General features: G+C 41.8%; 1 long non-coding RNA gene and 1 pseudogene across 2 annotated transcripts; one reads left to right on the top strand and one right to left on the bottom strand.

Annotated features, from left to right (window-relative positions):
• The first annotated feature begins 16,924 nt into the window (after positions 1-16,924).
• LOC149122716 (uncharacterized) lies at positions 16,925-43,907 on the top strand. 2 transcript variants are annotated; one of them, XR_016219375.1, is made up of 4 exons: positions 16,925-17,497; positions 18,396-18,528; positions 40,391-40,526; positions 43,569-43,907. It is a non-coding gene; the product is annotated as an uncharacterized LOC149122716 (long non-coding RNA). The 2 variants fall into 2 exon arrangements; XR_016219374.1 differs by having other exon boundaries at positions 16,936-17,911.
• Positions 43,272-43,339, bottom strand: LOC138845103 (U6 spliceosomal RNA; annotated as a pseudogene).
• Positions 43,908-72,089: the final 28,182 nt, after the last annotated feature.

Below are 72,089 nucleotides of genomic sequence, written 5' to 3'. Positions count from 1 at the left end.
GAGGCTTATGGGACATTCCAGAACATTCTGGAACATTCTGAAAACATCCCAGAACATTCCAGAAGCTTCCAGCAGAGATTGCAAGTGAGGGGCAGGGAGACGTTGGCTTTTTACCTGTTGGGGATGAGAAAAAAATGTGGAGCATTCTGGAAATGTCGCAGAATGCTCTGGAATGTTCCAGAATATTCCTGTTGCCTGAACATCTAGAACATTCTGGGATATTTCGGAAACACTCTAGAATGTTCCCCTGGGAAGGTGTGAGGACTGGCTGGCACCACACTGCTCACCTGGGCGTCAGCATCATCACTGGGGACAGGTGTCTGTCAGGGAGGAGAAATTGGCTGAGTCAGCACAGGATGGCCTGGTGGCTCCATGGAACGTTCTAGAGTTTTCTAGATTTTTCTGGAACCCCCTGGAATGTTCCACCCAGGCCACACCCACCAGTTCATTCCCCTCCACCCAGACCACACCTGATTCTCATCCATGTCAGCCATGCCCCCAGCTCACAGCCATGCCTCCACCCTGGCCACACCCCTGGCTCACTCATGACAGCCATGCCCATCCTGGCCATGAACCCTCCACACTGGCCACACCCCCAGCTCACCCATGCTGGCCACACACTCCATGTTCTCCCGGGGATCCCGTTCTCCTTCATTAACACCAAGAACTGTGCCAGGTGCTCATCGCTCAGCTCCTGGTCCTGGGCTGTGGGTGGCGCCAGCTGTATACACTTGCCCTGTCTAGTGGGCGCTGACTGTATACCGCCAGCCAGATGCACCTCAGGCAGCATGGGCTCCGTGCTGTGTACACCGAGGGTGCCTCTGTCTAGAGGGTGCCCACTAACTACCACTGGGTCTGCACCAACTGTATACAGTCACAGTCAGGATGGCTCCTTCTAGTGTGTGCTGACTGTATACAGTCAACCAAAATCACCCAGGATAGGATGGGGCTGGGATGGTTCTGTTCAGTAAGCACTGACTGTATACATTCAGCAAAACCTGCCCCAGATATCTAGTAGGTGCTGACTGTATGTGCTTGCCCCATCTAGTGGGTGCTGACTGTATACAGTCAGCCAAGCCCACCCCGGACAGGATGGGATCTACTTAGTATGCACTGACTGTATACAGCTGGCCGAGTCCCCCTCTAGGGTGTGCTGGGGTTGAGGATCTTGTATTTAGTAGGTGCTGCCTGAACACAGCCAGGGTCAGGCTCTCTCTCTAGTGTGTGCCACCAGTATACAGCTGGCCAAGCCCCTCTAGGATGCACCAGGGTCAAAGTTATTCTGCATAGTAGGCACTGACTGTATACGGTCACGGTCAGAATGTATCTCTCTCTAGTGGGTGCTAACTGAATACAGCAGGGTCAGGCTTTCAGGTTGCAATGTGTGTCTCTAGTAGGAGCCGACTGTATACACTCAGGATCCATGTATACAGTCAGGGTCAAGCTCTGGACTGGCTGCATACACTCAGGGTCTGTGTATACAGTCAGGGTCAGACTCTCTTTCTAGCAGGTGCTGGCTGTATCCACATGTGTGTGCAGGGGGCTCACCAGCAGTAAGGGTGACGCAGGTGGCAGTGCCATCGGTGCCCACATTCTGATTGAGAAAGAAGATGTGGCCATTCTCCTGCACCAGGAACTTGAAGTAGTTCTGGCCTTCAACTTCAGGGGGAGAGGTGGGCATTCAGGGTGTGCCAGGGCATGCTGGAACATGGTGGAATGTTTCAGGGCATTGTGGAGCATGCTGGGACATCCTGGGGCATGCTGGGAAGTTCCAGAAGCATTTTCTAGAACATTCTGGAACATTCTAGAACATTATGGAATTTTTCTGGAACACTCTGGATGCTTCCCTAGGGCCTGCTAGAGTCTACTGGGACTGTCTGTAACATTCCGGAATGTTCTGTAATATTCTGGGGGAGAGATTCTAGAACATTCCAGAACATCCTAGAATTGTTAGAAACAAAATTGGATAGATTCTGGAACATTCTAGAACATTGTGAAATTGTCTGGATGTGTTCTAGAACATCCTGGAATATTCTGGAACATTCCAGTTGCTCCCATAGGGCCTGCTAGAGAGTCTATTGCAATCATCTGGAACATTCTGGAACATTCTAGGACATTATGGAACATTGCACAAATGATGCGAGTGATTGATACCTGGGCACAGGCCACGCCCACCACAAGGGCAAGAATGAGAGCCTTCATCATCGTCTTTTCGTCGTCTGGAACCGGCTGCTACCAGGCATCTCTTTATAGCCAGGCCTTGGGAGAAGTGGGCAGGGCTGAGGTTGTGCAAACATCCAGGTTGGCACTGGGATGGGATGAGGTCCCGGGGCATTCCAGAATGTTCCAGGAGCTTCCAGGAGCTTCCATTATGGATTCTCTGGGGCTAGGGATTTTCCAGAATTTTCTAGAATGTTTCAAGGACACTAGGCGAGTGTTTCTCAGGTCTTAGAATATTCTAGAATTTTATGGAGTTTTTTTAGAACTTTCTAGAATGTTCTTAGAACTTTTTCTAGAATACCTGCTGAGTGTCTTCAGGGGTCATAGAATTTACTAAAACGTTCTAGAATACACTCAGAATTTTCAAGAATGCTCTCAGAAATTTTTCCAGAATGTTTCCAGAATGTTCTTGGAATTTTTCCTGAACACCAGGTAGGCATCATTGGGGTTTTAGAAATGTTCTAGAAACAATGGTGAATATTCTCAGAATTTTCTAGAATGTTCCCAGAACATGCAGTGAAAGTCTTTGGGGGTCCTGGAATTTTTTAGAATGTTCTCAGTATTTCTAGATTTTTGTAGAATGTCCTAGAACATTCCAGATTGCCCGGTGACCATCTTGGGGGGCCGAGGACCTCTTCTGATGGGCTGGAAATTACTACGGCCCCCAGAGATCAGCACAGGATGTCCTGGAGTGGCCACACCCCATTGACTCTCCTCCCATGTGTGCAGGTGCTTAGGCTATGTGCGCTGTGTAAATAGCCGGGCTGGGCACAGCACCAGGACACCCGCCGCACCTGGCTGGGGAATTTCCACTCAGACCTGCATCCCGGAATAACCCTAGGATCACTAGGTGGCATTTTGGAACATTCTGGAACATCCTACAAAATCTCTAGGACATTCTGGGAAAATTCTAGAATATTCTAGAATGCTCCAGAAGATTCCAGAATCTGGATTTTTTTTTTCCAACTTTTTCCCTGCCAGGTGTCCAGGCATGGTCTTGTGAGCTCCGGGGAGGTCATTCTGGGTCTCTGTCTCTCAGTGAAAAAACTGGCTTGGAGCAGTTTTGCAGCATGAAATCCTTTAATCCCATTTCCTACTCCAATGACCCCAGGGTTCTGGCTGGCTCCAGCCAAAACAAACTGCCCAGGGGAACCACAGGAGTTTGTGGGGGGCCCCCTGAGAACAGGCAGTGCCGAATCTGGAAGATGCTATGGTGTTCTGGCTTGTACTCTCTTGTACAAAAGTGGTTAAAAGACATCCTCATACTTAAGAATGAGGTATGCCTCCTAAGTAGTGGTTTACCCTGCTGCACCACAATGCTCATCCTTGGCATTTTATCTGATGTTTCCCTGGCATTTGGACTTGATTACCTAAGTTCATTTGTTGGAGCCAGTGTTGTGATGCATTAGGATAATCTGTTGCCACTGATGCTGGCATCCCATATGGCCACTGTTTGTGTCTCAGCTGCTGTACTTCCCATCCAGCTCTCTGCCAATGCATCTGAGAAAGCAGCAGACAACCCAAGTTCTTGAGTCCCTGCCACCCATGAGGGAGACTTGGGTGGAGTTCCAGATCCTGGCTTTGATCTGACCCAGTCCCAGCCATTGTGAGTATTTGGTGGGTTGACCTGCAGATGGAAGATCTCTCTCTCCCCCTCCCTGTCTCTCCTTCTTTATAACTCCGTCTTCCAGATAAATAAATCCTTTTCACATATTTGTTTTTCAACATTTTTTCTCCTTACTTGCTAGTATAGCATTCTCCCTTGGTGCTGCTGCTCTCTGTGGACTTGTCCTCCTCAGCCTCTGACTAGAGCACAGCCACCTCTCCAATGCTGACATCCTCTGACACATGTTTCACTCTTCTGTTCTCTCTAAACTGCAGACTCTTGGGCAACCTAAGTAACTCTCATGCATAAACTTGCATAGACACACACACTTGAGGACTACTTAGTCTTGGATTTCAGGTTGTAATTAACTTTAATTTTCAGAGGACTGGTGAAAAAACAAGTCTGGAAGCCAGGGTGCAGCCTTATGGTTCAGATGTCTGTGTCCCACATTGGAGTTTTTGGGTTTGATTCCCGGTTCCAGCCCCTGACTCCAACTTTCAGATAATGTAGACCCTGGTAGCTAGCAAGTGATGGTTCAGATGATTAGGTTCCCTGCTCCTGGGCCAGCCCTGACTGCTGTGGACATTTCAGCAGTTAACTAGAGGGTGAATACCACTTCTCTGTCTACTTGTTCATTTCTTTGCATCTCAAAGTAAAAAACAAAACAAGTATGTTTGCATGATCCATTAAAATAACTTCCTCAATGGAAAAAGTAGTGTCATTGTTATTTTTGGGGAAAAATAATGCTTCTTGGTTGTAAATGATATTAGAATAATGTATAACTGTACATCGGACTTCCATTGTGGACAAGGAAGAGAAAGATGGAAGCAATAATTTTTACTTCTGGCTTTGGTACTTGTCATGTAACCTTGAAAAATTCATTTAAACTCATGGGGCCTGAGCGTCCTTAAAATTACAGGCTCATCTAGTTGAGGCAGGTGGTGTAAGGGGAGGTGGCAGGAAGCTGAGAGCTTTCCTTGTTTCTGTGCCAACAGAGCTAAGTGACATTAGCAAGTCATTTGACCCCTCTGGATCTTCCTCCCTTGTGAGATAAGATTGTCTTTGTAGTTAAAGGATTTATTCTACACAGTCCTATCTTATGGTAAGGTTCACATGACTGTGAAGTGTTTTATAAACTGGCAGTGTAAAAATCAAGTTGGCACCGAAGATGAAATGCTAAACAGCATAGAAATTCTAAAGCTTGTAGTTCTATGAGGAGCTACACAGAAACATTCAAGTTCAGGGGCATTTTTAAATTTAAAAACAGAATCATTGAATCACTGTTCAGAATCAGTATAGTTGCTAAAATTCTTATTTATAATCACTGAGATTGGTAGTGTAATTACTGATAGCATACTCCTAGTGTTGTATATTTTAGTTTATACAATACTTAGACTATATAAAATATAGGTAGCATGGGAAGTGCGATACACAGCAGTCTTGTAGAATGGCAGATGTCCTAAACAGCACTCTGGCCTCAGAATCAGCCCTTAAGGCACTCAGATCTGGCTGAAGAGCCCATGAGAGTATTTTAGGTATGGAAAGCTGTGGGGAGCAACTCGGACTATACTGTTACTGGAATTAAGACTTATTCTATGCATCTGCTCTCCCACAATGTGGCGCTGGGAGAGAAGCGTACAGCTTCTACACAGCTGCCCCTTACCAACTTGATAAGCTGCAAGAGCCGCTCCTGATTGGAGGAGAGTGGCGCGCTCGGCATGTGAGTAACAGAGCACGGATTGGTGGAGAGGACTATATAGGAGGAGAGAGACGGCATGGTGGTGTGGGTTGGTTGGAGAGTGCATTGCAGAGTTCGCAGGGAAGTTTGTTACTTCATTCTTTCTCATTTCTATCTACTCATTCTTGCTTTGGGAGTTTGCTGTTTACTTATTCTTACTTTACTATAGAAAGGACTTGTAAAAAAAGGGAACAACAAGCGTCCAGTCCGGTGCGGCTCCTCCGTGTGCGGAGGAGCAGCAAATGGTGCTGTGACTCAGATAGGAAACCTAGGAGGGAAAAAACGGGAAGAAGTGGGAAATTACCGGAGAGAGAGACTAGCAAAGAGCCTAGGGGAAGGCCGGACGGAAAGAGTGCCGGTGAAAAGCTAGTTAGAACCCAGGAAAAAAGCCGTGGGGGAAGAAAATTAGAAGCTAGGAAAGAGGTATTAACTGGGAACGTCTGGGAGACTCAGTCTTCCATTACGCCCACCGCTCCAACATGTCACAGACAGTACAGACAATGGAGTTCTTTGGCTACTCTTTGCCCACTGGCTACCTCTTCCTCCTGCTAGGCACCATTCTCTATTTCTCCCTAAAGATCATCCATTGTGGGCTGAATGTGGTTTCTCTCTCTTCCTACTCCCCACCTCCTCGCAGCTTTTCTTCTAAGCGAGGGAAACGAGGGGGCAGGAAAATTCATGCATTCGTAAGAGCAGTCGTGGAGACGTCCCCCTGGTTTCTACAGCAGTGGAGGCAGGTGGGACGGAAATTACGTGAGGCTGGGGAATCGATAGAAGTGCTGAAGCTGTGGCAACTCGTTGATCAGGTGCTTCAGGACCACACGGAAGGGATCGAGTTGTTGCTTAATGAGGGGAGTGAATTGCAGGAAGAATTATGGCAGGGCAGCCAGGCGAGCAGCTATTGTAACAAACAGGTGAGGAGAAAATCAAAGAAGGATTTAGAGAGCCAGGAAGCTTACGTGGGGGAGAAGGAAGCTGAAGAGGGAACCTTGCCCCCGAGAGAGATGCCAAGAATATATCCTGGCCCTACAAGACTGGCAAATTCAACCATAAAGGATGAATCACCACCCCGGTATCGCCCATTAGTACTACCAAAGTTTCCTCCTGTAAAGAAAAGCCCCTTTTTTTCCACATGAGATTGAAGAAGAGTGGGAGGAGGAAAAAGGAGTGATGGAGGGAGTAGGTATGCAGGAGGAGATAGAAAGGCCGAGAACCAAAAGCAAGCAAAGGGGAGCTGTTTATAGAAAACCTGCTTGGGAGCAGTACCAGGAACCAGGCCAGGTGTTTCCTGTAATTCAGGATCAACAGGGAAACAGGGGTTGGACGCCTCTTGACCATAAATTACTTAAAGAGTTGCAACAATCAGTACAATTGTATGGGCCCCATGCAAGTTACACTCAGGCAATCCTTGATAACATTGGGCAGCAAGGCCTAATACCCGAGGATTGGAGAAACTTAGTAAAGGCGGTGTTGGGCGGGGGTGACTTCCTCTTATGGTTAGCTGCTTATAAAGAATTCACGCGAGAATATTCAAAGCAGAACTATCAAGCAGGGAATCAAGCATGGGATGAGGAAATGTTTAATGGAGAAGGGCGATTTGCCAATCCCGATGAGCAGGCCCGATTACCAACAGCTGTCCTCTTACAAGTGAGAGAGATAGCAAGAAGAGCCTGGAAGGTGATACCCAGAAAAGGAGAAATAAGACACAGCCTAACTAAGATAGTACAGGGCCCTACTGAACCTTACGCTGACTTCGTGAACAGATTAATGGAAGCAGCAGGAAACATTTTTGAAACTGTGGAAGAAGCAATGCCCTTAGTCAGAAGATTGGCGTATGAACAGGCCAATAAAACATGTCGTGAAGCTCTTAGACCATGGCAGCATAAAGACATCCCTACCTTTTTGAAAATCTGTAGGGATGTCATGGATGATGTAGCTTCTGGATCACATGCTGCAGTAGCTGTAACCTGACAATTTAGACAGAACATGAGGGGACGAATATGCTTTAGATGTGGTCGAGAAGGGCATCTAATGAGGGAATGTAGGGTGAAATTTCCAGCCTGAGATCGGCAGGGCATAGAGAACTCGAGAAGACCAGGCCTTTGCCCACGCTGTAGAAGAGGGAATCATTGGGTCAGTGAATGTTACTTTAAAATGAATAGCGCAGGCAATCCCCTGAGGATGCCAAATGAGCCGGGCACCATAAGGAGATCAGGTGTATATGGACAACAGCAAAAAAATGGAATGTGGGCCCCTGCACCCTGGGGCCAAAACAATCGGTGGGTGCCACGGTCCCAACAATACAAAAACCAAATATTTACTGCGCAGAGTTACGAGACACCGAATATTCAGTACTAACACCTCAAATGGGGCCACAAGCCATAGAGGTGAGGGCAGAAACAATTTCAGTGGAGCATAAGGGACTTGGAATAATCAGAGGAAAAGAAACAAATGCTTTAAGAGGCCTAATGGTCATTACCGGAGTCATTCAATTACCTTTTGATAAGTTAAAAGTGCTAATACAATCTACAAAGGGTATTATTCAAATCAAGCCAGAAGAACCTGTGGCTCAAATGCTGATCATGATTGGAGCACAGGATGTTCATGGACCCCAAGGGGAGAAATTTGCAGCCTTGTCCCTATCTTTAGCAGATCGACCTCTGTGGACCTTAACCATTAGAGGAAAGTCGATTCAGGGCCTGCTAGATACAGGTGCAGATGTAAGTATAATTTCAGAAAATGATTGGCCGAAGTCATGGCCCCTTCAGCCAGGAGATAATACTTTAGTAGGCCTAGGTGCGGCCATGACACCATCAAGAAGTGCTCAGGGGCTTCATTGGCAGGATCAAGAAGGGAACAAGGGAAATGTGCAACCTTATGTTAGTGCACTCCCCATCACATTATGGGGAAGAGACATTTTAGAACAATTGGGACTGACATTAACAAATGAGGACCAATTGGAGAGTTCTACAGGATGGCGTATTATGTATAAAAAGGGATATCAGGAGAGAGGATTAGGCTCCAGAGAAGGCAGAAGGGACCTAGCCCAGCCCAAAGGCGATTTTAAAAGACAGGACACGGGTTTTTCGTGGGGGCCACTGAGATGCAGCCGCTGCCATTGTCATGGCTGGACAACAAGCCAAAGTGGATACCACAGTGGCCCCTTACCCAGGAAAAGTTGGCTGCGGTAAATGATATAGTGTTACAACAATTAGAGGCAGGCCATTTGCAACCATCAACCTCCCCATGGAATACGCCAATATTCGTGATAAAGAAAAAATCGGGGAAATACCGGTTGTTGCATGATTTACGGGCTGTTAATCAGCAGATGCAACCCATGGGGGCATTACAACCCGGACTCCCGGTTCCTACTATGATCCCAAAACATTGGCCATTAATAGTACTCGATCTGAAGGACTGCTTTTTTAGCATACCTCTACATGAACAAGACATTCAGAGGTTTGCTTTCACCGTACCTTCCATTAATCATCAAGGTCCCGACAAAAGATATGAATGGAAGGTGCTTCCCCAAGGAATGACTAACAGTCCTGCCATATGCCAGCTATATGTTGACCAGGCAGTAGAGCCGGTTCGACAACAGTGCCCAAAAGTACAAATTTTACACTACATGGATGATTTGTTAATAACGGCTGAAAGTGAAAGTCACCTTATGGAAGCATATAAGCTGCTGCTATTATATTTGGAAAAAGTTGGGTTACAAGTAGCGCCAGAGAAGATACAAAAAGGGGAAGTAGTACAGTACTTAGGGCTTTAAGTAACTTCTGAAAAGGTGACCCCATTAGAATTTGAAATTGCAATAGATGGGTTGCAGACCCTTAATGACTTCCAAAAATTATGTGGCAATTTAAATTGGTTGAGGCCCTATTGTAAATTAACCACCGAAGATATGATGCCATTATTCAATATTTTAGAAGGAGATGCCCAGCTTGATTCCCCTCGTAGATTGACAAAAGAAGCCCGCTTGGCGTTACAGAAAATCGAAAAACAAATTAAAGCAATGCAGATGGAAAGATGTGATCCACAACAAGCCCTAGAAACATTAATTTTTATGGAACAGCTGTATCCCTTCGCAGTCATTTGGCAAGGAGGACCCTTGTTGTTTGTATACCCACATTCACATGCACCGCGTGTACTATACACCCAAGGCATAGCGGTGGCTGATTTGATATTAACAGCAATAAAAAAGGTGACAGAAATGGCGGGGAAGACTCCAAAGCAATGTGTAGTTCCCTTTGCTCAAGAGGCAGTAGAAGCCTTTACAAGGGAATGCTGGCAATGGGCATACATAGTTCTCATTCTACAAATAGAGATTGACAATCACTACCCTCGCCATCCATTTGTTAACTTCTGCACACAGGTTTCAATAAAATGGGTGCAGAAGGTGCGAAGGGATCCAATTCAAGGGGCAGTTACCATATTTACGGATGGAGCTAAAGGCGGAACAGGAGCAGCTATATTTAACAATCAACGATATTTTGTCTTAACAGCATCCCCTTCTCCACAACATGCAGAATTAGCTATTATCGCAACAGTATTACGCAGAGAGAGCGCACCCATGAATATTTTGTCTGATAGTGCATATGTGGTGAATGCAGTTCAGATGCTTGCTACACAGTGCCTTATTCTTAAATCCTCCTCAGTCTATTCTTATTTAAGTGAAAATCAGGGGTTATTAAATCAAAGAGAGCATGCTATTTACATAGGCCACATAAGAGCTCATTCTAATTTACCTGGCCCACTTACTCGAGGAAACATGATGGCAGATCATTATTCAAGATTCTTGCTTGCATGCACCGCTTTGGAACAAGCTAAAGAATATCACTCTAAATGGCATGTTAACACCCACACTTAAAGTTTTAAATTTAATATTCCCCGCAAGCAAGCAGAAGATATTATTAGATCCTGTGAAAAGTGCGTTGTTACCATAGTTCCAAAGATTCCTGCGGGAGCCAATCCCCGTGGCCTTAAACCAGGACATATCTGGCAGATGGACGTTACACATATCCCCTCTTTTGGGCGACAAAGCTGTGTTCACGTCACTGTAGATACATATTCAGGTGTAGTTATGGCCACAGCCATGAATAAAGAAGGAGTACAACAAGTAATCCAACACTGCTTGCAGGCTTTTGCAGCCTGGGGAGTTCCTCATGTGATCAAAACGGATAACGGCCCAGCGTATACATCAACTCGTTTTGCTGCATTTTTGAAAGAATTCGGAATCTCTCATATTACCGGTATTCCATACAATCCACAAGGGCAAGCTGTGGTAGAACGCACTCACTTATATTTAAAAAATTTAATAATTAAACAAAAAGGGGGAATAGGGGAAATGGCCACATCCAACAAGGATGCCTTGGCCCTAGCTCTTTATACAATTAATTTTTTGAACAAGAAAAAGAATGGTAAAACACCTGCAGAAATGCATGCTCAATCAGCTGATAAGGAATCAATACAGTGGGTAATGTGGAAGGATTTACAGGACAACCAATGGAAAGGCCCATTCCCCTTACTCAGAAGAATACGAGGCGCCGTTTGTTTTTTTCCACAGGGTGCGGCACAACCAATATGGACCCCTGAGAGAAGAATTCGGTTGGTAAACCTACCAGCAGAAGAGCTAGAAGAAAACAACTCTATTTGAGGAAGAAAAACAATGAATAACCAATCCCTGGGATCTTGAATATGGGACATTTTTCAACGAACTCTGAAGTAGCACGACAAACAAGACAGTCAATAGCATGAAGATCACGCTGAACTTTACACAGGCGCGTATCAACGCCAAAAAAATAAAAAGAAAGGGGGATCTGTGGGGAGCAACTCAGACTATACTGTTACTGGAATTAAGACTTATTCTATGCATCTGCTCTCCCACAATGTGGCGCTGGGAGAGAAGCGTACAGCTTCTACCCAGCTGCCCCTTACCAACTTCATAAGCTGCAAGAGCCGCTCCTGATTGGAGGAGAGCGGCGCGCTCGGCGTGTGGGTAGCAGAGCACGGATTGGTGGAGAGGACTATATAGGAGGAGAGAGACAGCATGGTGGTGTGGGTTGGTTGGAGAGTGCGTTGGAGAGTTCGCGGGGAAGTTCGTTACTTCGTTCTTTCTCACTTCTCTCTACTCATTCTTGCTTTGGGAGTTTGCTGTTTACTTATTCTTACTTTACTATAGAAAGGACTTGTAAAAAAAGGGAACAACAAGCATCCGGTCCGGTGTGGCTCCTCCGCGTGCGGAGGAGCAGCAGAAAGCCACTCTGGCAAAAAAGAAAAAAAAAAAGGACCTAAATAAAAGATCTCTGTGAGTGAGATCCCAGTAGAAAGAACAGGCCATCAAAGAAGGAGGTACCTTTCTCTGAAGGGAGGAGAGAACTTCCCCTTTGACTATGACCTTGTCTAAGTAAGATCGAACTCAGTGAACTCAAGAGGCTTCCATAGCCTTGGCAACTCATGACTAGAGCCCAGGGAGATTTCTGATGCCATAAACAAGAGTGTCAGATTGTTCAGTCAACAACAGGAATAACTGTGTGCTTACTCCTTATGTGGGATCTCTGTCCTTAATGTGTTGTCCAATGTGAAGTAATGCTATAACTAGTACTCAAACAGTATTTTACACTTTATGTTCTGTGTGCTGCAAACTGATGAAATCTTAACTTAATATAAACTAAATCGATCTTCTGTGTATAAAGATGATTGAAAATTAATCTTGATATGAATGGAATGGGAGAGGGAGTGGGAAATGGGAGGGGTGCTGGTGGGAGGGAAGTTATGGGGGGAAGCCTTTGTAATCCATAAACTGTACTTTGGAAAATTATATTTACTAAATAAAAGTTTAAAAAATTAAAAAATAAAAAATAAATAAAAATATAGGTAGCAATATTTAATGCTTCTCTTACTGTTCCTGGATTGGATTATAGTATATGTTAATAAACCCTTTTTAAAGATTTATTTATTAATTTGAAAGACAGAATTATAGAGAGAGACACAGAAATAGACAGAGATGTTCTGTATGCTGTTTTACTCCCCACATGGCTGCAAGCAGCTGGAGCTGGGCTAATCCAAAGCCAGGTGCTTCTTCCAGGTCTCCCACATGGATTCAGGGGCCCAAGTATTTGGGCCATCTCCTGCTGCTTTCCCCGGCACATTAGCAGGGAGCTAGATTAGAAGCAGAGCAGCTGGGATATGAACCAGTGCCCATAGGGGATGCCAGCACTGCAGGTGGTGGCTTTACCTTATATGCCACAGCACCAGCTACAGCCTATTCATTTTAAATTAATAACTAAGATTATCTGCTGTTCAGCCTCCAGGCTTTGGCTTGGCTCAGCCTCTGCTGTTGTGGACATTTGGGGAGTGAACCAGAGGTTGAAAGATCTCTCTTCTTATGTCTCTCCCTCTCTAACCTTGCCTTTCAAATAAATAAATGAGTCTTTGAAATAAAAATACATACACACACACACACAGTACCAACACAGTGGGTAAAGCCATGGCCTGCTGTGCCAGCATCCCATATGGGTGCTGATTCAAGTCCCAGCTGCTCCACTTCCAATCTAGCTCCCTGCTAATGTGCCTGGGAAAGCATCAGAAGGTGGCCCAAGTGCTTGAACTACTGCATTCATGTGGGAGGCCTGGAAGAAGCACCTGGCTTTAGATTGGCTCAGCTGAGGCCAATTTGGGAAGTGAACCAGCAGATGGAAGATCTGTCTCTACCACTTCTCTGTAACTCTGCCTTTCAAATAAATAATAGATTTTTAAAATGGGGGAAAAGGGCAGTTTTGTTGCCGTCCCTTTCCTTAGAGTAACATAATCAAAATCTGTTAGGCAAATGAATAAGGGAAATTCTGAGATCATGTATTGACCACAGAAGAGAATGGATTCCTTGTGCATTTTCTGCAAGCCCATGCTAGTTAGAACCAAGGGAAGCATAACAAAAAAGGGGAGGCCTATATCCCTCTTATTTGTCTTCTTTGTTCATTGGAGCAGTAGTGGAGAGTTGAGTAATGTAATATTGGTGTTTGTCTCCATACAGTTCACTTCTATTTAGCTGGTTCTTTTTATTTTTGCATTTCTTTTTTATTTATATTAAGAGATTTATTTGAAAGGCATAGAGACAGGGGTCTTCCATCTGCTGGTTTGATCCCCCAATGTTTGGGTGAGGTTGAAGGCCGATGAGCCCCCTTCCAGTTCTCCCATGTGGTGTGGGGTCCAAGCATCTGTCCATCACCACTGCACCTGTTGGCTGGAGTGGGACAGGAATTTGGGCAGCAAGGACTTCAATCAGCAACTGTGATGCAGGCCCTGCAGTTCTGGTTGCACCCCCAAACCATGGTGCCAGCCTTGATAAACTTTTCTTTAAAGTGGAATTAGGGGTAAAAACGATCTGAGGTGCATGTGCGGTTCCATTGTGAGAGGGGCTGAGGCCCCACGGGTGACCAGGGGCCAATAGGAACACCTGCAGCCTTGGCCCGCAGGTCCCAGGCATCTCCCCTCTCCTTCTGCCCCACTGACAGCAGCCCGGCCCAGGCCCAGTCGTGCCTTAGGGATTTCCACCCCAATCTGGTCAATTCAGGTCACTTTGTGATCCCTGAACAGATTCAGTAATGCATGCTTCTTCTCTACTACAAAGATCTTATGTTGGTCATATTTCCAGTTACCAAAATCAAATCAACTCACACCTGGACTCTGAGTATTCAATGACATTAGTTATCAAAATAAATGTATTCAAATATTCAAAGACCACTTCAAAGCTTAACTGCCTTCAAGAGTTTTTGACACTGGAACAGCCACTGTGGTTTTCTACACATGAGCACTCACTATTTTATATACCATTTAACAATTCAAACATCACTTCAGCTTCAGTAATACACAGCAATAGAATGGATGATTCTACATAATAAACATGTTACATTAGTTTGGACTTAAAACCTAGAATTAAAACCATGTGGTAATATGGATGGATTTAAGGAAAGATGTAGAGCTAGGTAGCTAAGGCCACAGAATCCCAGACCTATTGATTTTAAGTGAGTCTAGAACAACAGCATTCCATTGCATTATCTTCCATCTCAGAGTCCTGCTTTTCCAGTGAGACCCACCCCCACTCAGACCACGTATTTCCTGCCTATGTCTTCACGGTGGTGGAAGCTGTTCTGATACAGGCATCTCCTGGACAGTCACCAGCTTCCTGATTTACTACCTGAACTGGAATCAACAGTTGTGAGGGATGTTTCCCAAACACCCAGGCTGAACTGAATGTTTGTCTCTGGCAGTCAAAAACTTCTGCCTTAGGAAACAGAACATGTCCTCTACTCTGGGGCTCCTTTTTCTTCTCATGGGGTTCTGTGGTGATCTCTGGTTTTCAACACAAATCCTGGTAGCATTCTGACTCAAAAGAAAGACCAGGGATAAGAGTTCTTTCTGGGGGCTGGTGTTGTGGCATAGCAAGTTACACTGCTGCCTGCAGCACTAACATCCCACATGGATGCCAGTTTGACTCCCAGCTGCTCTACTTCTTCCCTAGCTCCTTGCTGGGTAAAGCAGCAGAGAATGGCCCAAGCACTTGGTCCTCTGCCCCCACATGGGAGACCTGGAGGAAGCTGCTGGCTTCAGCCTGGCCCTGCCCTGGCCATTGTGGCCATTTAGGGAGTGAGTCAGCAGATGGACCTCTGTCTTTCCCTCTCTTTTTCTCTCTGTAACTATGCCTTGCAAATAAATACAACTTCAAAAAGTTATTCTCCATCAAGCAATACACCCTTTTCCAGGCAGTTGTAAAGCTGGGAGTCATAGCTTCTCTTATATTTTGGATAATAAGAGTTTTGGTTTGAAAGCATGTTCATCTGAGACAAAGATCACTCATTATCCTTTGTTAGAGAAGGGGGCTCTGCTCTTTGAAAGTGAAAATTAGAAGCGGTAATGTGTGATGAGCTCCACCTGCCAGGTCTGGGGAGACTTATTTGAAAGACAGGACACCAGGAGAGGAAGCTTTTCAGATTCCCTGGCCCTTGCTTTAGTCTTATGTCTTTACTTCTTTTGCTGCATCTTGATGTCAAGAGTGTACTCTTTATGCTGAAATGAGGAATTGTGTCTTACCTCTTTTGGGCCTTTTTCTAAGAAGAGTGTATATATTTTTCTTGCATATAAGGATGGCTTCTGGGGTGGGTGGATCTTTTTTGGAAGTTTTCACAAGCCAGCCAGTAGCCTATATTTTCTTCACAGAATTCAGTTTTTAGAAAAGCCTCCAATACAGCCAGACCATCTGTATGTAGGGAAGAGAAGGTAGAAAAATAAAAGGAAACATGAGGAATATGAGGAAGCTAATGATCAAATAATCCCTTGTGCTTTTCTAGTACTAGGATTAGCTATTCTCTAGTTTTTACTCAACCCTGTAATCCTGCGGATTTAGCTCTTTAAAGACAAAGATGCCTGTAGGCAAAATACTTCAGTTGGTTCCATAGTACTAAAACAGAAATACTTCAGTTTGTTTTAGTGCCAAAAATGTATTTACAGGAGAGGCATAAATCCTCAGGGAACTAAGTCTCTTGCAAACACTGCACGCAATGAAAAGCATCCTCAGCCTCAACCAAGAGCACTGCCATTGCAGAGCTGAAGGCTGATTTATCTTCCCCACCTGGTGTGAATATGCTGCGAAATAAATGGAGATAAACAGACCTTCTAGGTTAAGTCAAATTCTCCCTGGTGAGCTGCTCATTTGAGGACACAGCCTTTCTGCACTCTTGTGATACTTGCAATGGATTCAATTCAAGCCTAATTCACAGTTGCTGGCCAGCAGCTCCTGGAATGCTTCTGACCACAACAGTGCTTCCTTCGGGGAAGGTCTGCAAGAGCAGTTCTCTAATGAGTTGTGCTCAGAGCAGTTCCCCTCCCAGCTCAGCAGTGAGCTCTTCAGATTGCAAACACAGGAATCTCAACTTACTTGATGAAAGCTTGCTACCTGCTTTTCTTGCCAATTGTGGCCTTCCCAGGAATGGTGGAGTTTTGCCATAGGTAGCTCAACCTGGTCTTCAATACTCTTATTCTTAAAAAAAATACAATTCACTAAGTGGTTATCCTTGAATACACTACTGAGCCTGAATGCATTTTTACCAAATAAAGTTGCCCAATAGCTATAAACCAAAAGCCAACAACAGGCTTGCCCATCTAATATTACACTCAGCCCCGAAGTACTGAGCAGTTTCATCAGTTCCTCAGAATGTAACTACGCTCTGAGGACTAAAGATAGGACTGCCCAAATTTTAATTATCAATACACTGCACAGCTAATAAAGCAGATGCTGTCTCTGGCCCACAAAAGGAGACAATTTCCCTGCAAGGTTAACCGCAATCGGGAGACATTTTGCACCTGATGGAACCCACAGCAGAACTGCCTTGAGCCGGCTCCTCTCCTTTCCTTTCCACCTTCGGTCCTGGATGGGCCAGAGACCATGCACAGGAGGTGCCATTGGTCACCCGTTGCCCCCTGTCTACCTGCAATGCTCCTGGTAGGAAGATGCCGCAGAACAGTGATTTGTCCCATGATTGTCACTGTGTGAGATCATCCCATAATGAGAAAATGACCATGGATTCAAATGAGATATCAACCGCAGAAGCACTTCCCCCAGCATCAGTGCAGGAGGGTGGATGATGGAAGGCACAGCATGGCCAGGACTCTAGGGACCCTGCAGGACTCTGCTGCCCTGGATGCCTATAGCAGGCAGCTGCATGCGGCCCAGTGTGCCAACAGCGCCCTCCTACGAAACCTTTCCCCCTGTCTGCCCATGCAGACCACACAGATGCTGTGTCAGTGAGTAAATCAGCACCGCACACTTGGTTTTCTTGATGAGACTTGGCCTTCATTACTTCCCCAAGTGCAGCACGTGCTGCAAGCCTCAGCCAGCAGGGCCGGCGAGAGAGGTGGGCGGTCGCACTCACCAGGTCTGTCTCTTCTTCTCCTGACCCTCCTGACTCTGGGGCCTCCACCTGCATTCTAGCCCCAAGGTACAAAACAGCCAAGAAGCTAAACGACCCACATCACCGGCCTACACCGCAACTACCAGCTGCCCACCAATGACCACCGCCTTTATAGCCAGCCTACATGGGGCGGGTCTGGCAGCACTGGTCCTGCCCCAGGGCAGGAAGGATTGGCCCGAGGTTCCCCCGCTGGGCGGAGCCTGAGCTGTCCTGCAGCAGATTCTGGAAGCAAGAGAGCTGCTGATGGCTGAGGCCCTGGCTCAGAGCACACTTAGTGAGACCCCATGCCCGGCAAGGGCGCTGGGGCCCTGGACTTTCCCAGGCTGCAGTCCTAGGGTGGAGGCTGACTCGGCCCTCCTTCCCCAGCCCTGCCCACAGGTGGAGCGGGGTTCCCACAGGGCATCTTCCTTCATGGGAGCATGGGTGAACCCCAAATGCCGTGACTCCCAGTTCTGAGTGCTGGCCCGCAGCCTTCCGGGAGGGAGTAGGAGACAGAGACTTTGTGGGGAGGTGACACTTGAGCTGGGCCTGTATTTTGGGTTTGCTCTGGATGCACAACCCAGTGCGCCTGGACCTGCGGGTCTGCTGCAGGCCTCCTGGAGGCTCTGGGAGCTGGGCGTCCTGGTGGCAAGGGCAGGAGGGCGGGAGGTCGAGGCGCTGAGCTCCCGCTGGGTGCACCAGGCACTTTGGAGCTGTTCAGAGTAAGGAGTTGAGGTCACCTCCTGAACCACTGCTGGTCCCAAACTCCTGGTTTGGGATTTGCCAGAACCCTGAAGTAGGGGTGTGGTGGGGGTGGTAGTGGTTGGCTTCAATGCACTGTATTTGTGAATTCTTCAAACACAGCTTCTCCCTACTCCTGCAGGCTTTCAGGTGATTGACGAGGACAGAGTCCCTCCGCTGCAAAGTGACTGAAGTTTGGAAACTACATCCAGAACATCACAGTGTGTATTCAGCTGATCATCCTTCAGGCCTGCAGGTGGACAGCAAGAGCAACAGTAAGATATTAACTACTGTAGATACTCTCCTTTCTTTCCGGTAGACCCACCAAAAGAGAATGGGAGATGAGTACTTGAACATTGGAACCAGTCAGCATGCTAGGGTGAGCTGCCAGTACTTGGAGCTCAGGAGTGGACATGGAGAGCAAAACATGCATTGTTACTAAAGAGGACAGTTAGGCATTTTACTGTGAAAAGGGAAATCATTTAGATGTGAACAAGACACCTTAAGTAAATGTCTGTATATTTATTTTTGTTTATTTGCAAGGCAGAGAGAGCCCTTCCATTTATTGCTCATTCCTCAAATGTCTGCACCAACCAGAGCTGGGTCAGGCTGAAGCCAGGAACTCAGTGTGGGTCCCCCACACAGGTGGCAGGGACTCCAGTACTTGAGCCATCAGCTGCTGCCTCCCAGGGTTCTGTTAGCAGGAAGCCAGAAGCAGAAGCAGGGCTAGGGCTTGAGCCCTGGGCATTCTGACTGGGATGTGGAAGGCTTTACCACTATGACAAACACATGCTCCAGTAAGGTGTTTCAACACATTTGCAAAATGTAAGAATGTGGTTTTAAATATATGCTCTTCATCTTAAAAATTTGCATAATCTTATATTCAGTTTCATGATTCAATACTTATTATTAAATACAAGTAACATTTAGATACATGCTTTACTCACCAATACAAACCTCAGTAACTTTTTCACTTTGAACCTTGAATATTAGCATTCATTCAGACTGAAGTTCACTCATAAGCTGGGAATTCTGACAAAGAGACAGTAGGGAAAAAATCTAGATGTGTATCTGATACCTAAGAAGGTTCTGAACCTGATTGACAGAATCTGAGTAACTGTTCGGAGAGTCACTTCATACCTCTCCCCTCTGTAATGAGAAGACTGTGTCCTTTGGCCACTTTCACATGATGTTATGTAAATTTTACCTGAAAAGCCTTTTATAAATTCTGAAGTACCATACAGAAGCATATTATGCATTTCCATATGTGTGAAAAAAGGCAATGTCAAAGGCACAGCTATTCCAGAGAGAAGTTAGGAGGATTAGCTCAGTTTTTAAGTGTGTCAGTACCATTAAATATCAACATATTTAAAATAGATTTATATATAGAGTGTGGAGTTCATGATAGATATTGAATAAATGCACTCTGGATAATAAGCAAATATCAGAAATAATGCCACACCCATCAGTGTTTAAACTCTTCAGACAGCTCCGTGCCAGGGAAGTGCAGTGATCCCTGTAAATTAACAAAAATCAATCTGTGTATACCCATGGAAGCCACTGGTTTATATGCAGCCTATACTAGAGGTTTTTGTGTTTAGTTAAATTACTTGATTTTTTAATGAATGCTTTCAGACTGATACCTGATGCTGAGTGCCAGACAATTTTTTCTGAAAAGTATGTGGTTGAGAAATTTAAATATAAATCAGTTTATAATTTTTGTGTCTGAATATTTTTATGCATTGAGACAGTACCTGCAATAATCAGAAGACTTTTCCTCAAAAAGTTGCTACATTGATGCATCTTCATTTATGTATGTAATGTATGTTTAGGTAAAAGGAAGAGAGAGAGAGAGAGAGAGAGATCGATCTATCTTTCATCTGCTGGCTCACTTCCAGATGGCCACAATAGCTGGGGTGAGCCAGGCCGAAGCCAGGACCCTGGAAGTCTGCCCCAGTCCCCCATGGGGGTGCAGGAACCCAAACTCTTGGGCAATCTTTGCTGCTTTCCCAAGCAAAGAGCTGGATGAGAAGTGAAGGAGGTGAGTCTCAAAGCAGTGCCATAAGGCATGCTGCTGTTGCAGTTGGCAACTTACTCCTTTGTGCCACAATGCTGGCCCTGGATTGATGACATATTGAAGTGCTGCCACTGGCTTTTGGCTAAATAGGATGACTTAACATGTGTTCCACTCTGTGGAAGAGGAACAAATAAGGCAGTTGGTTGTAAAAGTTGCCCATGGAAACCACAGCCTGAGAAAGATGAATCAACTCACCTTGCATTTTCCACCTTGCATCTACACCACCCTTTTCTGGACAAACATCTGATTGTATGCCCTTGTGATGGAGGTTCTTAGGGTGCTGGAACTTTTTGTAATTTTTTTAAAAATATAGATTAAGAAGAAGGCAAATAAACAAAAAATTACAAACTGCTGCCAATACCAAGAAGAGATTATTGAGAGTAAAAGGTCACCTGTTGGAGCCAGCACTGTGGCACATCAGGTTAAAGCCCTGGCCTGAAATACAGGCATCCCATATGAGTGCTGGTAGAGTCCCAGCTGCTCCACTTCCAGTCCAGCCTCCTGCTAATGCACCTGGGAAAACAGTAGAGGATGGCCCAAGTCCTTGGGCCCTTTTGCTCATGTGGGTGACCCAGAAAAAGCTCCTGGCTCCTGGCTTCTGATCAGCTCACTCTCTACCTCTCCATATAACTTTTTCAAATGAATAAAATATTTTTTTAAAAAAGGTATCCTGCCATACTTCTTTCTTCCCTGTTAATTCCTAGGAATTAAAAATTGTTACGGGGCAAGCACTGTGGCAAAATGGGTTATAGCAACACCTGCAGCACTAGCATCCTCTATGGGCACCATTGCATGTTCTACTTCTGATGCAGGTCTCTGAAAACATACTGGGAAAGCCGTAGAATATGGTAGAAATCCTTGAGTCTTGCACCCAAGCGAGAGACCTGGATGAAATTTCCCTGACCCCTGGCTTTTTTTTTTAAAGATTTGTTTATTTATTTGAAAGAGTTACAAACACCCACCCACACACACACACACAGAGAGAGAGAGAGAGAGAGAGAGGTCTTCCATCTGATGGTTTACTCCCCAGCTGGTTGCAATGGCTGGAGCTGCGCTGATCTGAAGCCAGGAGCTAAGAGCTTCAAGTTCTCCCATGCATGTGCATGGGCCCAAGCACTTGGGCCATTTTCTACTGCTTTCCCAGGCCATAGCCAGGAGCTAGATCAGAAGTGGAGCAGCAAGGACTCAAACCAGTGCCCATATGGGATGCCCATAATGTTTTCTTTAATTGGAGAAATGTTCCTTTGATAGAATGAGTGTATGACCCCACAATATTCTCTACTTACTCATAATAGGGTCTGAGATGTAAAAGTCATGATTAATTTCTTAGAAGAAAATTTACATACCCAGAAGCAAAGAGTGAAAATTAACCTTTTGTTTTTCTCATGAATGAATCAGAGTTTCAAAACTAATACTTAACTTGTATTTTAGAGGAGTTAATGACTTAACCATCTCTTCTATTAGAAATACTACGTTGTGGCCAGTGCTGTGGCACAGCAGGTTAAAGCACTGGCCTGAAGTGCCAGCATCCCATATGGGCTCCGGTTCTAGTCCCAGCTGCTCCTCTTCTGATCCAGCTCTCTGCTATGGCCTGGGAAAGCAATAGATGGCCCACATCTTTGGGCTGTTCTGAAGCTCTTAGCATAGTGAACATATATTAGATTCTCATTATTGAAATCTTTAGAAATGTCAGAAAGCATGTAACTTTCTTTAACCATCTGAAACAGAGATGAGATCCATAAGGGCAGAACTGCTCAGCAGCCACACTGCAGGAATATGTATCTTTCTGACGATATCTTCATCTGCTTCTTGCAGTTGCAGCTAGTCTATGAGCTCTTGGTCTGTTTTCTGCCCTTGGGAGGGCCTAGGGTGCTCTATATTGTCTGTAAGGATTCAAAATTTGTTGTATATTAGTGTCTAATCATAAAATTTCCAAAGTGACAAGCTGGATGTAATCAACTATGCCAGAATGCAAAAAAAATAAAACAAAACAAAACAAAAAAAAAACCAAGAAAATACAAACATAGTGTACTGTCTATAAAGTACAGCGGTAAATCTCTATTATAGAGATACACATGTCTACACAATTCTCTGTTTCTTTCCCTCTGAAAGTCTACATTCAGCTCTCGATAGTACGATTACTTAGGAATAGATTTCATATACTTAGTTTCATAGTCAGTGAACTCGGAATTATTATTGTAGTATTGAGGATTGTACTGACTAAAACACTATGTTTATTCCATGTTAAATAACATCATCGTATCTTTGGATTCCATTTATCCTGCTACTGATGTATTCACAGGAGAGGGGAGGTGGGAGGAAAACCCAAGATCCATCAGGGTGGAGGAGGAATGTCAGAGGCTGTGGTTCTATTGTACTGCAGCTTGGGTTCTGGAAGAACACATTGATGGACCCAGATGGTGTGAAGCTAACTGAAGGGCTATGTTCTGTACAATTGTCTTTGTTACTGCATTTTCATTTATGTAAAATTTATTTCCTTCAAGTAATATATTAATTTGGATGAAAATGAAGATGTTAAGGAATTTTCAGAATGGGTCTGTTTAACCCTCATTGGCTTTGTTTTTAGGCACTTAACTCAGAAAAGAAAAGATAGAAAAATACATTTTGGGTTCTCTTCATCTGTACCATGGCACTCTTTGGTTAAGATTTGTCATTTTGTCATATTTGATTCTCTAGACTCCCTGAAAAATCCCCTACTTCATTAGATGGAGTCCGTGTCTCACCATGGCAGTGAAAAGTTTAAAATGTTCCAGCTTTGCATTTAGCTAGGCCGTGGACACATGCCATGGCACTTGCCAGCCAATTGTGTCAGGGGCATCATCTGAATCAGAATTACTTGCATGAAAACAAGGAGTTGCAGATTCTTCCAGTGAAAGTGGAGAGGAGCAAGAGCTGCAGAACATTGCCAGGGTTGAATGTGCCATGGGATGCTATGTGGTGGCTGGTGTCTGGGGTGCTGGTTCTGCAGAAGATAGGGCTTATGGGGGCTGGTGCTGTGATATAGCAGGTAAGGCTGCCTCCTGCAGTGCCAGCATCCCATATGGTCACCGGTTGGAGTCCAGCCTGCTCCACTTCCAATCCAGGTGTGCTGTGGCCTGAGAAAGCAGTAGAAAATGTCCCATGTCCTTGGACCCCTGAACCCACATGGGAGACCTGGAAGAAGCTCCTAGCTCCTGGCTTTGGATCAGCTCAGCTCTGGCCATTGCATCCAATTGGGGAGTAAACCAGCAGATGGAAGATTCTCTCTCTCTCTCTCTCTCTCTCTCTCTCTCTCTCTCTCTGCCTCTCCTCTCTCTGTAATTCTGACTTTCAAATAAATAAATCTTTTTTTTTAAAAAAGCTTATGCTTAAGGGTAGTGTTCATGGAAAATGTGTGGGACAATGTTTGGCAGCAAGATTTTAGATGAATTTTCCAACCCCTGAACTCCTAGAGATTAGAATAGACTTCTAATGCACAACTTCCACTTATGCTTAATTAGGTTTTTGTTTTGAATTGTTTTTGATGAAACAGCAAGGAATTCTGAGTTATAGACTTCCTATTTCAGAGACAGGAGAACACTGATGCCTGCATTATAATTAAATAATGCCTATCACCCTTTCTTAAGCAACAAATGATCACAGATTCTCTCTTTGCTGCTAAGTAATGAGCATGGTGATTCTTCCCACCGTAACCACCTTCCCACCTACACTCCCTCCCCTCTTCCTCCTTCCTCTCCTATTGACATGGAATGCCTTACATAGCTAGGCTGAACTTTTAATCCACTTGGCCCTAGGTGTTCATACACTTCAACTCTGTGTGATTATTCATATGCCCTTTTTATGACAAGGCTTATGTCAGAATGACAAATTATATATTCACCTAATACTGAGAGTCATCAAATTGATTTCTATTTTCTTCTCTCTTAGGCAGTTCTTGAGGGGCAGAAATATTTATTTTGTATATCATGTATTTATTCAACTAAAAGACTGACTGTCAAGATGCTGAGTTTTAGTGTCAAAGCAAATATGTTTCTAGACCCCATGAAGTTTACAGTCTGGCAAGAAAGAGCCATCTACCCCAAGAATATTGTTTAACATAGTAAATGCTGGTGTGAAGTCAGTGGATAAAGATTGAAGCATTCTTAATCTAGCACCACCTCTAATCCCATGATCTCTAATTGAGAGAAGTAATCAGAAACACAGAACTCCATGTTACCCAGTTATCTCTTTGAATTTCTGCTTAAAAATAAAACATATCAAACAACACACAAATACCTAGGAGTGCATAATATTTATATACTATCTTGATATTAAAAATAAGAACAAATAACCATGAAATAATAGCAACTTTGAATCTCCTTTGTTTTCTAGACAAGTTATAATCCTATATGGTTCTTTACAGCAAATTATTACAGTAATATACAGTACATCATTACAGTAAATAATTACAGTAAATAATTACAGTAAATTATTTTTGTCGGTATACTTCATCTCTCTCACATTTTTTCTCTTTGAGAAATCAGATTTTAAAAACTGAGACCCAAGAGAAAAGAAAGATTTTTAAGCTAGTGTTATATGTTGATTGGCTCTCTAAAAAAGATTTATTTATTTATTTGAAAGTCAGAGTTACACAGAGTAGAAGGCGAGAGAGAGAGAGAGAGAGACATCTTCCATCTTTTGGTTCACCCACCAATTGGTTACAATGGCTGGAGCTGTACAGCTCCAATGCCAGCAGCCAGGAGCTTCTTCTGGGTCTCTCACACAGGTGCAGCTGCCCAAGGACTTGGGCCATCTTCCACTGCTTTCCCTGGCCATAGCAGAGAGTTGGATTGAAAGCAGAGTAGCCGGGCTCAACCTCCACCCATATGGAATGTCCATGCTGGCAGTAGCTTTACCTGCTATTTCACAGTGCTGGCCCCTTGATTGGCCTTTTTAATGATATTAAAAAACACCGTATTTTTCTAAGCTCTTTCCATTCAGTTTCTACTTTGTAAACTCCAGATAATACTGTCCCCAGAATTAATCTAAGGTATAAATGATATGATATGAGGCATTTAACCCCTTAACCTGTCTCCTTGAATACTCAGCTATGTTAGCTCTGTGTCCATTCTTCTGTCTCTGTACTAGATGAATAAAAAGACAGTGTAAAATGATTTGAAAAGAACTATAAGGAGTCGGTGCTGTGGTGCTGCTGCCAATTGGGGAGTGAACCAGCCGATGGAAAACACCTCTCTCTCTCTCTCTGTCTCTGCCTCTCCTTCTCTGTAACTCTGACTTCCAAATAAATCAATAAATCTTAAAAGAACTATAAACATCAATAAAATACAAATGAAAATTGTATTCTCAAAACTGGATATTAACCCATGCCTTCCACACCTCTGTTAAAAGTTACATTCTATCATAGTCATTTATGATTTCTAGGGCCAAAGTAGTAAATAAGATTTTTCTGGAAGAGACAGAGGTTATGAGGGAGCCAGGATTTGGGGTCAGTTAGCAGCAGTGAGTGTCACTCTTTCAGATTTGATTCAGGAAAGGAAGAATAGCAACTGATCCCTGAGATTTTGGTGTGGGAAGGAAAGGAAGGAGGGACTGAATAAAAGCAAAGGCCCTCTGGTTGTGGGCACCCACCCCCGACTGCAGCCTTTGGGGAGGGCCAGCTGGTGTCTCTATGAATGCTGCAGCCTGGACTCCATTTCCCAGAGTTCCCAGGAGCTCCAACCTATTCTGCCTTCCAAATGCCTGTGCCCATGTGCCTGCTAACAGCCAGTCCCTGGGGGTCTGAGTTGGACCAGAGGGAGTTCATTCCCTGATCAGGGTCAGCCCTAGGGGCTGTGCTGCTCCTTCTCTGGCATTTACTGCAACTCCTGCTCTGCACGTGCAATCCCAGGCAGTTTCCAAGTGTTCACCCGAGCCTGCCTCCTGCTGCTTCTTCCCTCTTCATCTTCTGCCTGTGGGTCCCATGTACCAGGGACTCTCTTCCCCACACTGCCCGCTTTGCTCCCCATGTTTCTAGAAGAAAGCGTACCTGCTCCAGGGACTTTCTGCTGCAGATTTGACATGCAGTAAGGGGTGGGGACATGTGTGGGAGAAGGGTGGGTGCCAGGGCACCAGTGATCCTGGCAATTTCCCCTGAGGTCAGGGCTGGGACCTGGGCTGTTCTGTCTCCCACCTCTGCTTCTCAGGCTCCCAGTGCCTGGACTCTCTCCTGCAGAACCTCATCCAAACTGTCCCTAATGTGCTTTATTTAGTGGTTACAGGAGAGAGAGGGCAGCGTTCTGGGAACCTGCATATGCAGGGAAGAAAGGCAGAAAGACTCCCACTCTCTACAGTTAAATAAGCTGGGTTCCCACTGTGGGTGTTTTCAGAATGCAGTCTGGCCTGGTCTCTTGATGTTTCCTGGGCTGGTTCCTGCAGGGTGGGGCTGGATGGTCTTCAGCAGGGAGCCTGGGGCAGCAGAGGGGTGGGAAGGAGGATCTGACAAGGATCTGCCCCACTGCTCTCATCCTGCACCTCATCTTCCTGGTGGGGAGCAGTGTGAAGCGTGAATAGCTGCTTTGTGCCTTGATCCCTCTCAAGTATTAATTATCAGATTTTCCCAATGTGGAATTTGAAGCTGTTCCAGAAACCTGGGGTGGGAAAACTCCCTTCTTTCAAACAGGCACAGAGACAGTGGAGGATCCAAGGAGTTTCTATTAATGGCCCTAGGCACAGCTGGAATGATTTCCTGAGAACTCAGCATCAAATTCAAGTTTCTTAGCTGTTACAGCATTGGTGGGTTTAAATGGCAGCCTACATGACTTAGGACCACAATTTCCAATGGTCAGTGGGTCCAGTATGTTTGTAAAAGAGATGCCAGGGACAGATTTATTAGGACAGATTTATGACTGGAGTTTACAGAAGCAGAACTTAGGATATCTTCCCTCCCTAGACAAGATTTCAGTGGGCAGCTGTTTCACTCGTTAATTGTGAGCATCCACTTTTAAAGGTTTGTGTTGGATGGGGTCCACTTCTCTTTCTTTGATGATGTATTTGGCTGCTTTTCATTTTCTGTCTTCAGCTATCTCTTCTCCTGTTAGCAAGGCTGTCAACTGTTTTGACCTGCCACTGATCCCTTTGCAAAGTGAGAAGGGAACTAAAATTAATGCAAGTCTACTGTGTTGTCAATAACTGGAGCTACATTTTTAAAGATTTATTTATTCATTTGAAAGAGTTACACAGAGAGAGGAGAGAGACAGAGAGAGAGAGAGAGAGAGACGTCTTCCGTCCGATGGTTCACTCCCCAATTGGCAGCAACAGCTGGAGCTGTGCCAGTCTGAAGCCTGTAGCCAGGAGCTTCTTCTGGGATGAAGCTGCTTTTTGAAATAATTATTTATTTAATTGAAAGGCAGAGTTACAGAGTGGCAGAAACAGAGATCAATGGCTGGAGCTGTTTGGATCCAAAACCAGAAGCCAGGAGCTTTGTCCAGGTCTCATAGGTGGGTGCAGGAGATGAGGGATTTGGGCCATCTTCTACTGTTTTCCCAGGCCACAGCAGAGAGCTGGATGGGAAGTGCAGCAGCCAGGATCCCAACCGGCACCCATATAGGATGCTGACACTGCAGGCAGTAGCTTTACCCACTATGCAACAGTGCTGCCCACTAACGGGAGCTCATTTAATCTGAGTATGCATAAAGTGGAGAATTACAGCATCATAAATACAGATAAGTTACAGTTTTTCTCTGCGCAGTACTTTACAGTTACCCAGTGATCCACTGAGAATCTTACTTTCCACACTGTGTAAATAAGAAGGTCAGTTACTTGTCTTATTTTGGGTTCTGTGTTTAAACCCATGACATTTTTGACATGGGAGGATATTAGTTCTACAATTTCATAGAGACTGGTCTGTGGAAGCATCGATAGAAGTTATAACTGTGAGAGTGGTAAGAAAGAAGAAGGGAAGAAATAAGTGCCCCTTACGCCACACAGAGGTGTCCACAAATGGAGTAGAAGATGTGCCCTTGAAAACTATGGCTGACTTTCTGGGACAAACTGTATTTGAGTGCTTCACATGTTCTGATAGAAAGGTGTTGCCACCAGGTTATTAGTATATTTATTTAGTTAGTTTTTAAAGATTTATTTATTTATTTGAAAATCAGAGCTACACAGAGAGAGAAGGAGAAGCAGAGAGAGAGAGAGAGAGAGAGAGAGAGGTCTTCCATCAGGTTCATTTCCCCAATGGCTTCATCATTGTGAACTTTGCTCAGTTCCTGACCTATACCTTTCCTTTAACCTAGTACTTTGCCATGTAGTAGCCCATGAAAACTGCAGACTGCATAAATGAATGAATACTTGGAGGGTTGTGATTTCTTAGAGGAACATCATGAGACAGAAGGAATAAAACAAAACAAAAGTATCCTCCATATATAGAAGGTATACTGTTTTTACAAGCCACAGAGAAGAGGAAGAAGCAGGGAAGTAGTGAGACTGGAAAGTTTGTGGCAAAGGTAATAGGCACTGGTCAAGAATTTAACAAGCCCATTAGGAAAACATTAAGGTTTCCTTACTTCCATGTAGACTCTGCCCTCTTATGGTGAACAGGGTCCTCTAAACCCACTTGTTGCACAAATGAAAACCCAAGCATTGTCTTCTCCCACAGATGGAGTCTGCTATTGGTTTTGATTTACATTTCCCTAATGGCTAGTGATATTGGGCATGTTCATCTATGTCTTGACCATTGAGATTTCTTCTTCTGAGAAACATCTATTCTGATCATTGCCCATTTCTTACGTGTACATTTTGCTTCTTGTTTGGAGTTTTTCCAGTTCTATATATGTATGTTCTGGCTATCAATGTTTTGTCATAGTCAGAGTTTTCAATGTTTCCTGCCATTCTGTCCATTGTATCTTCACTCTGTTGATTACTTTGTTATGAAGATGTATCTTAATTTGATATGCTCAAATTTGTATATTTTATTTTGTTACTTGTGCTTTTGGAATCTGACCCAAAACTGTTGTCTATGCTAATGTTTTACAGTTTCTCATAGGTTTACTTACGTTTTGGGTTTTTTTTAACATACATAATTTTATTACAAATTTTTTTTAAAAAAAACAACACAGAATGCAACATCCTAACAAAAAATCCAAATTTACAAATGATATAATTCCTACAACTTTGCTGTGCTACCATACACAAGTCAAGAAATTAAAGAAACCATTAAATATTTAGGAACATTCAACATCAGAAGCTTTAAAATCTAACTGTATGTAGTAGCCCCTCAAAAAGCTACAATCTGCATTTTTTAAAAAAAGTATTTTCTCTACAAAGAATCTTATCAGCTATACAAAAATCTGTACAGTTTTTTTATACTGAAGCTAATATTGAGCTGCACTTGAATTCACATTCTTAGCAAAACAACTGCCTGAGCACACACGCACACTCCACACTCATCATTACAGGATAGCCATTTATTCTTCACCTTCATCCTCTTCCTCATCATCTTCATCTTCTTCCTCTTCCTCTTCTTCCTCCTCATCTTCAGGTTCATTCTTCTTCTTTGAGCCTGTGGGCCTACCAGGGCCCTTCTTTCCCGCTTCACTTTTGCCCTTGGCACGGTATGCAGCAATATCCTTTTCATATTTCTCCTTTAGCTTAGCTGCTTTCTGTTCATATGGTTGTTTATCTTTGGCTGACTGTTCAGACCACATCTCACCCAATTTTTTTGCAGTGTCCCCAATGGACAGGCCAGGGTGTTCACTTTTGATCTTTGGGCGATGTTCAGAGCAAAAGAGAAAGAAGGCAGATGGTGGTCTTTTAGGAGCATTAGGATCCTTTTTCTTTCCCTTCTTATCACCCTTGGGAGCAACGTAATTTTTCATCTCCCTGTCATAACGAGCTTTATCACTTTTTGCCATATCTTCAAACTTGGACTTTTCCTTTGCATACATGGTCTTCCATCTCTCCGAGCATTTCTTAGAAAATTCTGCGAAATTGACCGAAGAGTCAGGGTGTTTCTTCTTGTGCTCTTCCCGGCACGTCTGCACGAAGAAGGCATAGGAGGACATTTTGCCCCTCGGCTTGTTGGGGTCTCCTTTACCCATGACAACGGAACGGCGGCCACCTGGTGCAAGTTGTTCCTCAGACTCCCGCAGAGCGGCCAGATCCAACGGCATTGCTTCCTTCCCTCAGCTCCGGCATGAACTCAGGATGTGAGGGCGATCTGGCTGCGACATCTGTCACCCCATTGATCGCCAGGGTTGCTTCAGCTGATCTGGCTGGCTAGGCGGGTGTCCCCTTCCTCCCTCACCACTCCATGTGCATCCCTCCCGAAGCTGCGTGCTCAGTCGAAGAGGACGACCTTCCCCGCTAGAGGAGGACCGGTCTTCGGTCAAGGGTATACGAGTAGCTGCACTCCCCTGCTAGAACCTCAAAACAAGCTCTCAAGGTTTTGGTTTTATATTTAGACTTTTAATTTACCTTGAGTTGCTTTTACATAGTGTATGAGGTGTTGGGGTATCTTTTCAGGCTTCTACATATGGATAATCACTTTCCTTTAAACCATTTGCTAAAGGGATTCTTCTTTCTCCTGTTTGTTTTATTTCCTTTATTAAATAGGGGTTGGCTGTAGAAAAGTCAGTTTATTTCAGCTGCCTATTTTTTCCATTGAACTATGTGTCTGTTTTTCCAACAGTGCTAACACTGCTTCTATTTTTTTAAGATTTCTTTATTTGAAAGGCCAGATGCTTCTTCCAAGTCTCTCATGTGGGTGCCAGCACCCAAGAACATGGTCCATCTTCCACCAATTTCCCAGGTGCATTAGTAGGGAGCTGGATTGGAAGTGGAGAACCTGGTCTTCTAGCAAGAACATATGGGATGCATGCACAGCAGGACAAGGCATTAACCTACTACACCACAGCATCAAACCCTTCCTTATTTACTTCTGCTGTGATCTTTCATTATTCACTTTTCTACTGCCCCACAACTTGACTCATTCCTGTTTTTTTTTTTTTTTCTGGGTCCTGGAGGATGGTAGTAGGTTGCTTCTGGGATATCTTTTTTGTGTTAGTAGATACTTGGTAATCTAAAATCATAGTTTTTACTTTCTATATTTCTCTGCTAATCACAAGGACCTTCTAGATGACAGCAGAAAATGCTAGCAGAAATGAGGATATATTAATTTGCTAAGAAAATACCACAGAGAATATGATTTAAATCATGGAATTTTACTTCTCAGAGTTGTAGAGCTTGAAAATATCAGATCAAGGTGCTAATAGGCTCGATTTTTCCAGAAGCCCTTCTCTGATGTGACAGACACATCTATCATTTGATCTGCTTAAAAGCACTTTCTTCAGGTAGAGTTATGTTGGTGGTTAGCACTTCAGTGTTTGAGTTTTAGGGAGGCACATTTCAGTCCACAACAGCAAAGGGGCCCTGTGGTCTACTTCAATGACAGCCATCTCTGCGGAGGACAGAAAGTGTGAAATCAGCATTAGGAGTTCTCACAGTATTACTGTCAGTGCTATCTCCATCAAATGTGCATTCATGTACACACAAACAAAACTACCTGTACACATAAACACATTCAACAGTGGAAATGCCTGATGGTTGTGTACAGGTAACATCAATATAATAATCCATAAGATGGCCTATTAGCAGACATTAAAAGAGAATTAGAAAGAATGACAACAAAATCTGCAGTTACCTATATTTATGTCTATATGTATGATATTCAGTATTTATCGTTGCTAAAAGATGAATACTGATGTGTGGAAATAAAAGCTAAACCTTACCTTGCAATATTGCAGCCTAGTCTACATGAAAGATGTCTTCCTAAAACCTTTCCCTGGGCCCACTCTGTGGCATAGTAGATTAAGCATCCACCTGCAGCACCAGCATCCCACATGGGCACCAGTTTGAGTCCCTGCTCCTGCACTTCCAATCCAGCTCTTTGCTAATGGCCTAGAAATGCAGTGGAATATGCCCTGAGTGCTTGGGCCCCTGCACCCATGTGAGAGACCTGGAGGAAGCTGCTGACTCCTGGCTTCTGGCACCTGGCTTCAGATCGGCCCAGCTCCAGCCATTCTGGCCATTTAGGGGTGAACCAGTGGATAGCAGACCTCTCTTTCTCTTCCTCTCTATATCTGTCACTCTGCCTCACAATAAATAAATACATCTTTTAAAAATCTTTCCCTTTTTAAATTTCTTAATTGTTTTAAAGATTTATTTATTTATTTATTTACAAGTTGAGTTACAGACAGAGAGGAGAGCCAGAGAGAAAGAGAGAGGTCTTCCATCTGATGTTCACTCCCTAATTGATTGCAACTGCCAGAGCTGTGCTGATCCGAAGCCAGGAGCCAGGAGCTAGTTCCAGGTCTCCCAGATCGGTACAGGGGCCCAAGGACTTGGGCCATCTTGTACTACTTTGCCAGGCCATAGCAGAGAGCAGGATCAGAAGTGGAGCAGCTGAGTATTGAACCGGCCCCCATATGGGATGCTGGAGCTTCAGGCCAGGGTGTTAACCTGCTCCACCACAGCACCAGTCCAACATTTTAAATTTCTGATACTCTAAAGTAGCAAAGGACTGCATTACATCTAGGAAAGATGTATTTAAAAATTATAAATCTAGTGCATTTTAGCAGAAGTCCTAACAAATACTTCTGATTTTCTCAACATTATGTATAAATAAATGATAGAATGAGTCATTGTCAGATTAATAGAAGTAGTTTGAGAGGATTGTCTCTCTTTCAATTGTGTTGAATAGTTTGAGAAGCATTCGTTCTTTAAAAGACTTGTAGAATTCAATAGTGAGGCTGTCTGATCCTGGACTTTTCTTTCTTGGGAGGGTCTTTATTACTCATCCAATCTCTGTCTTGGTTTTTGATTTGTTTAGCTTTTCTATGTGTCTTCATGACTCAATTTTGGTATATTGTGTATGTCCCTGAATCTGTTGATTTTTCCTCTAGGTTTTCCAATTTGTTAACCATCACAACAGATGCCCGCATCATATATTGCAGTGCTAATCTGAGTTTTGGGTACTCCACTTCCAAATCAGTTTCATGTTAATATCCCTGGGAAGAAATGGATAATAGATCAAATTCTTTCCTTCTTGTCATCTAATTTGGAGAACTGTAACCTCAATGGGGACTTGAAACCTGGTCTTGCACAGTTGTAGCCATATAGAAAGTGAACCAGCAGATGGGATATCTCTCTGCTTCTCTTTCCTTCTCTCTTTGTCTCTGTGTCTCTCTGCCATTTTTTATCATATTAAAATATTTAATTACTTATTTGAAAGAGTTACAGAGAGAGGGAGAGACAGAAATCTTCCACCACCTAATTCATTTTTGAGATGACTTTAATAGCCAGAGTGTGGCCAGGTTGAAGCCAGGAGCTTTTCCTCCGATGTGCGTGGCAGCATCCCAGCACTTGGGCCAACTTTCCCTGCTTTTTCAGTCCATTGGTAAGGAGCTGGATCAGAAATGGAATAGCTGGTACTTGAACTGGTGCACATACAGGATGGCAATGTAACAGATAGCAACTTTGTCCACTGCACCACAACCACCAGCTCCTCTTTCTGCCTTTCCAATAAATAAATCTTTTGAAAAAGAATTTAAGGTAGTAAAAGTCATCATGACTGAGCAATGGCAAATTTATTGAAGTGATCGACTTTCTTAAAGGTCTATTTATGAATTTGAAAGGCAGCACTAGAAAGAGAGAGTGGGAGAGATGGATCTTCCTCCTGGTTTGTTCACTCCTCAAATGGCTGCAATGACTGTGGCTAGGACAGACTGATATCAGGAGCCAGGGGCTTCTTCCAGGTCTCTCACATTGGTGCAGGAGCCCCAATATTTGAGTCACCCTGTGCTGCTTTTCCAGACACATTAGCAGGGAACTGGATCCGTTTGGAGCATTAATGTCTATGATACTCTCCTTGCAGTTGAAGGATTTAGAATCCATTTTGATTATGGGTGGGCTAAGTACAACAGCTCCCAATTGTCCAAGGTTTGGATTAGATGGGTTCTGAGAAATTTTGTTAAAATAGTTATTAATCATAACTATCAGTTTAAGCTTTTCTTACCAAATTTTCATGTTTGCTGATGTTTATATCTATGGGAAAATTGGGTCTCTGGATTGCAACCAATGAAAGCATCCAGACTAACAGTAATAAGGTCAACAGTCAGCAGAATTATGTCCAGCTGAACTGAAATAGCTTTTCTTATTTGGTAGAGGGGTTACCTCCTGCATTATACTGACATACTGACATAGACAGTAGATATTGGAGCCTGTCTCTTCTGCCAAATGGAGAATGCCGCATTTTGATCCATCGTATATATATTTATATATTATAATATATATTATATATTTCTATACATAATATGGAATTACATATAATTATCATAAATATATAATATATAATTATATAAATATTATATATGAATTTATTTATATATAAATATATAATTATTTCTGATCCAGCTCCATACCAATGGATTGAAAAAGCAGTGAAAGATGGTCCAAGTGCCTGGGTTGCTGCCACACACATTGGAGGAGGAGCTCCTGGCTTCAACCTGGCCACACTCTGGCTATTGAAGTCATCTCAATAATATATATATATATAATATATATAATAGTTATAGTAAATTATATAATATTATCTGTTTATAATTATTATATATTATATAATATATTATATGATAAAGCATAATATATTTTATATATGAATATATTTATATACATAAATATATATAAATAAATGTAAATATATATATATAGAATTTATTTACGTATTTGACAGGTGTACTTACAGACAGTGAGAGGAAGAGACAGAGAGAAAGGTCTTCCATATGCTCATTTACTCCCCTAATGACTGCAATGTCTGCAGCTGGGCCAATCTGAGCTAGGAGCTTCCAGGTCTCCCACATTTTGGCAGGGACCAAAGCACTTGGAACAGCTTCTACTGCTTTCCCAGGCTATTGCAGAGAGCTGGATGGGAAAAGGAGAAATGGGGACTAGAACTGGTGCTCATATGGGGTGCCAGCACTGCAGGTAAAGGATTACACCACTGCACCACAGTGCTGGCCCCAGTCTATCCTTTATTAAGGAGATCTCAGTAATCATGTTCAGGTATTGCTGTCCTATATTCATGGCCAAAGTCCTAGCAGGCAACATGGTTTGGAGAATCGTAAGCACAAGGTGTGTAGGAGACTTCATTTCTCATACAGCACAGTTAATAACAAGGTTCCAAGAGGGGAAATTACTTGCATCATAGTCTTTGAGAACTAATGGACATCACAGGTGATCTAAAGAATTTAGAAGGTTTGTGAGCCCCTAGAGTGAAAAAGTCACAGGGAGCACAAGGACAGTGCCTAGAGTTTATTTTGATGGATTTTAGCCCCTTTCATTGGAGGGAGGCGCGAAGAAGCTGGACTGATTAGTAAACCTCAGAAGTGTCTTTTCAATGTGAAGGCAAACTGAGACTGAGGGGTTTTTGGAAAAACGTTGAACAAAAGACATTTCCCACACTTGGTTAAAACACATCATTTATCTACTGATTTTCATCAAATCTGTTAACATTAGGTATAAGGTACAGTGGACATGGTGGATGGCATATAGCAATATGATTTTAGTAATATATCATGAGGTGCTTTTTTTAAATGGATTTAGCAGGTAAAATTGGGCTACCTAATGGGATGTAGCTGGAATAATCACCTTTTTGTTAAATAAATCTGAGGTAATAAATGTTAGTGTATGAAGACATTGAGTTTTCTGTTATTGGGCCTTCTTGGTTATTTTAATCTGGGATCTGCGAATTCTCATTTTCTTTATTTTATTCCTCATCATGTCGGACCAACTCTGCTGCTTTGGGGATTTTTTTAGTACATCTGACATTTGGAAATTTAGACAATAGTATAGTTAAAATGAGATGTACCAAGTAAAGTATTTTTATTCTGATACATATTTTGGAATTCTTCTAAAATTCCTATTGAGTATCCTTGTTAAATTTAGTTGCATCCCAGGTTAAGACTTATTGGAGGCAGGCGCCATGGCTCAATAAGCTAATCCTCCACCTGCGGTGCAGGCACACCAAGTTCTAGTCCTGCTGGGAGAGCCAGATTCTGTCCCAGTTGCTCCTCTTCCAGTCCAGCTCTCTGCTATGGCCCAGGAGTGCAATGGAGGATGGCCAAAGTGCTTGGGCCCCGTTCCTGCATGGGAGACCAGGAGGAAGCACTTGGCTCCTGGCTTTGGATCAGCGCAGTGTGCCAGCCGCAGCACACTGGCAGCAGCGGTCACTAGGGGGTAAACCAACAGAAAAAGGAAGACCTTTCTCTCTGTCTCTCTCACTGTCCACTCTGCCTGTCAAAATAAAAAATAATTTTTATAAAAAGACTTATTGGAGCCACTTTAGTGATTATACCCATGAAACTTTGTTAATTAATGCAAATAGAACCTGGGAAAATTCATGTATATCTTATGCTGTAGAGACTTAAGATTGAACATCTTTTTTTAATCTTTTTTAATTATATAATTTAAAAACAAATTTTAGATTTTTTTTTTACTTTACTAAGTCACAGCTCTGGCCCCATTAATATGACTTAACAATGTTTTTTCCTCTCAGACTCATCTCTATTGTTTCAGTTAACTGCATGCCTTTTCTTTACATTCAGATTCCCTCAGCTGTCAAAGCTTATTCATCTTAATTCTGTTGTTCCTATTTCCCTCCCTTTTATTCTGTCCCTAGGCTAATTGAGGTCATGATTCTCCATTCCTTCTGTGTGGTGTCACAGTAGGCTTGAAGTGTTCTTTTTCTCTTCTGATTTCTAAAGAAAGAAATTATGTATTCCCCCAGTTTAGATATTTTAATAATGCACTCTAAAACAAAGGTTAAATGTTCTTAATTTGACAAGAATTTTCAGGGCCAGTGGTGTGGCATAGTGGGTAGAGCCACCACTTGCAGTGCTGGCAGCTCATATGGATCCAGATCTCTGCTAAAGCCTGGGAAAGCAGTAGAAGATGGCCCAAGTCCTGGGCCCCTGCACCCATGTGGGAGACCTGGAAGAAGCTCCTTGCTCCTGGCTTTGGATTGGCACAACTCTGGCCATTGCAGCCAACTGGGGAGAGAACCAGTGAATGGAAGACCCCTCTCTCTTCTCTGCCTCTCTCTGTGCAACTCTGACTTTCAAACAAATAAATAAATCTTTTAAAAAAAGAATTTTTTCTAATTTTAGATTTGTTCTACTTCATTGCCACTTCAGGGTGTGTGTAAGGAGTGCATATCCAGTTTTTCTATTTTGGAATTTTGGGATTTTGTATTAGCTCTGCTGTGTATTCATTTTTCTTGAGCATTGGTGATATCTTCTCCTTAGTTGTATTAAGAGAGAGAGCAATAGCCCTCATGTCTTTTTAGGTAAGTAAGACATATTAAAAACAGAGCATTCAGTATACATTCATAGTATTTTGACTTGTTCAATTGATTTTCCTGAACTCCCTTGGATATTCTTGGTCTTTGCTGTACAACTTTCTATACTCATTAATTCTTTGATATTCCCAAATCCAGAAAATGAATGACTCAACAGCTGTGTTCCTGTATTTGCTGGGACTCAGGGTAAGAAGCAAAGTGGAGGTGTTCAGGAATCTAAAGGTACATGCTACATAGCAAAGCACATCATTTCCTATACAAAGTGACTGGGAAATCCAGAATCTTTTGCACACATATTGGATCCTGAACTATTACTGGACTATTCAGTAAGATTTTAATGTATTTATTTTCTGTGTGTGTGTTTGTATTTCTAAATAAACTCTGCTGGGCTACTTAACATTAACATGTATTGCAGAATTCTTTCATCAGTTTTTACTTTTAAAATGTTTCTTTTTCAGTTTTATGGGAGAGGGTAGAAGTTTTCTGCTATGTAACTGAAAATTTATTCATTCATTAAACTTAAAAATATTTGTTGGAAATGGGTGGAATACTATTAATTCTTGTGTGATTTTCATGAAACTAAATACATTCTCTATTTTGTTTTGCTTAAAATTTCTGCATGTGTGGACTTCTTTTTTCCTTCTTGCCCCAAATCCCTTTGTGTATTGGGATGGCAAATGGGTTTTACACTGGACAAAACATGTTATTTTGGCAAAGAAGTACTTAGCATTCCTGCTTCAAGTATTCAAATATTGCATTGGAAATCAGTATATTTGTTTACTGTACAAATGTCCTTCATACAATTTTGTAATCTTCTGGGATGGGAGAGGAAGCAGGAAATAGGAGGATTATGGGTGGGAGGGATGTTTTGGGGAGGGGAAGCCACTGTAATCCAAAAGCTGTACTTTGGAAATTTATATTTATTAAAAAAATTAAACAATTTTGTAATCTTCATCTTCCTTTTTATTTCATCCTTTTTAAAAAAAGATTCATTTATTTTACTTGAAAGTCAGAGTTACACAGAGAAGGAGAGAGAGAGAGGGAGAGCAGTCTTCCAACCACTGGTTCACTCCCCATTTGGCCACAATGGCTGGATTTGTTCCGATTCAAAGCCAGGAGCCAGCAGCTTCTTTTGGGTCTCCTATGCAGGTGCAGGAGCCCAAGGGCCTGGGCCATCCTCTACTGCTGGATAGTAAGTCTTACTTGCCTAAAAAGATGGATAGTAATTTGAGTAGCCAGGACTTGAACTGGCACCCAATTGGAATGTCAGCACTGCAAGCCACAGCTCTACTTGCTACTCCACAGCATCGGCCCCCTAAATTCTTATGAGTATTGCTACACGATTGGAATTTATAATTGATAATGCTGAACAATTGAAACTGTCTTATTTACAATTGTAGGACTGGATATGGCAGTTTTACTTGAAGTAAAGTATGTAGCCTGCTTATTGTATGATTTTCGGAAAAGCATGTATTTATATATAACAGCAGATCTGTTAATCATTTAAAAGTGAATTGTCATGATTACCCAGATGTAAAGAATGCAATATGTGCTAATGAGTTAGCAGTCACAGACATTTAGAATTAGAGGGATTTTAGAACTTTTTCAATACTGCAGTTTTTATGAAAAACTAATAATTTTTTTATTTGACAGGTAGAGTTATATACAGTGAGAAATCAGAAAGGTCTTCCTTCCATTGGTTCAGTCCCCAAATGGCTGCCACAGTTGGAGCTGTGCCCATCCAAAGCCAGGAGTCAGGTGCTTTCTCCTGGTTTCCCATCCGGGTGCAGGGCCCAAGCACTTGGGCCATCCTCCACTGCCTTCCCGGGCCATAGCAGAAAGCTGGACTGAAAGAGGAGCAACCAGGACTAGAACACTTTGCCCATAAGGGATACCAGCACCACAGGTGGAGAATTAACCAAGTGAGCCACGGCGCTGGCCCCCGATAAATTTACTCTTAACAAAATATCAAAATATCTTATTTAGTATAAAGTTAGTAGTGAAAAAGAGACTACCTTGTTGAACACAGAAATTTGAGATTATATTTCTTGGTATTAATTTGCATCTTAAGGCTTATTGCCTAGTTCATTTCAACATTTCAATCTAATATTACTAATAATATCTTGTACTTAGTGGTTCGCTGTGTGCCAGACAATATTCTTTTGATTTTTTAAAAGATTTATTTATTTATTTATTTGGAAGTCAGAGTTACACAGATATTGAACAAGAGGAAGAGAGAGAGAGAGAGAGGGGTCCTCCATCTGCTGGTTCACTCCCCAGATGGCCTAAAAGGTCAGAGATATGCCAATCTGAAACCAGGAGCCAGGACCTCTTCAGGGTCTCCCATGCAGATTCAGGGGCCCAAGGACTTGGGCCAACTTCCTACTGCTCTCCCAGGCTATAGCAGACAGCTGAATGGAAAGTGGAGCAGCCTGGACTTGAACCGGCCTCCATATGGGATGCCCCCACTGCATGCAGTGGCTTTACTAGGTACACCACAGCACTGGCCTCAAGACAATGCTCTAAAATGATGCATTAATTATTCCCAAATATTGAAAAGTGGCATGGTACACATTTGAATGTGTTGTTTTGTACTAGTTGTAGAGACAGTTTAAAATATATTTATATTTAAAAATGTAAGCTTTGATCTAAAGGTTTACTTTCCCTTAAGGTGCCTGTTTGGAAACTGAGAGATCATTGAAGTCTCAAGATAGAGTACAACTGATCTTATCCAAGCCTCCTTTATCACATGAGGATGCTAAATGCCAAGCCCAGAGAAGTAAAGTGAACTGTTCAAGGTCACATAGGTAAGTTGTGGCAGGGATAATTCTGTATTAGCATTAGGTATCCTGATACATAGGCCACTGTTCTGTCAATTTTGTACTCCTTCTGGAGTTAAAGATTCTAAGTTGTGGAAAATTGAATTTGGAAATTTAGTGGTTGCTATGTTGTTATGGTGAGAAATTTCTGTGTATAGCTATGAGTTGCTTAAATTTTATTCAATATATTTTTCTAGTATGTTTGCTATTTATTTGAAATGTATAACAAGTAGCTTCATCTATTTGCCAAAAGAATTTTTTGAAGATTTATTCATATTATTTGAAAGTCAGAATTACACAGAGAGAGAAGGACAGGCAGAGAGAGTGGTCTTCCATTCACTGGTTCACTCCACAGTTGGCCTCCATGGCTGGAGCTGTGCTGACTGGAAGGCAGGAGCCAGGAGCCTCTTCCTGGTCTCCTATGCAGGTGCAGGGGCCCAAGGACTTGGACCATTTTATAATGCTTTCCCAGGCCATAGCAGAGAGCTGGATAGGAAGTGGAGCAGCCAGGTCTTGAACTGATGCCCCTATGGAATACCAGCACTGCAGGTGGCAGCCTCACCCACTATGGCACAGTGCCAGCCCTTGCCAAAAGAATTTATAGAAGCTATTCCATATATACACTTCACAATTATTTAGTTACTTGACACGAACTATCCCTGCATATTTGAAAATTTTGAATGGTATCACTTGGGTTTTAAGAATGTTATATTTTAGGTCTCTTAGTATTTTTAGTGATGATGTTTTAAAGGCCCTTTCTGTTTTATGAAAAATGATAAGGATTTTGTTTTACAATGGCCATAGTATTACTACTTAAAGCAATAGATTAAATAACACTTTTAAACAAAGTCATTTAATACTGAATTCTAACACACTGGTATATTTTAAAGTGAGAAACCGGATTTCTTTCAGATATTCTAAAGAAGAATGATAATCAAAATTGAAGACATCTACAGTTTTTAATCACTTGTTTTAAATATTGGTCATAATGGTCCAATTTTGAGTTTAATTTTAATTAGCTTTTAAATGATTCAATATGTTTTATAGAAAAAATTCGGAGAACATAGTTATATACTCAACCTCCCTCCCTTCTTTTTCCTTCTTTGTCATTTTTTTTAGCTTATGAAATGACATTTTCAGTTTACATTACATTAAAAAGGGTTGTTGAGTCAAGGGACAAGTTTAACAGGCAAAAAGCAAAAAGATCCTAATTTAGAGGGAATACAGACAATGGCTCTAAACAATATTTGAATATCACATCTAAACAATATTTGAATAAATTGATAAATATTTTAATTTCTCCTACTAAAATGCTCAAAGTCTGTAATTATTTATCAAATATTAGTGCAAAATTATGGATTTAAATGATCCCAAAAAGTGATGAATTTTTGTGTAATAAAGTCCAATTTTTGTCAAGGCTTTTTGACAGTCTCACAGAAAACTTATGTTTGTGAATGGGAAGAATAATACCAAAATATCCATACTACCAAAAACAATTTGCAAATTCAATGCAATCCCAATCAACATACCAACGATGTTCTCAGAGCTAGAAAAAATGATGCTAAAATTCACATAGAAACATGAGAGATGCTTAACATCTAAAGCAATATTATAAAGCAAAAAAAAGCTGGAGACATCACACCATATTTTAAGACATATTACAGGGGTCAGCACTATGACAAAGCAGGTAAAGTCACCGTCTGCAGTGCCGGCATCTCATATGGGTGCCAGTATGTTTCCCAGCTGCTCCACTTCTTATACCCCTCTCTGGTATAGCCTGAGAAAAAAGTAGAAAATGGCCAAAGTCTTTGGGCCCCTGCACCTGCATAGAGACCTGGAAGAAGCTCCTGACACTTGGATTCAGATCAACAGAGCTCCGGCCATTGTGGCCATTTGGGGAGTAAACCAGTGGATGGAAGACCTCTCTCTCTCTCTGCCTCTACCTCTCTGTAACTCTGCCTTTCAAATAAATAAACTGCAAAAAAAAAAAAAAAGAAGAAGTGTTAGCACTGATATAATAACAGACACATAGTTCAATGGAAAAGACTTGGTAGCATAGAAATAAACCCAAATTTCTACCAGCAACTCATATTTAACAAAGGAACTAAAATGAACTGGAGAAAGAAGAATCTCTTTCACAAGTGGTGCAGAGGAACTTGATTATCCATATGTAGAAGCCTGAAAAGAGACTCCAACATCTCTTACACTATGTGAAAGTGAACTCATAGTGAATTAAAATGTAATCATAAGACCCAAACCCAAGTAAACATAGGGGAACTCTAAATATTGTCAACACACAATAGCTTTTCGGTAAGATTCCAATAGCAATAGTCACAAAAATAAAAACAGAGACATTTGAGTATATCCAACTAAGATACTTCTTCACAACAAAGTAAACATCAGAGTGTAGATACAATGAACAGATGGCAGGAAAAATTAAAACTCTGAATGTTTACAGATTTCCAGAACATTTACATGAATTGGAAAAACTCCAAAAAATACAGTGAAGAAACATCTGAATAGACATTTCTCAGAAGAAATGTAAATGGTCAAAACATGTGAATATGCCCGATGTCACTAGCCATTATGTAAATATAAATCAGAGCACCATATCAGTCTCCAACACCTGTGGGAGAATACAACACTCAGGTGTTTGTGTGTGCAGCAAGTGGGTTTAGAGGACCCTGTTCACCTCTGGAGAGCAGAGTCTACAGGGAGGTAAAGAAACCTTACTGCGCAGGGGCATGCTAATCTTCTCTGTATCGTTCCAATTTTAGTATATGTGCTGCCAAAGCGAGCACATGTGCTGCCGAAGCGAGAAAGAGATGAAAAGAATTTATCTCAGCTAGCCACTAATATTCAAGAAACAAGGTCTTCAGGAAAGCCAACTCAACTGACATTTTCATGTCATTGTTAAATAAAGGAAAAATTATCTAGGTTCAGCAATACGTAGTTTATAAGAGAAAGACTACAGAGTAATTTCCTTGGCATAGAAATAACTTTGTCATTTTTTTTTTTTTTATCTATGAGGGCTTGCTATCACCACCACACACCCACATCCCATATACAAATGCCTGGCTTGAGTGGTAGCTTCTCTGCTTTGAGGCAAGTTTCTGCTAGTGTGCACCCTGGGAGGAGACGGAAGATGGCAGAAGTGCTTGGGTCCCTGCACCCAAATGGGACATCCAGAATGAATTCCCAGTTCCTGGTTTTGGCTTGGTCAAGCTTTGGCTATTGCAAGTGTCTGGGGAGTGAAACAGTGGTTCCCTCTTCCTGTCACTCTGCCTTTCAAATCAATAACTGTTGTTGGTAATGACTAATAATGATATTCACTGATTGTCAAATTTTGAATCTATTAATTATAGACAATTTCTCTTTGTACTTTTAAACTTTCATAATGTTCTGTTGCCAATTTCATCACTAGAAATAAAAACTTTTCCTCAAAAAAAAAAAAGAAACCTTACTGCTTTCCTAATGTGCTTATTAAGTTCTTGACCAGCGCCTGTTAGTCTTGCTACAAACTTTCTAGTCTTACTACTTTCCTTCTTCTTCCTCTTCTCTGTGACTTGTAAAATAGTATACATTCTATATACTGTGGATACTTTTGATTTATTTTATTCCTTCAGTCTCCTATGAAGTTCCTCCACAAAAGCACAGCCCTTAAGATATTCATTCATTTATGCAGTCTGCAGATTTCATGAGCTACTAAATTCCAAGTAGTATGTTAAAGGCAAGATCTGGGCCTAAGAGAAAAGTGGTCTAAATTCTGTGCCTAGAAGAGGATTTGGGACATAGTAGAACTTCAGTGAAGTGCTATGTGAATGACATGCACTCATTAAATGAGTAATCTAAAGCATACACTTCATTTAAGCAACACAGCAGCCCTACTCACCTCAGGTAGAGCAATTGAGAGGAATAATGTGAACAAAAATAAGACATCAATAAGTTGAATAATAACAGAGAAAAAACAAAATGAGATAGATGCCAACATTACTGAGCTATTTTTGAGGAATTAAATTGATAGAGGGGCTGGCATTGTGGCCAAGTGGGGAAAGCTGCAATCTGTGAGGCCAGCATAACATCTGAGTTCCACTTTGAGTTTAGGAATCTCCACTTCCAATTTAGCTCACTGCTAAACACCTGGGAAACCAGCAGAAGATGGACGAAGGACTTGGGTCCTTGCCACTGATGTGGGAGACTTGGATGAAGCTCCTGACTCCAGCATGCCCCAGGCTCAACTGTTGAAACTCTCTGGGGTGTGAGCCAGCAGATGAAAGCTATCTATGTCTTTCCCTCTCTCTCTAAATCCACCTTTCAAATAATAAAGATTTAATAAACAAATTAACTGATTTCAAAATACACAAAAACGTGAACAATACTATATCATTTTTATGCCAAACTGATAAAAAATAACAAATGCTAGAGAGCACATGGGAAAAGAAAACCGTCATATATGGTGGGTGAAAACACAAGTTAGTACAGATGTTATGCAGAACAGTATGGTCATTCCTTAAAAAGGATAAAAATTGGGGCCGGCGCTGTTGTGCAATGAGTTAAAGCCCTGGCCTGAAGGGCCAGCATCCCATTTGGGTGCCAGTTCTAGTTCCAGCTGCTCTTCTTCCAATACAGCTCTCTGCTATCTCCTGGGATAGCAGTAGATGGCCCAAGTCCTTGGGCCCATGCACCCATGTGGGAGACCCAGAGGAAGCTCCTGTCTCCAGGTTTCAGAATGGCATAACTCTGGCCTTTGTAGTCATCTGTAGAGTGAACCAGCTAATGGAGGACCTCTCTGTGTCTCTACCTCTATTGTAACTCTTTCAAATAAATAACAAAAATTAAACTAAGATAAAAATTGACCTACCATGTGAGAGTTATCTTGCTCTTGGCTATATAGAATAAGGAAATTTTATTAGAAGGAAAGGAGGAGAGCATATCAAAGATACAGCAATTTTCCCATAACACAGCCACTATAACACAGTTCACTGCAGCCAGGATTTGAAACCAATCTAGCTGTCCATCAGTGAAAAACAATGGACAGGGCAACCTCTTTTAGATACAAAAAAAGAACAAAATATTATTAAATTAATTGAAATAAGCCAGAAGCAGGAACACAAATGTCACCTGGTCCTTGTCACATGTGGAAGTGAAAGAAAATAATGGATCTGAACACAGAACTGTGATTACTAGAGGCTGAGAAGGGAAGCAGCTAGGGATAGAGGGGGATTGGATAATAGGTAACAAAATACAAAGAGGCAGAAAGAACTTCTGGTGTCCCATAATATAATGAGATGACTACATTCAACCATATTAGGTTCTGTGTAAAGAACTGAAAGAGAGGAGCTGGTAGTCTCAAATCATGGAGAAGAATTAGAAACTGTAGTTGCTTGGGGGCCAGCATTGTGGCACAGTGGGCTAACACCCTGGCCTGAAGCACCAGCATCCCATGTGGGTACCAGTTCTAGTCCTGGCTGCTCCTCTTCTGATCCAACTCTCTGCTATGGCCTGGGAAAGCAGTAGAAGATGGCCCAAGTCCTTGGGTCCCTGCACCCAAGTGGGAGATCTGGAAGAAGCTCCTGGTTCCTGGAATCAGATTGGCAGAGCTCCGGCCATTGTGGCCATCTGGGGAGTGAACCAGCAGAGGAAGACCTCTCTCTCTCTCTGCTGCTACTTCTCTCTGTAACTCTGTCTTTCAAATAAATAACTTTTTAAAAACTTAATAAAACTGTAGTTGCTTAGCTTGATCACTTTTTACTGCATAAATGTGTGCAAATATTGCACTACACCCTGTAATAATGCATGACTAGGACACATTAATCACAAATTATTTCAATGAAATTTTAAAAATTAGAAGCATTTCTTTATATTAACAATGAACTATTTGAAAATGAAATTAGAGAAACATTTCCATGCATAGCAGCATAAGAACCAGGAACCAATGTCTTCAATGTTATCAGTGATGAATCAGATTCACAGACCCCAGCACTCAGTTTTTGCCATAGACCTTACCATGGCAATTGTGGGCATATAGTAGTAAATCAATGGACAGGAATCCTTTGTCTCTAAATCTGCTAAATAAATAAACATGGAATTCATCAAAGAAAAAGAGATATCAATTTGGATGCCAGGCACAAAAACACATGCACTTGAGCTATCCTCCAGTTTGTGATGCCAACAAATCTTTCAGACATGTTACATTTTCAGAGACTTTTCTGTAATCTTGCTAAGCTTTCTGGAAATCTGCCTTATAGCAAAGCGATTCCCAATTCCATTACACTCATGATTTTTCTTTTGTGTGAGTTATTAGTTTACCATCTAGAGATAATTTATGGTACAAAACTTTTCTATGCATGCATGTTTTCTCATTTGTGAGTCTATTCATGGGAATTGAAGACTGATTTATAGCAGAAATACATTTTCCAAATTCATTGCATAGACTTTTGTTCCTTATGAATTCTCTGAAGTCTGTTGATGTCTAATTTCTGGCTAAAGGTTTTATTGTATTTACAGCATGCAAAGACTATCACCTTTTGTGAATTCTGTATCTATACAAGCCTGAAATAAAGAAAATGCTTTTGCACAATCAGTATACGCCTAAGAAACCACCTGTGTCAATTCTCTGATGTACCATTGACTTCTGACTCTAATAATATTTATAAGCTTTCTCCTTTACATGAGTCTCTGTTGGATAGGATGTGATTTCCAGCAAAAGGTTTTGTCACAATACTTACATGAATTTTGGAGAAAAGCTCTTCCACTTTCATTATATTGTTAAGGTCTCTCCCTTGTTCAAATTCCATGATGGATTATGAGGCATTACCTATGTGAAATGACTTTCTCACATTTATTTCATTCATTAGATATATATGTTGTGCATTCTGATATAAGGAGAGATTTGGGCAGAGCTTTCCAACACTCATTACACCCATAAGGTTTCTCTCCCACGTGAATTCCCTGTTGTCGTATGAGGTATGGCTTCTAATTAAAGGGATTTTACTTTCAAAGGAGTTTTTCCCTATATGAATTTGATGATGTACAATGAGGGCTGAATTATGGTAAAAGGCTCTGAGTCATTACATTCATAAAATTGCTCCCCATGAGAATTCTTTTATGTTTGATGAGGTCTGATTTGCACCACAAAGGCTATTCACATGTATTATATTCATGCATTTCTCCCCTTGGTGAATTCTCTAATATTTCATGAGATATAACTTGCACAAAAAGGTCAAGTAGAAAATTCCCTGTGTGGATACTCTTATATCTTATGAGTTATGAAGTACAGCAAAGAGGCTTTCCACCATTCTTCCATCCATAAAACCTACCTAAATTGAGCAACAAAGATATAGAAAACCTAAACACACACATAACCAGATGGAAATGATACCAGTAATAAAGACTATCACTACCAAGAAAACCCCAAAACTGGAAGGCTTCACTGCTGAATTCTAACAGACATTTAAAGCACTAACTGCAATTCTTCTCAAGTTATTCAAAACAATTGAGAGAGAGGCGATTCTCCCAAATTCTTTCTATGAAGCCAACATCACCTTCATTCCTAAACTTGAAAAAAGTGCAACAAAGAAAGTAATTATAGACCAATTTCCCTGATGAACATACATGCAAAGATCTGCAACAGAATTCTGGCCAATTGAATCCAACAATGCATCAGAAAGATCATCCACCCAGACCAAGTGGGATTTATCCTTGGTATGCAAGGATGGAACCAAAGGCTTTTCCACAGTCATTTCATTTATAAGCTTTCTCCATGGTGTGAAGGCTCTGATACTTTCTGAGGTTTGACTTCTCAGCAAAGGTTTTTCCACAGTCGTTGCAATCATAAGGTTTCCCCCAGTACAAATTGTCTGATGCTTTGTGAGCTTTGATTTCTCAGCAAAGGCTTTTCCACAATGATTGCATTCATAAGGTTTCTCCCCTCTGTGAATTCTCTGATGATTTATGAGGTTTGCCTTCTGGCCAAAGGATTTTCCATAGTCATTGCATTCATAAGGTTTCTCACCTGTGTGAATTCTCTGATGATTTATGAGGTGTTTCTTCTGGCCAAAGAACTTCCCACAGTCATTACATTTGTAAGATTTCAACCCTGTGTGAATTCTCTGATGTCTAATGAGATCTGACTTCTGGTGAGTGGTTTCCACACAATCATTACACACATGAGGGTTTTCCACAATATGAGTGCTGTGATGGAGGGTATGGCAGAATTTAATACTGAATGACTTCCCACAAGGTTTACATGCATAGGATTTCTTCCCTATATTTGGTCTATGATTCAGTCTAACATGTGATTGGTAAATGACAGGTTCCACAGTCCCAATATACTTATAAATGTTCTCTCTTTTCAGGTGAATACAATCAGAATTCCACAGTCAGTCAGCTGGGAGGGGTGGATGAATCCGGAAACAGCTGGTTTCCTTGTACTAAAACAAGCGCCATATCACAAAGGACTCTTACATTTCTTTTTCTTTTTTGCATTTTTCACATTTTCTTATTTATCATGGTTTGTAATAAATTTTCTAACGTGGGTTGTGGTTTTGAGGCTGGCTTAAGGAGTTCAGGGAACCAGAGGAATGGTCTTTTTCAATCAGGGCACAGCTGTTGGCTCTCTCCAATTCTGGCTTTCTGTCATTGCTTTGGGTGCCTCAGCCAATTTTTCATTTTGAGCAACTTTTTCCTAAATGTTTTGTTGGTCTGAGTTGGTTTTGCCTTTTTCCTTTTCAAATTGTGTATTCTGATGCAATACAAACAAGGGTTTAGAACGAGGGTCCATTATGAAATTGAAAAACAGAACATACTGGGTTTTGATGATTAGAAATCATAGGCAACATGACCAAGATGAGTTTTTGGGTTTTGGAAAATGACATAGAACCCTTCCACTGAGGGGCAGATATTAATTTCCTCCAAATCGAGAGTGAGTGCGATTTTCAGGTGAATTCAATCAGAATTCCACAGCCAGTCAGCTAGGAGGGGTGGATGAATCCGGAAACAGCTGGTTTCCTTGTGTCTAAATCCAGCCAAATATCACAAAGGACTCTTGCATTTCTTTGGCTTTTTTCTCATTTTTCTTTTTTTCATGGTTTGTAATGAATTTTCTGATGTGAGCTTTGGTTTTGAGGCTGCAATATAGAGTTCAGGGCACCGGAGGAATGGTCTTTTTCAATCAGGGCACAGCTGTTGGCTTGCTCCAATTCTGGCTTGCTGTCATTGTTTTGGTTGCCTCAGCCGATTTGTGGTTTCTTGAGTGGCAATTTCCTAAATGTTTTCTGGGTCTGAGTCGGTTTTGCCTTCTTATTCCCAAATTTTGTATTCTGATGCAATACAAGCAAGATTTTGGACAGAGTAGCCATTATGAAAGAAAAAAAACAAAAACACAGCGCATTGCCCTTTCAGGATTAGAAATCTACAGGCAACACGAGCAAGATGAGTTTCTGTGTGTTGGAAAATGACATAGAACGCTTCTGCTGAGGGGACAGATTCTAATTCCCTCCAAAATGAGTGTGAGTGCGATTTTGAGGTGAATTCAATCAGAATTCCAAAGTCAGTCTGTGGAAGGGGGGGATGAATCTGGAAACAGCCAGTTTCCTTGTGTCTAAATCCAGCCAAATATCACAAAGGACTCTTGCATTTCTTTGGCTTTTTCACATTTCCCTTATTTATCATGGTTTGTAATGAATTTTCTGATGTGAGCTTTGGTTTTGAGGCTGCAATATGGAGTTCAGGGCACCGGAAGAATGGTCTTTTTCAAACAGGGCACAGCTGTTGGCTTGCTCCAATTCTGGCTATTGTCTTTCTTTTGGGTGCCTCAGCTGAAATTTGGTTTCTTGAGTTGCACTGTGATTGTCAGGTTAATTCAGTCAGAATTCCACAGGCAGTCAGCTTTAGTGGTGGATGAATGTGGGAACAGCCGGTTTCCTTGCAGCTAAATCAAACCCAATATCATTATGGATTCTTGCATTTCTTTGGCTTTTTTCTCATTTTTCTTATTTATCATGGTTTTTAATGAATTTTCTGATGTGAGCTTTGGTTTGAGGCTGGCATATTGAGTTCAGGGCACAAGAGGATGGTTCTTTTTCAATCAGGGCACAGCTGTTGGCTTGCTCCACTTCTGGCTTGCTGTCATTGTTTTGAGTGCCTCAGCCGATTTGTGGTTTCTTGTGTGGCAATTTCCCAAATGTTTTCAGGGTGTGAGTTGGCTTTGCCTTCTTCCTTCCCAAATTTTGTATTCTGATGCAATGCAAAGAAGAGTTTGTACAGAATAGCCATTATGAAATAAAAAACACAACAAATAGGCGTTTGAAGCTTAGAAATCTACAGGTAACATGACCAAGGTGAGTTTTTGTGTTTATGAAAATAAAATGGAACACTTTGGCTGAGGTGACAGATATTAATTGCCTCCAAACTGAGTTTCACTGCGATTTTCAGGTTAATTCAGTCAGAATTCCACAGGCAGTCAGCTGGAGGGGTGGATGAATCCGGGAACAGCCAGTTTCCTAGCGACTAAATCAAGCCCTATATCATTATGGATTCTTGCATTTTTTTGGCTTTTTTCTCTTTTTTCTTATTTATCATGGTTTGTAATGAATTTTCTGATGTGAGCTTTGGTTTTGAGGCTGGCATATTGAGTTCAGGGCACAAGAGGAAGGTTCTTTTTCAATCAGGGCACAGCTGTTGGCTTGCTCCAATTCTGGCTTGCTGTCATTGTTTTGGGTGCCTCACCTGATTTGTGGTTTCTTGAGCGGCAATTTCCTAAATGTTTTCTGGGTCTGAGTTGGTTTTGCCTTCTTCCTTCCCAAATTTTGTATTCTGATGCAATACAAGCAAGATTTTGGACAGAGTAGCCATTATGAAAGGAAAAAAAAAAAAAACACAGCACATTGCCCTTTCAGGATTAGAAATCTACAGGCAACACGACCAAGATGAGTTTCTGTGTTTTGGAAAATGACATAGAACGCTTCTGCTGAGGGGACAGATTCTAATTCCCTCCAAATGGAGTGTGAGTGCGATTTTGAGGTGAATTCAATCAGAATTCCAAAGTCAGTCTGTGGAAGGGGGGGATGAATCTGGAAACAGCCAGTTTCTTTGTGTCTAAATCCTTTCAAATATCACAAAGGACTCTTGCATTTCTTTGGCTTTTTCACATTTCCCTTATTTATCATGGTTTGTAATGAATTTTCTGATGTGAGCTTTGGTTTTGAGGCTGAAACATGGAGTTCAGGGCACTGGAGGAATGGTCTTTTTCAATCAGGGCACAGCTGTTGGCTTGCTCCAATTCTGGCTTGCTGTCATTGTTTTGGTTGCCTCAGCCGATTTGTGGTTTCTTGAGTGGCAATTTCCAAAATGTTTTGTGGGTCTGAGTTGGTTTTGCCTTCTTATTCCCAAATTTTGTATTCTGATGCAATACAAGCAAGTTTTGGAGAGTAGCCATTATGAAAGAAAAAAAAAAACAAAAACACAGCGCATTGCCCTTTCAGGATTAGAAATCTACAGGCAACACGAGCAAGATGAGTTTCTGTGTGTTGGAAAATGACATAGAACGCTTCTGCTGAGGGGACAGATTCTAATTCCCTCCAAAATGAGTGTGAGTGCGATTTTGAGGTGAATTCAATCAGAATTCCAAAGTCAGTCTGTGGAAGGGGGGGATGAATCTGGAAACAGCCAGTTTCTTCGTGTCTAAATCCAGCCAAATATCACAAAGGACTCTTGCATTTCTTTGGCTTTTTCACATTTCCCTTATTTATCATGGTTTGTAATGAATTTTCTGATGTGAGCTTTGGTTTTGAGGCTGCAATAAGGAGTTCAGGGCACCGGAGGAATGGTCTTTTTCAAACAGGGCACAGCTGTTGGCTTGCTCCAATTCTGGCTATTGTCTTTCTTTTGGGTGCCTCAGCTGAAATTTGGTTTCTTGAGTTTCACTGTGATTGTCAGGTTAATTCAGTCAGAATTCCACAGGCAGTCAGCTTTAGTGGTGGATGAATCTGGGAACAGCTGGTTTCCTTGCAGCTAAATCAAACCCAATATCATTATGGATTCTTGCATTTTTTTGGCTTTTTTCTCTTTTTTCTTATTTATCATGGTTTGTAATGAATTTTCTGATGTGAGCTTTGGTTTGAGGCTGGCATATTGAGTTCAGGGCACAAGAGGATGGTTCTTTTTCAATCAGGGCACAGCTGTTGGCTTGCTCCACTTCTGGCTTGCTGTCATTGTTTTGAGTGCCTCAGCCGATTTGTGGTTTCTTGTGTGGCAATTTCCCAAATGTTTTCAGGGTCTGAGTTGGCTTTGCCTTCTTCCTTCCCAAATTTTGTATTCTGATGCAATGCAAAGAAGAGTTTGTACAGAATAGCCATTATGAAATGAAAAACACAACAAATAGGCGTTTGAAGCTTAGAAATCTACAGGTAACATGACCAAGGTGAGTTTTTGTGTTTATGAAAATAAAATGGAACACTTTGGCTGAGGTGACAGATATTAATTGCCTCCAAACTGAGTTTCACTGCGATTTTCAGGTTAATTCAGTCAGAATTCCACAGGCAGTCAGCTGGAGGGGTGGATGAATCCAGGAACAGCCGGTTTCCTAGCAACTAAATGAAGCCCTATATCATTATGGATTCTTGCATTTTTTTGGCTTTTTTCTCTTTTTTCTTATTTATCATGGTTTGTAATGAATTTTCTGATGTGAGCTTTGGTTTTGAGGCTGGCATATTGAGTTCAGGGCACAAGAGGATGGTTCTTTTTCAATCAGGGCACAGCTGTTGGCTTGCTCTACTTCTGGCTTGCTGTCATTGTTTTGAGTGCCTCAGCCGATTTGTGGTTTCTTGTGTGGCAATTTCCCAAATGTTTTCAGGGTCTGAGTTGGCTTTGCCTTCTTCCTTCCCAAATTTTGTATTCTGATGCAATGCAAAGAAGAGTTTGTACAGAATAGCCATTATGAAATAAAAAACACAACAAATAGGCGTTTGAAGCTTAGAAATCTACAGGTAACATGACCAAGGTGAGTTTTTGTGTTTATGAAAATAAAATGGAACACTTTGGCTGAGGTGACAGATATTAATTGCCTCCAAACTGAGTTTCACTGCGATTTTCAGGTTAATTCAGTCAGAATTCCACAGGCAGTCAGCTGGAGGGGTGGATGAATCCGGGAACAGCCAGTTTCCTAGCGACTAAATCAAGCCCTATATCATTATGGATTCTTGCATTTCTTTGGCTTTTTTCTCTTTTTTCTTATTTATCATGGTTTGTAATGAATTTTCTGATGTGAGCTTTGGTTTTGAGGCTGGCATATTGAGTTCAGGGCACAAGAGGAAGGTTCTTTTTCAATCAGGGCACAGCTGTTGGCTTGCTCCAATTCTGGCTTGCTGTCATTGTTTTGGGTGCCTCAGCTGATTTGTGGTTTCTTGAGCGGCAATTTCCTAAATGTTTTCTGGGTCTGAGTTGGCTTTGCCTTCTTCCTTCCCAAATTTTGTATTCTGATGCAATGCAAAGAAGAGTTTGTACAGAATAGCCATTATGAAATAAAAAACACAACAAATAGGCGTTTGAAGCTTAGAAATCTACAGGTAACATGACCAAGGTGAGTTTTTGTGTTTATGAAAATAAAATGGAACACTTTGGCTGAGGTGACAGATATTAATTGCCTCCAAACTGAGTTTCACTGCGATTTTCAGGTTAATTCAGTCAGAATTCCACAGGCAGTCAGCTGGAGGGGTGGATGAATCCGGGAACAGCCAGTTTCCTAGCGACTAAATCAAGCCCTATATCATTATGGATTCTTGCATTTCTTTGGCTTTTTTCTCTTTTTTCTTATTTATCATGGTTTGTAATGAATTTTCTGATGTGAGCTTTGGTTTTGAGGCTGGCATATTGAGTTCAGGGCACAAGAGGAAGGTTCTTTTTCAATCAGGGCACAGCTGTTGGCTTGCTCCAATTCTGGCTTGCTGTCATTGTTTTGGGTGCCTCAGCTGATTTGTGGTTTCTTGAGCGGCAATTTCCTAAATGTTTTCTGGGTCTGAGTTGGTTTTGCCTTCTTCCTTCCCAAATTTTGTATTCTGATGCAATACAAGCAAGATTTTGGACAGAGTAGCCATTATGAAAGGAAAAAAAAAAAAAACACAGCGCATTGCCCTTTCAGGATTAGAAATCTACAGGCAACACGACCAAGATGAGTTTCTGTGTTTTGGAAAATGACATAGAACGCTTCTGCTGAGGTGACAGATTCTAATTCCCTCCAAATGGAGTGTGAGTGCGATTTTGAGGTGAATTCAATCAGAATTCCAAAGTCAGTCTGTGGAAGGGGGGGATGAATCTGGAAACAGCCAGTTTCTTTGTGTCTAAATCCTTTCAAATATCACAAAGGACTCTTGCATTTCTTTGGCTTTTTCACATTTCCCTTATTTATCATGATTTGTAATGAATTTTCTGATGTGAGCTTTGGTTTTGAGGCTGAAACATGGAGTTCAGAGCACTGGAGGAATGGTCTTTTTCAATCAGGGCACAGCTGTTGGCTTGCTCCAATTCTGGCTTGCTGTCATTGTTTTGGTTGCCTCAGCCGATTTGTGGTTTCTTGAGTGGCAATTTCCTAAATGTTTTGTGGGTCTGAGTCGGTTTTGCGTTCTTATTCCCAAATTTTGTATTCTGATGCAATACAAGCAAGTTTTGTAGAGTAGCCATTATGAAAGAAAAAAAAAACAAAAACACAGCGCATTGCCCTTTCAGGATTAGAAATCTACAGGCAACACGACCAAGATGAGTTTCTGTGTTTTGGAAAATGACATAGAACGCTTCTGCTGAGGGGACAGATTCTAATTCCCTCCAAAATGAGTGTGAGTGCGATTTTGAGGTGAATTCAATCAGAATTCCAAAGTCAGTCTGTGGAAGGGGGGGATGAATCTGGAAACAGCCAGTTTCTTCGTGTCTAAATCCAGCCAAATATCACAAAGGACTCTTGCATTTCTTTGGCTTTTTCACATTTCCCTTATTTATCATGGTTTGTAATGAATTTTCTGATGTGAGCTTTGGTTTTGAGGCTGCAATATGGAGTTCAGGGCACCGGAAGAATGGTCTTTTTCAAACAGGGCACAGCTGTTGGCTTGCTCCAATTCTGGCTATTGTCTTTCTTTTGGGTGCCTCAGCTGAAATTTGGTTTCTTGAGTTGCACTGTGATTGTCAGGTTAATTCAGTCAGAATTCCACAGGCAGTCAGCTTTAGTGGTGGATGAATCTGGGAACAGCTGGTTTCCTTGCAGCTAAATCAAACCCAATATCATTATGGATTCTTGCATTTCTTTGGCTTTTTTCTCTTTTTTCTTATTTATCATGGTTTTTAATGAATTTTCTGATGTGAGCTTTGGTTTGAGGCTGGCATATTGAGTTCAGGGCACAAGAGGATGGTTCTTTTTCAATCAGGGCACAGCTGTTGGCTTGCTCCACTTCTGGCTTGCTGTCATTGTTTTGAGTGCCTCAGCCGATTTGTGGTTTCTTGTGTGGCAATTTCCCAAATGTTTTCAGGGTCTGAGTTGGCTTTGCCTTCTTCCTTCCCAAATTTTGTATTCTGATGCAATGCAAAGAAGAGTTTGTACAGAATAGCCATTATGAAATGAAAAACACAACAAATAGGCGTTTGAAGCTTAGAAATCTACAGGTAACATGACCAAGGTGAGTTTTTGTGTTTATGAAAATAAAATGGAACACTTTGGCTGAGGTGACAGATATTAATTGCCTCCAAACTGAGTTTCACTGCGATTTTCAGGTTAATTCAGTCAGAATTCCACAGGCAGTCAGCTGGAGGGGTGGATGAATCCGGGAACAGCCGGTTTCCTAGCGACTAAATCAAGCCCTATATCATTATGGATTCTTGCATTTTTTTGGCTTTTTTCTCTTTTTTCTTATTTATCATGGTTTGTAATGAATTTTCTGATGTGAGCTTTGGTTTTGAGGCTGGCATATTGAGTTCAGGGCACAAGAGGAAGGTTCTTTTTCAATCAGGGCACAGCTGTTGGCTTGCTCCAATTCTGGCTTGCTGTCATTGTTTTGGGTGCCTCACCTGATTTGTGGTTTCTTGTGTGGCCATTTCCTAAATGTTTTCTGGGTCTGAGTTGGTTTTGCCTTCTTCCTTCCCAAATTTTGTATTCTGATGCAATACAAGCAAGATTTTGGACAGAGTAGCCATTATGAAAGAAAAAAAAAAAAAACACAGCGCATTGCCCTTTCAGGATTAGAAATCTACAGGCAACACGACCAAGATGAGTTTCTGTGTGTTGGAAAATGACATAGAACGCTTCTGCTGAGGGGACAGATTCTAATTCCCTCCAAAATGAGTGTGAGTGCGATTTTGAGGTGAATTCAATCAGAATTCCAAAGTCAGTCTGTGGAAGGGGGGGATGAATCTGGAAACAGCCAGTTTCCTTGTGTCTAAATCCAGCCAAATATCACAAAGGACTCTTGCATTTCTTTGGCTTTTTCACATTTCCCTTATTTATCATGGTTTGTAATGAATTTTCTGATGTGAGCTTTGGTTTTGAGGCTGCAATATAGAGTTCAGGGCACCGGAAGAATGGTCTTTTTCAAACAGGGCACAGCTGTTGGCTTGCTCCAATTCTGGCTATTGTCTTTCTTTTGGGTGCCTCAGCTGAAATTTGGTTTCTTGAGTTGCACTGTGATTGTCAGGTTAATTCAGTCAGAATTCCACAGGCAGTCAGCTTTAGTGGTGGATGAATCTGGGAACAGCCGGTTTCCTTGCAGCTAAATCAAACCCAATATCATTATGGATTCTTGCATTTCTTTGGCTTTTTTCTCTTTTTTCTTATTTATCATGTTTTGTAATGAATTTTCTGATGTGTGCTTTGGTTTTGAGGCTGGCATATTGAGTTCAGGGCACAAGAGGATGGTTCTTTTTCAATCAGGGCACAGCTGTTGGCCTGCTCCACTTCTGGCTTGCTGTCATTGTTTTGAGTGCCTCAGCCGATTTGTGGTTTCTTGTGTGGCAATTTCCCAAATGTTTTCAGGGTCTGAGTTGGCTTTGCCTTCTTCCTTCCCAAATTTTGTATTCTGATGCAATGCAAAGAAGAGTTTGTACAGAATAGCCATTATGAAATAAAAAACACAACAAATAGGCGTTTGAAGCTTAGAAATCTATAGGTAACATGACCAAGGTGAGTTTTTGTGTTTATGAAAATAAAATGGAACACTTTGGCTGAGGTGACAGATATTAATTGCCTCCAAACTGAGTTTCACTGCGATTTTCAGGTTAATTCAGTCAGAATTCCACAGGCAGTCAGCTGGAGGGGTGGATGAATCCGGGAACAGCCGGTTTCCTAGCGACTAAATCAAGCCCTATATCATTATGGATTCTTGCATTTTTTTGGCTTTTTTCTCTTTTTTCTTATTTATCATGCTTTGTAATGAATTTTCTGATGTGAGCTTTGGTTTTGAGGCTGCAATATGGAGTTCAGGGTACAAGAGGAAGGTTCTTTTTCAATCAGGGCACAGCTGTTGGCTTGCTCCAATTCTGGCTTGCTGTCATTGTTTTGGGTGTTTCAGCTGACTTTTGGTTTCTTGAGCAGCAATTTCCAAAATGTTTTCTGGGTCTGAGTCGGTTTTGCCTTCTTATTCCCAAATTTTGTATTCTGATGCAATACAAGCAAGATTTTGGACAGAGTAGCCATTATGAAAGAAAAAAAAAAAACACAGCGCATTGCCCTTTCAGGATTAGAAATCTATAGGCAACACAACCAAGATCAGATTCTGTGTTTTGGAAAATGACATGGAACGCTTCTGCTGAGGTGACAGATTCTAATTCCCTCCAAATGGAGTGTGAGAGCGATTTTGAGGTGAATACAATCAGAATTCCAAAGTCAGTCTGTGGAAGGGGAGGATGAATCTGGAAACAGCCAGTTTCTTTGTGTCTAAATCCAGCCAAATAACAAAGGACTCTTGCATTTCTTTGGCTTTTTCACATTTCCCTTATTTATCATGGTTTGTAATGAATTTTCTGATGTGAGCTTTGGTTTTGAGGCTGGCATATTGAGTTCAGGGCACAAGAGGATGGTTCTTTTTCAATCAGGGCACAGCTGTTGGCTTGCTCCACTTCTGGCTTGCTGTCATTGTTTTGAGTGCCTCAGCCGATTTGTGGTTTCTTGTGTGGCAATTTCCCAAATGTTTTCAGGGTCTGAGTTGGCTTTGCCTTCTTCCTTCCCAAATTTTGTATTCTGATGCAATGCAAAGAAGAGTTTGTACAGAATAGCCATTATGAAATAAAAAACACAACAAATAGGCGTTTGAAGCTTAGAAATCTACAGGTAACATGACCAAGGTGAGTTTTTGTGTTTATGAAAATAAAATGGAACACTTTGGCTGAGGTGACAGATATTAATTGCCTCCAAACTGAGTTTCACTGCGATTTTCAGGTTAATTCAGTCAGAATTCCACAGGCAGTCAGCTGGAGGGGTGGATGAATCCGGGAACAGCCGGTTTCCTAGCGACTAAATCAAGCCCTATATCATTATGGATTCTTGCATTTTTTTGGCTTTTTTCTCTTTTTTCTTATTTATCATGGTTTGTAATGAATTTTCTGATGTGAGCTTTGGTTTTGAGGCTGGCATATTGAGTTCAGGGCACAAGAGGAAGGTTCTTTTTCAATCAGGGCACAGCTGTTGGCTTGCTCCAATTCTGGCTTGCTGTCATTGTTTTGGGTGCCTCAGCCGATTTGTGGTTTCTTGAGCGGCAATTTCCTAAATGTTTTCTGGGTCTGAGTTGGTTTTGCCTTCTTCCTTCCCAAATTTTGTATTCTGATGCAATACAAGCAAGATTTTGGACAGAGTAGCCATTATGAAAGGAAAAAAAAAAAAACAGCGCATTGCCCTTTCAGGATTAGAAATCTACAGGCAACACGACCAAGATGAGTTTCTGTGTTTTGGAAAATGACATAGAACGCTTCTGCTGAGGGGACAGATTCTAATTCCCTCCAAAATGAGTGTGAGTGCGATTTTGAGGTGAATTCAATCAGAATTCCAAAGTCAGTCTGTGGAAGGGGGGGATGAATCTGGAAACAGCCAGTTTCTTCGTGTCTAAATCCAGCCAAATATCACAAAGGACTCTTGCATTTCTTTGGCTTTTTCACATTTCCCTTATTTATCATGGTTTGTAATGAATTTTCTGATGTGAGCTTTGGTTTTGAGGCTGCAATATAGAGTTCAGGGCACCGGAAGAATGGTCTTTTTCAAACAGGGCACAGCTGTTGGCTTGCTCCAATTCTGGCTATTGTCTTTCTTTTGGGTGCCTCAGCTGAAATTTGGTTTCTTGAGTTGCACTGTGATTGTCAGGTTAATTCAGTCAGAATTCCACAGGCAGTCAGCTTTAGTGGTGGATGAATCTGGGAACAGCCGGTTTCCTTGCAGCTAAATCAAACCCAATATCATTATGGATTCTTGCATTTCTTTGGCTTTTTTCTCATTTTTCTTATTTATCATGGTTTGTAATGAATTTTCTGATGTGAGCTTTGATTTTGATGCTGGCATATTGAGTTCAGGGCACAAGAGGATGGTTCTTTTTCAATCAGGGCACAGCTGTTGGCTTGCTCCACTTCTGGCTTGCTGTCATTGTTTTGAGTGCCTCAGCCGATTTGTGGTTTCTTGTGTGGCAATTTCCCAAATGTTTTCAGGGTCTGAGTTGGCTTTGCCTTCTTCCTTCCCAAATTTTGTATTCTGATGCAATGCAAAGAAGAGTTTGTACAGAATAGCCATTATGAAATAAAAAACACAACAAATAGGCGTTTGAAGCTTAGAAATCTACAGGTAACATGACCAAGGTGAGTTTTTGTGTGTATGAAAATGAAATTTAACACTTTGGCTGAGGTGACAGATATTAATTGCCTCCAAACTGAGTTTCACTGCGATTTTCAGGTTAATTCAGTCAGAATTCCACAGGCAGTCAGCTGGAGGGGTGGATGAATCCGGGAACAGCCAGTTTCCTAGCGACTAAATCAAGCCCTATATCATTATGGATTCTTGCATTTCTTTGGCTTTTTTCTCTTTTTTTTTTATTTATCATGGTTTGTAATGAATTTTCTGATGTGAGCTTTGATTTTGAGGCTGGCATATTGAGTTCAGGGCACAAGAGGAAGGTTCTTTTTCAATCAGGGCACAGCTGTTGGCTTGCTCCAATTCTGGCTTGCTGTCATTGTTTTTGGTGCCTCAGCTGATTTGTGGTTTCTTGTGTGGCCATTTCCTAAATGTTTTCTGGGTCTGAGTTGGTTTTGCCTTCTTCATTCCCAAATTTTGTATTCTGATGCAATACAAGCAAGATTTTGGACAGAGTAGCCATTATGAAAGAAAAAAAAAAAAAAACACAGCGCATTGCCCTTTCAGGATTAGAAATCTACAGGCAACACGACCAAGATGAGTTTCTGTGTTTTGGAAAATGACATAGAACGCTTCTGCTGAGGGGACAGATTCTAATTCCCTCCAAAATGAGTGTGAGTGCGATTTTGAGGTGAATTCAATCAGAATTCCAAAGTCAGTCTGTGGAAGGGGGGGATGAATCTGGAAACAGCCAGTTTCCTTGTGTCTAAATCCAGCCAAATATCACAAAGGACTCTTGCATTTCTTTGGCTTTTTCACATTTCCCTTATTTATCATGGTTTGTAATGAATTTTCTGATGTGAGCTTTGGTTTTGAGGCTGCAATATGGAGTTCAGGGCACCGGAGGAATGGTCTTTTTCAAACAGGGCACAGCTGTTGGCTTGCTCCAATTCTGGCTATTGTCTTTCTTTTGGGTGCCTCAGCTGAAATTTGGTTTCTTGAGTTTCACTGCGATTGTCAGGTTAATTCAGTCAGAATTCCACAGGCAGTCAGCTTTAGTGGTGGATGAATCTGGGAACAGCCGGTTTCCTTGCAGCTAAATCAAACCCAATATCATTATGGATTCTTGCATTTCTTTGGCTTTTTTCTCTTTTTTCTTATTTATCATGGTTTGTAATGAATTTTCTGATGTGAGCTTTGGTTTGAGGCTGGCATATTGAGTTCAGGGCACAAGAGGATGGTTCTTTTTCAATCAGGGCACAGCTGTTGGCTTGCTCCACTTCTGGCTTGCTGTCATTGTTTTGATTTGTGGTTTCTTGTGTGGCAATTTCCCAAATGTTTTCAGGGTCTGAGTTGGCTTTGCCTTCTTCCTTCCCAAATTTTGTATTCTGATGCAATGCAAAGAAGAGTTTGTACAGAATAGCCATTATGAAATAAAAAACACAACAAATAGGCGTTTGAAGCTTAGAAATCTACAGGTAACATGACCAAGGTGAGTTTTTGTGTGTATGAAAATGAAATTTAACACTTTGGCTGAGGTGACAGATATTAATTGCCTCCAAACTGAGTTTCACTGCGATTTTCAGGTTAATTCAGTCAGAATTCCACAGGCAGTCAGCTGGAGGGGTGGATGAATCCGGGAACAGCCAGTTTCCTAGCGACTAAATCAAGCCCTATATCATTATGGATTCTTGCATTTCTTTGGCTTTTTTCTCTTTTTTTTTTATTTATCATGGTTTGTAATGAATTTTCTGATGTGAGCTTTGATTTTGAGGCTGGCATATTGAGTTCAGGGCACAAGAGGAAGGTTCTTTTTCAATCAGGGCACAGCTGTTGGCTTGCTCCAATTCTGGCTTGCTGTCATTGTTTTTGGTGCCTCAGCTGATTTGTGGTTTCTTGTGTGGCCATTTCCTAAATGTTTTCTGGGTCTGAGTTGGTTTTGCCTTCTTCATTCCCAAATTTTGTATTCTGATGCAATACAAGCAAGATTTTGGACAGAGTAGCCATTATGAAAGAAAAAAAAAAAAAAACACAGCGCATTGCCCTTTCAGGATTAGAAATCTACAGGCAACACGACCAAGATGAGTTTCTGTGTTTTGGAAAATGACATAGAACGCTTCTGCTGAGGGGACAGATTCTAATTCCCTCCAAAATGAGTGTGAGTGCGATTTTGAGGTGAATTCAATCAGAATTCCAAAGTCAGTCTGTGGAAGGGGGGGATGAATCTGGAAACAGCCAGTTTCCTTGTGTCTAAATCCAGCCAAATATCACAAAGGACTCTTGCATTTCTTTGGCTTTTTCACATTTCCCTTATTTATCATGGTTTGTAATGAATTTTCTGATGTGAGCTTTGGTTTTGAGGCTGCAATATGGAGTTCAGGGCACCGGAGGAATGGTCTTTTTCAAACAGGGCACAGCTGTTGGCTTGCTCCAATTCTGGCTATTGTCTTTCTTTTGGGTGCCTCAGCTGAAATTTGGTTTCTTGAGTTTCACTGCGATTGTCAGGTTAATTCAGTCAGAATTCCACAGGCAGTCAGCTTTAGTGGTGGATGAATCTGGGAACAGCCGGTTTCCTTGCAGCTAAATCAAACCCAATATCATTATGGATTCTTGCATTTCTTTGGCTTTTTTCTCTTTTTTCTTATTTATCATGGTTTGTAATGAATTTTCTGATGTGAGCTTTGGTTTGAGGCTGGCATATTGAGTTCAGGGCACAAGAGGATGGTTCTTTTTCAATCAGGGCACAGCTGTTGGCTTGCTCCACTTCTGGCTTGCTGTCATTGTTTTGATTTGTGGTTTCTTGTGTGGCAATTTCCCAAATGTTTTCAGGGTCTGAGTTGGCTTTGCCTTCTTCCTTCCCAAATTTTGTATTCTGATGCAATGCAAAGAAGAGTTTGTACAGAATAGCCATTATGAAATAAAAAACACAACAAATAGGCGTTTGAAGCTTAGAAATCTACAGGTAACATGACCAAGGTGAGTTTTTGTGTTTATGAAAATAAAATGGAACACTTTGGCTGAGGTGACAGATATTAATTGCCTCCAAACTGAGTTTCACTGCGATTTTCAGGTTAATTCAGTCAGAATTCCACAAGCAGTCAGCTGGAGGGGTGGATGAATCCGGGAACAGCCGGTTTCCTAGCGACTAAATCAAGCCCTATATCATTATGGATTCTTGCATTTTTTTGGCTTTTTTCTCTTTTTTCTTATTTATCATGGTTTGTAATGAATTTTCTGATGTGAGCTTTGGTTTTGAGGCTGGCATATTGAGTTCAGGGCACAAGAGGAAGGTTCTTTTTCAATCAGGGCACAGCTGTTGGCTTGCTCCAATTCTGGCTTGCTGTCATTGTTTTGGGTGCCTCAGCTGATTTGTGGTTTCTTGAGTGGCAATTTCCTAAATGTTTTCTGGGTCTGAGTTGGTTTTCCCTCTTATTCCCAAATTTTGTATTCTGATGCAATACAAGCAAGATTTTGGACAGAGTAGCCATTATGAAAGGAAAAAAAAAAACACAGCGCATTGCCCTTTCAGGATTAGAAATGCATAGGCAACACAACCAAGATCAGATTCTGTGTTTTGGAAAATGACATGGAACGCTTCTGCTGAGGTGACAGATTCTAATTCCCTCCAAAATGAGTGTGAGTGCGATTTTGAGGTGAATTCAATCAGAATTCCAAAGTCAGTCTGTGGAAGGGGGGGATGAATCTGGAAACAGCCAGTTTCTTTGTGTCTAAATCCAGCCAAATAACAAAGGACTCTTGCATTTCTTTGCCTTTTTCACATTTCCCTTATTTATCATGGTTTGTAATGAATTTTCTGATGTGAGCTTTGGTTTTGAGGCTGCAATATGGAGTTCAGGGCACCGGAGGAATGGTCTTTTTCAAACAGGGCACAGCTGTTGGTGTGCTCCAATTCTGGGTATTGTCTTTGTTTTGGGTGCCTCAGCTGAAATTTGGTTTCTTGAGTTTCACTGCGATTGTCAGGTTAATTCAGTCAGAATTCCACAGGCAGTCAGCTTTAGTGGTGGATGAATCTGGGAACAGCCGGTTTCCTTGTAGCAAAATCAACCCAATATCATTATGGATTCTTGCATTTCTTTGGCTTTTTTCTCTTTTTTCTTATTTATCATGGTTTGTAATGAATTTTCTGATGTGAGCTTTGATTTTGAGGCTGGAATATGGAGTTCAAGACCCGGAAGGAATGGTCTTTTTCAATCAGGGCACAGCTGTTGGCTTGCTCCAATTCTGGATTTCTGTCATGCTTTTGGGTGCCTCAGCCGGGTTTTGGTTTCTTGAGCGGCAATTTCCTAAATGATTTCTGAGTCTGAGTCGGTTTTGCCTTCTTCCTTCCCAAATTTTGTATTCTGACGCAATACAAACACGAGTTTAGACAGCAGATCCATTATGAAATAAAACACAAAACCAATGAGCGTGTCATGCTTAGAATTCTAGAGGCAGCACGACCAACATGAGTTTTTGTGCTTAGGAAAAAGAAATGGAACCCTTTTGCAGAGGGGAACGATAATTAATTCCCCAAATCAGTTTGCCAGCGATTTTCAGGTGAATTGAATGAGTTTTCCAAAGCCAGTCAGCTGGGAGGGGTGGATGAATCCGGAAACAGCCTGTTTCCTTGTGACTAAATCAAGCCCACTATCAAAAAGGACTCCTCCATTTCTTTGGCTCTTTTCACAGTTTTCTTCTTTATCATGGTTTGTAATGAATTTTCTGATGTGAGCTTTGATTTTGAGGCTGGAATATGGAGTTCAAGACCCGGAAGGAATGGTCTTTTTCAATCAGGGCACAGCTGTTGGCTTGCTCCAATTCTGGCTTTCTGTCATGGTTTTGGGTGCCTCAGCCAAGTTTTGGTTTCTTGAGCGGCAATTTCCTAAAGATTTCTGGGTCTGAGTTGGATTTGCCATCTTCCTTCCCAAATTTTGTATTCTGACGCAATACAAACACGAGTTTAGACAGCAGATCCATTATGAAAGAAAAAACAAAACCAATGAGCGTGTCATGCTTAGAATTCTAGAGGCAGCACGACCAACATGAGTTTTTCTGCTTTGGAAAAAGAAATGGAACCCTTTTGCAGAGGGGAATGATAATTAATACCCCAAATCAGTTTGCCAGCGATTTTCAGGTGAATTGAATGAGTTTTCCAAAGCCAGTCAGCTGGGAGGCTTGGATGAATCCAGAAACAGCCTGTTTCCTTGTGACTAAATCAAGCCCACTATCAAAAAGGACTCTTCCATTTCTTTGGCTCTTTTCACAGTTTTCTTCTTTATCATGGTTTATAATAAATTTTCTGATGTGAGCTTTGATTTTGAGGCTGGAATATGGAGTTCAAGACATGGAAGGAATGGTCTTTTTCAATCAGGGCACAGCTGTTGGCTTGCTCCAATTCTGGCTTTCTGTCATGGTTTTGGGAGCCTCAGCCGAGTTTTGGTTTCTTGAGCGGCAATTTCCTAAATGATTTCCGGGTCTGAGTTGGTTTTGCCTTCTTCCTTCCCAAATTTTGTATTCTGACGCAATACAAACACAAGTTTAGACAGCAGATCCATTATGAAATAAAAAACAAAACCAATTAGCGTGTCATGCTTAGAATTCTAGAGGCAGCACGACCAACATGAGTTTTTGTGTTTTGGACAAAGAAATGGAACCCTTTTGCAGAGGGGGACGATAATTAATTCCCCAAATCAGTTTGCCAGCGATTTTCAGGTGAATTGAATGAGTTTTCCAAAGCCAGTCAGCTGGGAGGGGCAGATGAATCCAGAAACAGCCTGTTTCCTTGTGACTAAATCAAGCCCACTATCAAAAAGGACTCCTCCATTTCTTTGGCTCTTTTCACAATTTTCTTCTTTATCATGGTTAATAATGAATTTTCTGATGTGAGCTTTGATTTTGAGGCTGGAATATGGAGTTCAAGAACCGGAAGGAATGGTCTTTTTCAATCAGGGCACAGCTGTTGGCTTGCTCCAATTCTGGCTTTCTGTCATGCTTTTGGGTGCCTCAGCCGAGTTTTGGTTTCTTGAGCGGCAATTTCCTAAAGATTTCTGGGTCTGAGTTGGTTTTGCCTTCCTCCTTCCCAAATGTTGTATTCTGACACAATACAAACACGAGTTTAGACAGCAGATCCATTACGAAATAAAACACAAAACCAATGAGCGTGTCATGCTTAGAATTCTAGAGGCAGCACGACCAACATGAGTTTTTGTGCTTAGGAAAAAGAAATGGAACCCTTTTGCAGAGGGGAACGATAATTAATTCCCCAAATCAGTTTGCCAGCGATTTTCAGGTGAATTGAATGAGTTTTCCAAAGCCAGTCAGCTGGGAGGGGTGGATGAATCCGGAAACAGCCTGTTTCCTTGTGACTAAATCAAGCCCACTATCAAAAAGGACTCTTCCATTTCTTTGGCTCTTTTCACAGTTTTCTTCTTTATCATGGTTTATATTGAATTTTCTGATGTGAGCTTTGATTTTGAGGCTGGAATATGGAGTTCAAGACCCGGAAGGAATGGTCTTTTTCAATCAGGGCACAGCTGTTGGCTTGCTCCAATTCTGGCTTTCTGTCATGGTTTTGGGTGCCTCAGCCGAGTTTTGGTTTCTTGAGCGGCAATTTCCTAAATGATTTTTTTTTTTTTGGGCAGGCAGAGTGGACAGTGAGAGAGAGAGACAGAGAGAGAAAGGTCTTCCTTTTGCCGTTGGTTCACCCTCCAATGGCCGCCGCTGCAGCCGGCGCACCGTGCTGATCCGATGGCAGGAGCCAGGATCCAGGTGCTTTTCCTGGTCTCCCATGGGGTGCAGGGCCCAAGCACCTGGGCCATCCTCCACTGCACTCCCTGGCCATAGCAGAGAGCTGGCCTGGAAGAGGGGCAACCGGGACAGAATCCGGCGCCCCGACCGGGACTAGAACCCGGTGTGCCGGCGCCGCAAGGTGGAGGATTAGCCTATTGAGCCACGGCGCCGGCCTAAATGATTTCTGAGTCTGAGTCGGTTTTGCCTTCTTCCTTCCCAAATTTTGTATTCTGACGCAATACAAGCTCAAGTTTAGGGAGCAGATCCAGTATGAAATAAAAAAAAACAAAACCAATTAGCGTGTCATGCTTAGAATTCTAGAGGCAGCAAGACCAACATGTGTTTTTGTGTTTTGGAAAAAAGAAATGGAAGCCTTTTGCAGAGGGGAACGATAATGAATTCCCCAAATCAGTTTGCCAGCGATTTTCAGGTGAATTGAATGAGATTTCAAAGCCAGTCAGCTGGGAGGGGTGGATGAATCCGGAAACAGCCTGTTTCCTTGTGACTAAATCAAGCCCACTATCAAAAAGGACTCTTCCATTTCTTTGGCTCTTTTCACAGTTTTCTTCTTTATCATGGTTTGTAATGAATTTTCTGATGTGAGCTTTGATTTTGAGGCTGGAATATGGAGTTCAAGACACGGAAGAAATAGCCCATTTCAATCAGGGCACAGCTGTTGGCTTGCTCCGATTCTGGCTTTCTGTCATGGTTTTGGGTGCCTCAGCCGAGTTTTGGTTTCTTGAGTGGCAATTTCCTAAATGATTTCTGGGTCTGAATTGGTTTTGCCTTCTTCCTTCCCAAATTTTGTATTCTGACGCAATACAAACCAGAGTTTAGACAGCAGATCCATTATGAAATAAAAAACAAAACAAATAAGCCAGTCAGCTGGGAGGGGTGGATGAATCCGGAAACAGCCTGTTTCCTTGTGACTAAATCAAGCCCACTATCAAAAAGGACTCTTCCATTTCTTTGGCTCTTTTCACATTTTTCTTCTTTATCATGGCTTGTAAAGAATTTTCTGATGTGAGCTTTGATTTTGAGGCTGGAATATGGAGTTCAAACCCGGAAGGAATGGCCTTTTTCAATCAGGGCACAGCTGTTGGCTTGCTCCAATTCTGGCTTTCTGTCATGGTTTTGGGTGCCTCAGTCGAGTTTTGGTTTCTTGAGCAGCAATTTCCTAAATGATTTCTGGGTCTGAGTTGGTTTTGCCTTCTTCCTTCCCAAATTTTGTATTCTGACGCAATACAAACACGAGTTTAGACAGCAGATCCATTATGAAATAAAAAAAACAAAACCAATGAGCGTGCCATACTTAGAATTCTAGAGGCAGCACGACCAACATGAGTTTTTGTGCTTAGGAAAAAGAAATGGAACCCTTTTGCAGAGGGGAACGATAATTAATTCCCCAAATCAGTTTGCCAGCGATTTTCAGGTGAATTGAATGAGTTTTCCAAAGCCAGTCAGCTGGGAGGGGTGGATGAATCCGGAAACAGCCTGTTTCCTTGGGACTAAATCAAGCCCACTATCAAAAAGGACTCTTCCATTTCTTTGGCTCTTTTCACATTTATCTTCTTTATCATGGTTTGTAATGAATTTTCTGATGTGAGCTTTGATTTTGAGGCTGGAATATGGAGTTCAAGACACGGAAGGAATGGTCTTTTTCAATCAGGGCACAGCTGTTGGCTTGCTCCAATTCTGGCTTTTTGTCATGGTTTTGGGTGCCTCAGCTGATTTGTGGTTTCTTGAGTGGCAATTTCCTAAATGTTTTCGGTGTCTGAGTCGGTTTTCCCTTCTTATTCCCAAATTTTGTATTCTGATGCAATACAAGCACGATTTTGGAGAGTAGCCATTATGAAAGAAAAAAAAAAAAACGGCGCATTGCCCTTTCAGGATTAGAAATCTACAGGCAACACGACCAAGATGAGTTTCTGTGTTTTGGAAAATGACATAGAACGCTTCTGCTGAGGGGACAGATTCTAATTCCCTCCAAAATGAGTGTGAGTGCAATTTTGAGGTGAATTCAATCAGAATTCCAAAGTCAGTCTGTGGAAGGGGGGCATGAATCTGGAAACATCCAGTTTCTTTGTGTCTAAATCCAGCCAAATATCACAAAGGACTCTTGCATTTCTTTGCCTTTTTCACATTTCCCTTATTTATCATGTTTGGAATGAATTTTCTGATGTGAGCTTTGGTTTTGAGGCTGCAATATGGAGTTCAGGGCACCGGAGGAATGGTCTTTTTCAAACAGGGCACAGCTGTTGGTGTGCTCCAATTCTGGGTATTGTCTTTGTTTTGGGTGCCTCAGCTGAAATTTGGTTTCTTGAGTTTCACTGCGATTGTCAGGTTAATTCAGTCAGAATTCCACAGGCAGTCAGCTTTAGTGGTGGATGAATCTGGGAACAGCCGGTTTCCTTGTAGCAAAATCAAACCCAATATCATTATGGATTCTTGCATTTCTTTGGCTTTTTTCTCATTTTTCTTATTTATCATGGTTTGTAATGAATTTTCTGATGTGAGCTTTGATTTTGAGGCTGGAATATGGAGTTCAAGACCCGGAAGGAATGGTCTTTTTCAATCAGGGCACAGCTGTTGGCTTGCTCCAATTCTGGATTTCTGTCATGCTTTTGGGTGCCTCAGCCGGGTTTTGGTTTCTTGAGCGGCAATTTCCTAAATGATTTCTGAGTCTGAGTCGGTTTTGCCTTCTTCCTTCCCAAATTTTGTATTCTGACGCAATACAAACACGAGTTTAGACAGCAGATCCATTATGAGATAAAACACAAAACCAATGAGCGTGTCATGCTTAGAATTCTAGAGGCAGCACGACCAACATGAGTTTTTGTGCTTAGGAAAAAGAAATGGAACCCTTTTGCAGAGGGGAACGATAATTAATTCCCCAAATCAGTTTGCCAGCGATTTTCAGGTGAATTGAATGAGTTTTCCAAAGCCAGTCAGCTGGGAGGGGTGGATGAATCCGGAAACAGCCTGTTTCCTTGTGACTAAATCAAGCCCACTATCAAAAAGGACTCCTCCATTTCTTTGGCTCTTTTCACAGTTTTCTTCTTTATCATGGTTTGTAATGAATTTTCTGATGTGAGCTTTGATTTTGAGGCTGGAATATGGAGTTCAAGACCCGGAAGGAATGGTCTTTTTCAATCAGGGCACAGCTGTTGGCTTGCTCCAATTCTGGCTTTCTGTCATGGTTTTGGGTGCCTCAGCCGAGTTTTGGTTTCTTGAGCGGCAATTTCCTAAAGATTTCTGGGTCTGAGTTGGATTTGCCTTCTTCCTTCCCAAATTTTGTATTCTGACGCAATACAAACACGAGTTTAGACAGCAGATCCATTATGAAAGAAAAAACAAAACCAATGAGCGTGTCATGCTTAGAATTCTAGAGGCAGCACGACCAACATGAGTTTTTCTGCTTTGGACAAAGAAATGGAACCCTTTTGCAGAGGGGAACGATAATTAATACCCCAAATCAGTTTGCCAGCGATTTTCAGGTGAATTGAATGAGTTTTCCAAAGCCAGTCAGCTGGGAGGGGTGGATGAATCCAGAAACAGCCTGTTTCCTTGTGACTATATCAAGCCCACTATCAAAAAGGACTCTTCCATTTCTTTGGCTCTTTTCACATTTTTCTTATTTATCATGGTTTGTAATAAATTTTCTGATGTGAGCTTTGATTTTGAGGCTGGAATATGGAGTTCAAGACATGGAAGGAATGGTCTTTTTCAATCAGGGCACAGCTGTTGGCTTGCTCCAATTCTGGCTTTCTGTCATGGTTTTGGGAGCCTCAGCCGAGTTTTGGTTTCTTGAGCGGCAATTTCCTAAATGATTTCCGGGTCTGAGTTGGTTTTACCTTCTTCCTTCCCAAATTTTGTATTCTGACGCAATACAAACACAAGTTTAGACAGCAGATCCATTATGAAATAAAAAACAAAACCAATTAGCGTGTCATGCTTAGAATTCTAGAGGCAGCACGACCAACATGAGTTTTTGTGTTTTGGACAAAGAAATGGAACCCTTTTGCAGAGGGGGACGATAATTAATTCCCCAAATCAGTTTGCCAGCGATTTTCAGGTGAATTGAATGAGTTTTCCAAAGCCAGTCAGCTGGGAGGGGTGGATGAATCCGGAAACAGCCTGTTTCCTTGTGACTAAATCAAGCCCACTATCAAAAAGGACTCCTCCATTTCTTTGGCTCTTTTCACAGTTTTCTTCTTTATCATGGTTAATAATGAATTTTCTGATGTGAGCTTTGATTTTGAGGCTGGAATATGGAGTTCAAGACATGGAAGGAATGGTCTTTTTCAATCAGGGCACAGCTGTTGGCTTGCTCCAATTCTGGCTTTCTGTCATGGTTTTGGGTGCCTCAGCCGAGTTTTGGTTTCTTGAGTGGCAATTTCCTAAATGATTTCTGAGTCTGAGTTGGTTTTGCCTTCCTCCTTCCCAAATGTTGTATTCTGACACAATACAAACACGAGTTTAGACAGCAGATCCATTATGAAATAAAACACAAAACCAATGAGCGTGTCATGCTTAGAATTCTAGAGGCAGCACGACCAACATGAGTTTTTGTGCTTAGGAAAAAGAAATGGAACCCTTTTGCAGAGGGGAACGATAATTAATTCCCCAAATCAGTTTGCCAGCGATTTTCAGGTGAATTGAATGAGTTTTCCAAAGCCAGTCAGCTGGGAGGGGTGGATGAATCCGGAAACAGCCTGTTTCCTTGTGACTAAATCAAGCCCACTATCAAAAAGGACTCCTCCATTTCTTTGGCTCTTTTCACAGTTTTCTTCTTTATCATGGTTTATAATGAATTTTCTGATGTGAGCTTTGATTTTGAGGCTGGAATATGGAGTTCAAGACCCGGAAGGAATGGTCTTTTTCAATCAGGGCACAGCTGTTGGCTTGCTCCAATTCTGGCTTTCTGTCATGGTTTTGGGTGCCTCAGCCGAGTTTTGGTT

Source organism: Oryctolagus cuniculus, chromosome 13 (genome assembly GCF_051225735.1).
Source record: "Oryctolagus cuniculus isolate XC-2025 breed Fujian yellow rabbit chromosome 13, ASM5122573v1, whole genome shotgun sequence".
Taxonomy (NCBI): Eukaryota; Metazoa; Chordata; class Mammalia; order Lagomorpha; family Leporidae; genus Oryctolagus; species Oryctolagus cuniculus.
Note: the sequence above shows the minus strand (reverse complement) of the source record. Positions and strands in the feature narration are given on the sequence as shown.